General features: G+C 53.2%; 3 protein-coding genes across 8 annotated transcripts; 2 read left to right on the top strand and 1 right to left on the bottom strand.

Annotated features, from left to right (window-relative positions):
• Positions 1–3,924: 3,924 nt before the first annotated feature.
• Positions 3,925–13,186, top strand: LOC144298760 (TBC1 domain family member 26-like). Its single transcript, XM_077874067.1, has 13 exons — positions 3,925–4,058; positions 4,641–4,724; positions 4,950–5,019; positions 6,452–6,519; positions 7,648–7,687; positions 7,962–8,042; positions 8,377–8,484; positions 8,931–9,053; positions 10,932–10,976; positions 11,745–11,865; positions 12,158–12,290; positions 12,805–12,913; positions 12,992–13,186. Exons 3-13 carry the CDS (start codon positions 4,954–4,956, stop codon positions 13,184–13,186), a joined length of 1,089 nt encoding a protein of 362 aa, XP_077730193.1. The 5' UTR covers positions 3,925–4,058; positions 4,641–4,724; positions 4,950–4,953.
• A 119-nt stretch (positions 13,187–13,305) lies between these two features.
• Positions 13,306–14,164, top strand: LOC144298758 (uncharacterized). The gene is made up of 2 exons (XM_077874066.1): positions 13,306–13,513; positions 13,788–14,164. Exons 1-2 carry the CDS (start codon positions 13,483–13,485, stop codon positions 14,162–14,164), a joined length of 408 nt encoding a protein of 135 aa, XP_077730192.1. The 5' UTR covers positions 13,306–13,482.
• A 14,967-nt stretch (positions 14,165–29,131) lies between these two features.
• PCMTD2 (protein-L-isoaspartate (D-aspartate) O-methyltransferase domain containing 2) lies at positions 29,132–51,583 on the bottom strand. Of its 6 annotated transcripts, none has more exons than XM_077874044.1 (8): positions 51,460–51,583; positions 50,388–50,452; positions 46,434–46,764; positions 42,987–43,089; positions 41,875–42,046; positions 34,755–34,878; positions 31,655–32,027; positions 29,132–30,169 (listed from the first exon to the last, which is right to left on the bottom strand). In XM_077874044.1, exons 3-8 carry the CDS (start codon positions 46,738–46,740, stop codon positions 30,124–30,126), a joined length of 1,125 nt encoding a protein of 374 aa, XP_077730170.1. In that variant the 5' UTR covers positions 46,741–46,764; positions 50,388–50,452; positions 51,460–51,583; the 3' UTR covers positions 29,132–30,123. The 6 variants fall into 6 exon arrangements, with proteins under 6 accessions (XP_077730170.1, XP_077730173.1, XP_077730171.1 ...); XM_077874047.1 differs by having other exon boundaries at positions 51,391–51,509; XM_077874045.1 differs by lacking the exon at positions 51,460–51,583 and adding an exon at positions 50,797–51,070.
• Positions 51,584–53,642: the final 2,059 nt, after the last annotated feature.

Here is a 53,642-nt window from a genome sequence, read left to right as displayed (position 1 = left end):
ACCCGCGGGTCCTGAGAAGGCCGGGGCTCCTGTCAGCGTGGACGCGGCCCCACGTCATCCCGAAAACTCACCGTGGGTCCTAAGGAGGCTGGGGCTCCTGTCAGCGAGGACGCGGCCCCACATCTTCCTGAAGTCTCACCGCGGGTCTTGAGGAGACCAGGCTCCTGTCAGCGAGGACGGGACTCCACATCCTCTGGAAGCCTCACCGCGAGTCCTGAGGAGGCCGGGGCTCCTGTCACCGTGGAGGCAGCCCCACATGGTCCTGAAGCCTACCCGCGGGTACTGAGGAGGCCGGGGCTCCTGTCAGCGTGGACGCGGCCCCACGTCCTCCTCAGGCCTCCAGAGCGCAGAGGGGCTCCTGTTACTGCTGGCGGACGAGGCCTACTGCGCACATGTGCCCTTGACCCGGGCCTGGGTTCGGGCGCCCCCTGCGGGACGCTCAGGAGCTGAAGGAGGCCGTGCAGGAGGCGGCGTCCCCGCGCCCAGGGCCGGACCTGCCTCCTTCCAGGCTCCAGCTGAGACCTAGGAGGTTCACAAACGTCACGCTGAAATGGAGCCCAACACCCGGCTTCCCCAGAAATACTTAAGGACAATGAATTGGAACCCACAGGATGCGAAATGAAATGTGGACCAAACTTTTACCAAGTCCGCTGAGACTCACTCAACCCTCTTCCACTGTGGGTGGGACCGCGGGCTGGTGCAGCCGCCCTGGAAACAGTCAGGAGGCTCCTCAGGAAGTTACCGATAGACCTGCCCTGCGACCGGCAGGTGCACGGCCTGGAGCTCACTCCGAAGATACAGATGCAATGAAACGCTGGGACACCTGCGCCCCAATGTCTACAGCAGCCGGGTCCACAGTAGCCACACTGTGGGAGGAGCCTCGGTGCCTTCAGACAGATGATGGATAAAGAGGATGGGAGATAGATGATGGTCGTAGAGAGAGGAACGGTACTCAGCTATCAAAGAGAAGGAAATCTTGCCATTTGCAATGACGCGGATAGAACTAGAGGGATCATGTTAAGTGAAGTAAGTCAGTCGGGAAAGAGAATGACGGTGTGGTGTCATTCATAGGTGGAATTAAAGAAGCAAAGCAGATGAACTACTGTGAAGGGAAGGAAAAACAAATAAGATGAAAACAGATGCAGGAAATACAGACTCTTAATGATAGGAAACAAACTGAAGGTCGATGGAGGGGAGGGGGGAGGGGTTAACGGGGGACGGGCACGAAGGAGGGCAGGTGATGTCATGAGCACTGCTATTCTCTCCAACTGGTGAATCCCTGAATTCTACCTCTGAAAGTATAATACACTATACGGTAATTAATTGGGTTTAAATTAAATTAAGTTAAAAAAATCAGTTGTATCAGAGCACATTTCCTTCTGGACTCTCTGTTCTGTTCCTTCAGCTTATGCTGGAACCACCCCCTGTGGGTCTAAGTAGGCGCCACGCCTCGTCCATGGCCCAGCCCAGGGCTAGAACTCACGACCCCGAGATCAGGACCGGAGGTGAGGTCAGGAGTCGGATGCTTAACCGACAGAGCCAGCCAGGGGTCCGAGAACCGCACTGCTTTATCCTGTGTCTCTGTGACATCGTTTGAAATAGGAAAGTGCTGCGTCCCACTCTGTCCTGCTTCTCCAATACTGATTTGCTGTCCGGGGTCATTTGTGGGGGCTGACGGATGTTAGGGTTGGTTTTGTTTTTCCTATTTCTAGGATCTACCACCATGATTTTGATAGGAATGACATTGAAACCGAGGGTGGCTTCAGGAACTGCGGACACTTTCACAAGATGAGGCTTCCACCCCATGAGCCCAGGACGACCTCCCAGAGCCTGGTATGGCTCAGGGCACAAGTCTTGTGCTCCTTTGGTTCAGTCTCATTATTTATTCTCTGTGATGCTCCTGAGAAGGGAGTCACGTCCTTCATTTCCTTCCTGAGTGCTCATTATCGGGACACAGCAAGGCTACTGAGCTCTGTAGGTTCAGTTGGTGTCCCATGAATTTACTGAATTCAATCATTAGTTCTAACAGGTTTGGGTGTGGGCTCTCGGGTTTCCTGTTTCTAGTACCGCGTCTTCAGCAAATAGGGACAGTGTGACGTCCCCCTTCCAGGTGTGAAACCTTTGCTGTTTCCTGTCTGTTGACTACATTAGGACTTCCAGTGCTGAGAGGGGACCTCCTTGGCTTGTTCCTGCTCTTAGGGGAGACGATTTCAGGTTTTCACCCTTGAAGATGATGTCAGCTGCGGGCCTTCCTAGTGGCCTTTATTCTGTTGATAGACATTTCCTCAAAACCCACTATGCTTTTGATGTTGTATTTTGTCAAATGTTTTTTCTGCAACTCTTGAGAGGATCGTATGCTTTTTGTCCTTTCTCTCATTTTTCTTTTTTTTTTTTTTGTTTTTCTTTTTTTTATGATTTTATTTATTTTTTTTTTTTAATTTTTTTTTTTATTTTATTCATGATAGACAGAGAGAGAGAGAGGCAGAGACACAGGCAGAGGGAGAAGCAGGCTCCATGCACCGGGAGCCTGACGTGGGATTCGATCCCGGGACTCCAGGATCGCGCCCTGGGCCAAAGGCAGGCGCTAAACCGCTGAGCCACCCAGGGATCCCTGATTTTATTTATATATCCTTAAGAGACACAGAGATACAGAGAGAGAAATGCAGAGACACTGGCAGAGGGAGAAGGCGGCTCCATGTAGGGAACCCGACGTGGGACTCGATCCCGGAACTCCAGGATCACGCCCTGGGCTGAAGACAGGCGCTAAACCGCTGAACCACCCGGGGCTGCCCCATGTCCTTTCTCTGCTTAATGTGATGGATCCTGCTGACTGATGGACAGAGGGGCAGTGGGTAGGACACGGGCGACATAGATGAACAATAGTAACAGCTATAAGCGTCTGGTTCGTAAATAAAATAAGTCACAGAAATTTAGAAAATACAGACTAGGGAATAGAGTCAGTACTGTTGTGACAACTATGTACGGGGACAGATGGTGACACCGCTTCTTGTGGAGGGAGCTGAGTAAGGCACAGAATTGTCAAGTCACTGGTTGTAGCCCTGAAACTACTGTCACATTGTGTGTTGACTGTACTTCAATAAATATCAAGGAAAAGGGGTTTCTGGTAGGACTCCCGGTGGGTCCGTGAAAGGTCGTTACACACACGAAGGCACCTCTGCAGAGGGGATAAAGATGCTCACGTGTCTTCATGTTAATTTTTAGAAGATTTACTTGAGAGAGGGTGCAGTGGGGAGGGGCGGAGGGAGAGGGGAAACCTGGAGCGGATTCCTCACCCAACAGAGCCCGAGCCCCACGCGAGGCTCCACGCCACAACCTCGAGATCCTGACCTGAGCCAAACTAAAGAGTCGATGTGGAACCGACTGAACCACCCAGGAGCCCCTCAAATGTTAAGTGCGACCCCATGCTGTGAACTCTGGGGGTCGGGGGGACATCTGTGACCTCCAGTCTGCCTAGAATGGTGGGAGGCCTGCAGGGCCCGAGGATGGGAACTGAGGATGTGGGAGGGTGCCTGCCTCCCCTTCCCGCCCAGCGTGGGGACAGGACCCTCCCCCGGGACCCTCGGCCTTCAAGGTGAAGGGCTAAGTGCTGATTGGACCCCGCCTGCCCACAGTGATGATGCGGGACCCCACTCTGGGCGGAACTGTGGTGCTCCCGGGTTCCACCTTGCTGCCTGGTGCCAACTCTGCGTCCGCAGACCGTCAGAGGCCCTTGTGCTCCGGATCTGGCTCACAGCGACCTGACTCTCCTGCTCTCCCCAGTAGCCCAGTACTCGTCTCTCCTCAGTACCCCAACCCTCCCACTCTCCCCAGTACCCCCAACCCTCCCACTCTCCCCAGTACCCCAACCCTCCCTCTCCCCAGTACCCCAGTACTCCCACTCTCCCCAGTACCCCCACCCTCCCACTCTCCCCAGTAGCCCAGTACTCGTCTCTCCTCAGTACCCCAACCCTCCCACTCTCCCCAGTACCCCCACCCTCCCACTCTCCCCAGTACCCCAGTGCATAAAGAGGAGGCACTCACACAGTGACAGGTCACGGGTGAGTGACAGCTGATCCCTGCTCCCCGCGGGCCACAGTGGGGCCTGTGGGTCCAGGTGGGGGCACAGGCCTCCCGGGCTGGGGTCCACAACACCCTGACCCCCCATGCGATGACCGTGAGCAGCTCCTACAGCCCTTCCACAGCCCCACGGGGTGAGAGCGGCCACCCAGCTGCCCCCGTCCAGGGAAGGAGGCTGCAGTCGGAACTCAGGCATCTCCCCCGGGACCCCCACTCCCCTGTAAGCCCTGTGCTGTGCAGGCAGGCACCCAAGCCATGACTTTTCCAGCCTGTCCTAGATGCATGGACCCCAACAGGGGTGACTGACACCCCCCCATCCCACCCTGTGCCCGCTGGGTCCCGTGAGTAGGCTTGCTCTTCACGCACTGGAACGTGGAGTCCCTCGTGCTCCCCCAGGCCCCCCTCAGGCTATTCACACATCGCTGCCCTCAGGGTGGGGAGTTTGGTCTCACTCTTGCTGGCATCAGGTTTTAATTTTGATGAAGTCCAGTCCGTCGCTTTCTCCCCTTGGTCGTGTGCTTGTGGAATCTAAGAGAAACCTTCAATCCCCGCTCCCCCCAAAGCCCGCAGGGACACTCGCTGGCCGGCCCACCCACCACCATCTCTGCGCCAGTCCCGGGCTGGGAGACGTCACCCCCGAGCATCAGGTGGGCAGTTCCCTGGAGCCCCTGGGTCCCCCACCCGTGTGCTCCTGATACCGGGGTGGGAGTGCTCTGTGACCCCAGCGTGACAGCGTGTCCTGGGACAGTGGCTGGGAAGGTAGACTGTAGGTGGGCGAGGGACAGACGGGCAGCGAGGGCCCATGTGTGATGCCTGATGTGTCCTCGGAAGGTTCTCACGCGCCGTCATTCTTGGATGTGTTTGGATTGCAGCACGATGCAGGAGGACCCGGAGACCCTGCTGGCCTTGCAAAGGGCCAATATCGTGGCCCAGTACCATCAGGTGAGGCCCAGAAGGGACCATAGACACTACACACCCATGACAGGGGGGACCATACCTGCAAGAGCAGGGGAGGCTCAAGAGGGGATCAGAGCCAAGGATGAGCCAGGTCAGCCCAGACAAGGACCATAGTCACCAGGAACAAGTGAGACCCTGGGGATGGTCCCGGTGTCAGTAGCAATTAAGGGTCCATCCTGGATCCTAGTCATTGGTAGCTGAGGAGCCCAGTCACCAGGTACAGGTGAGGCCCGGGTGGGTACCAGAGTCACCAGGTCCAGATGAAGACCACAGCTACCAGGTCCAGGTGAGCCCAGGTGGGGACCAGAGTCACCAGGTTCAGGTGAGGCCAAGGTGGGGACCACAGTCACAGATCCACATGAGGCTCAGGTGGAGACCAGAGTCACCTAGGTGAAGCCCAGTTGGGGACTAGAGTCACCAGGTCTGGGTGAGGCCCAACTGGGGACCAGAGTCACCAGGTCTGGGTGAGGGCCAGGTAGGGATCAGAGTCACCAGGTCAAGTGAGGCCCAGGTGGGGACCACAGTCACCAGGTCAGGTGAGGCCCAGATAGGAACCACAGTCACCAGATCCAGGTGAAGCCCAGTGGGGGACACAGTCACCGGGTCCAGGTGAGGCCACGGTGGGGATCACAGTCACCAGTTCCAGGTGAGGTCCAGGTGGGGACCAGAGTCACCAGGTCCCGGTGAGGCCAAGGTGGGGACCAGAGTCACCAGGTTCAGGTGAGGCCAAGGTGGAGACCAGAGTCGCAGATCCACATGAGGCCCAGGTGGGGACCAGAGTCACTAGGCTCAGGTGAGGCCCTGTTGGGGACCAGAGTCACCAGGCCCGGGTGAGGCCCAGTTGGGGACTAGAGTCACCAGGTCTGGGTGAGGCCCAGGTGGGGACCACAGTCACCAGGTCCGGGTAAGGCCCAGGTGGGGACCAGCATCACCGGTTCAAGGTGAGGCCCATGTGGAGACTACCGTCACCAGGTCCGGTTGAGGGCCAGGTAGGGATCAGAGTCATCAGGTCAGGTGAGACCCAGGTAGGGATCAGAGACACCAGGTCTGGGTGAGGCCCAGGTGGGGACCACAGTCACCAGGTCTGGGTGAGGCCCAGGTGGGGACCACAGTCACCAGGTCTGGGTGAGGCCCAGGTGGGGACCACAGTCACCAGGTCAGGGTGAGGCCCAGGTAGGGATCAGAGTCACCAGGTCAGGTCAGGCCCAGGTGGGGATCGTCACTGATAGATAGAAGCAGGTGAGGCTGTCAGGCTGCGCCCACCAGGCAGACAGGCCCTTCCTCTGGTGCCCGGCCAATCTCAGAGGGTCGGCGCTCCCTCAGGATTCAGGGAAGGGAGGAGCCCTTCTGCTCCCTCCTGTCTGTCCCCATTTCCCTGCTCTGATCAGTCCCCACCACGGAGCCCCCTCTGTTGCAGGCACACCAAGCAGGGTCTCCGCAGGACCTGTCACTGTGCAAGGTCACCGACCACCAGGGCTTTCTGCAGTGAGTCCCCTGAACACCCCTCATCCATCTCAGGGAGGGTGGCATTTGCAGGAACACCTCTCTGGAGGCTGACCCCCCCCAGGTCGGGACCTCGTCCCCTGGAGCCCTCTGAGGGCCATGTCTGCACTGGGCTGCAGCTGAGAGACCCCAGAGGACGACCCGGGACATGGGCAGGAAGGGAGCTGGGCCCGGGGGAGGCCCCTGGACACTCAGAGGAGGGGCCCCCACGCCTGCTTTGGGCAGGCCCAGGTGTCTGCCTCCTGCATCGGGGGGGGGGGGTGTCCAGTCCCTCCAGCAGGGGATCCTGCCTGTGAGGGGCTCAGGGGCCGGGGCATGCTCTCCATAAGGGTCGGCCTGGTCTGGGGCGAGTCTGCAGGGGTGCTCTCACCCACAGCCTCCAGCCAGGGTCCCCACAGTCCCGAAGGCTTCTGCGGGGCTGCAAGTAGATGCCGGGGACCAGGCCAGGGCAGGGAGTCGGGGGCCGCAGAGGGAGGGCCCGACCAGGCAGGAGGAGGGAAGAGGAGGAGGGGGCTGCCCTGGGCGGGAACGAGGGAGGGGACAGCCCAGTGGCCTAGGTCTCAGGGGATGAGGCTGATGGGTCAACAGCCCCACGAGAACCTGACGGTCGCTGGAGACCCCAGGTGGGGCCCCCTCAGCCCTGCTCATGGCCCGGTGGCTGCTGAGATGGCTCAGGGGTGGTAGTGCTCAGGGGCTCCAACAGGACAGGAGGTGAAATGGGCCAGGGTGGCAGAGGGGACAGCAGGGGGATGGCCAGGGGGCAGGGGGAGGCCGGCTGGACGCTGGGCAGTCAGGCCCTCGGGAGGCGGGGGGACCTCAGCAGGACGGTCACGGGGCACCCGGGCCATGCTGATAGCTCTCGGGCTGGTCCATCGAGGAGGGGGGCAGGTCACCCCCTGGGGGCACCGAGGGGTCCCCGCCCAGCCCACCACCAGCAAACACCCTTCTCAGACCCCCCAGACGCTGCCCCCGCCCACCCTCAGGCCGCTGGCAGCCCCTGCCTTCCCTGGAGGAGCCCTGCCCTCCCTAGGCCCCTGGGTGCAGACGGGGGTGCGGGTGTGTGTGGCTGTGGGGTCGGGGCCTCGGGGCTCTGCGTCTCTTGCCTTCCAGGGACAAGGAGCTGCCCGGCCCCAGCCCCCGCGAGGCCAAGGTGAGAGCCCATCCTGGGCCCCGGGCAGGACGTGGAGGGGGCTGGGGCCAGCTGTCTGCACCCCATCCCCCAGGACATCCCAGGGCGTCTCCCCAGTCCCCCGTCCCAGCGCTGCACGGGCTGCCGGGAGCGCACCCCAGACCCGGAGCCGCGGTCCACGGGGGGCCCTGTGCCTTCCGGGCTCCTCCGGGTCCCGCGGGGGACTGGACGCGGCCCGAGCGCCCACCTCCTGCAGCTGGAGCCTCACCTGCGGCCCCCGCTTGTCCTCTTCCAGAAACTCCGCCAGGAGACCCGGTGCGCGGACAAATGGATAAAAATGCTCAAGCAATGGGACCGCTACCTCCCCAGCGAGAAGGTGGGGCGCTGGGTGCCCCCAAGGGCTCTCCGTCCTGATGGGGCTGGGGGGCCGCCCTCAGTGTCCTCCTGCCCCGTCCTCGGGGGAGCCCCCTGCCTGGGGAGAGTCTGCTGGGAGCCTGAGCCTCCCCAGGCCCCGGGACGGCGGTGGGGGAGCGTCAGGTCTGGGCCACGGTCCCTGCTCCTTGTGGGGGACGGGGCCCAGCTCCAGGGAGACCCAGCCTCTCCGCAGACACCCTGGAGCCGAAGCCGGAAACTTCTAGATGCCTCGTGTTCCCTGGGCTCCAAGGGGCCGCCCAGGGCCCCTCTCACCAGCACTGCCTTCCTCCCCACAGCTGCGACGCCTGGTCTACAAGGGGGTCCCGCCCCAGGTGCGGGGACAGGTGTGTCTGCGATTGCTGAACGTCGACCAGGTTAAGGCCAGGAATGCCAGGAAATACCAGGTGGGACCCGTCCACTCCCCGTGGACCCTCGGTCCCCTCCCTGCCCAGGGCTGACCCTCCATGTCCCCTCCCCACCCGGGCTGATCCTCCATGTCCCCTCCCTGTCCAGGGCTGACCCCCTGTCCCCTCCCCTCCAGGCTGAACCCCCGTGTCCCCTCCCCACCGAGGCTGACCCCCCATGTCTCCTCCCCACCCGGGTTGATCCTCCATGTCCCCTCCCTGTCCAGGGCTGACCCTCAGTCCCCTCCCCACCCACGACAGCTGGGCACAGGCCCTCACGCAGGCCCCGCGGGCACGGTGGGCACTGCCGCTGTCCCCAGCCTCCCAGGGGAAGGGTGGAGGTTCCTGCAGGACACACTCCCATGGTGGCCCCAGGGCTCCCTGCCCAGGATGGCAGCTGCTGACAGGTCGGGGTCTGTGTCCCTGACGCCGGCTCTTCCTCCCAGGGTCTCCCCGCAGGAAATGAAGGAGGCGGCCCTGGTCTCCTCCCGGGACATCATGCAGATCGACCTGGACGTCAACTGCACGTGCCGCAGTCACACCATGTTCTGGGACCACTACGGGGTCGGGTGAGGCTGCTGGGCCAGCGGGGTGCGGGGGCTGGGAGAGGCCCGGGGGCTTCTGTGCAGGGGACACGGGGTCTCCGAGGCCGGGGGGAGCGACGGCAGCAAACACACTGCCACATGGTAGGGTGCTGGGGATGACCCCCCGTGCCCCCACCCCCAGGGTCTTGGGGATGGGGAGGCCCCAGGATGGGGCCTCCAGGGGTCACCATCTGAGCTGAACCCCAAGGGGGTGAGGGGCTGCCCCGTGAAGAGCAGGGGGCCAGGGTGGGGGCGTGGGGGGCAGGAAGGGGACCTGGGGGCCGGGGTGCATGGCCGCGGCTGGACCGGGACACATGGACCCGACGAGGGTCGGACAGATCAGGGTGACACCCACCCTCGGTGCTTTATGTACTTCTGAATTCTGGGCATTTTATCTTAGACAATTTGCAGTTGGTGAGCACACATAGCATGACGACCCCCAGATGCCGCCCCGGTCCAGGCAGGCCCTGCGCTGAGCACACGGGGCCCCAGGGGCAGGGGCAGGGGTCACAGCAAACCCCAGACTGGGGTTGCCTTTATCTGTAGACGTCTCCGTGTGCACCTTAGAGAAGGGGGTGCCCTGTGTCTGCAGCCCCCCACCCCATCCCCTCAACCACCGCCCCCACGCCATCCCCCTACATCACCCCCCACACCGTCCCCCACACCCCCAGTCCCCCCACCCCTACACTATCGGTCCCACCCCCCCCACAAGGACGCGGTGCAGCTGCCCCCTGTGGGACATGCTCAGCCTCCCCGGCCACCTTGGGGTTCTCTGGATGGCCTGCTCCTGTTAGAAGCCCGGGTGTCCCGTAGAGTCCCCAGGGGCCACGGGGAGGTGGGGAAGGCAGGGAGCCCCCGACAGGAGGGTGCAGCTACCTCTGTGTGCAGCGGGCGGGGTGTGTGGGAGCCCGGGACCCCAGGGGTGACCTGCAGGGGCGCCAGGGGCGGGGCTGGGGAGCCTCCAGGCAAGGGTGGCTGGGCTTCTCGGGGGGCCGCTCGGACCGTCTCCCCACGAGAACTTGGTGCTCCTCCCTGCAGGGAACCTGCTGCCCCCCGGGGCCCCCGCGGCCCTCAGAGCGTGGCCGGGTCAGGCTGACCTGTGACCCCAGGCCCAGGGGGAGCCGGCCTCCCCCTCCCGGGGGCCGCGGAGCCAGGGTGCAGACTCAGGCCACCGTGCGGGGCGCATTGGGCGGCTCCCGGCAGTGCTGAGGGGGCCGCACCCCGTACCCCCCCCCGCTCAGATAGTGATCCCAGAGGTTCGCAGCCTGTATTGGGGTCACACCTGCACGACGTTCCCTGCTCTCCTCACGGCGGCTCAGACCTGGAGCCCCGAGATGCTCTGGGATGGGCGGGCCCGGGGTCCCCCCAACAGAGTCCAGCCCAGGGACACCTGGGAAGGCCTGGGGGTGCACTCAGGGCCACGGCCGCCCTGGCTGCGTGGGCTCGGGGCAGGGGCCATGTGGGGCTGGTGGTGTTCCCGGGACACGGGGCCAGGCCAGGCCAGGGCAGCGGAGGAGAGGCGTCAGGGGCTGCAGGGACCGGGGCAGGAGGAGCACTGGCTCCCAGGGGGCGTGCGGGGGGGGTGGGCCGCGGGCGCTGGCGGTGCTGGGGGAGCCCGGAGCTGCACACCCCACGGCGGGAGCGCTCGGAGGCGTCGGACACCCCAGGGTGCACTTAACCCCTGGCACGCTGCACGTGTGAGGTCGCTGCCTGTCCCCGTGCGCAGACCTGACCCCAGAGATCGGCCCCCGCGGAGGGGCCCTGCGGGCTGCGGGGCCTGCGGGGCGGGTGTCGGCACCTCGGCGGCCTCGCTGGGCGGGGGCTGACTGAGCAGAGCCCCCCGCTGTCCCCCCTCCTAAGCAGCGAGCCCTGTTCCACGTGCTGGCGGCCTGCTCAGTGTACGACACCGTGAGTGTCCCTGCCCCCGCCTCCTGCCCCGCGGGCGGCCTTGTCCTGAGTGCTTGTGACCAGCGGGACTCACAGTTAGGGAGGGCCCTAGCTCCACGGCCCCGAGATGCCAGGGAGGGTCTCTCTCCTCCAGGACGGGCAGGGGGCGGGGTGCAGACCTCCAAGGGGAGGCAGGGCCTGCGTGCCCGAGGGCTAGGGCTGCCCGGGGCCCCCGCGTGCACCGCGGCCGTCCTAGAGCTCGGGTCTGGACCCCGACAGACGGCACTACTGACGAGAACCCAGGCGGGGAAGGCTCCCACTCCCCTGAAGGGCACGAGGCCGAGGCGCCCAGGAGGCCGCCCCCTTCCACGGCGCATTCCAGAAGGGTCCCCGAGGACCCCAGCTCACACGCTCCCCGGCCCCCCGGGGTGTCCTGGCCCAGCTCCCCTCGTGGGACCTGCCAGGGGCCACAGTCAGGCCCCCCCCCCGACCTGCCCTCCAGGGGGTCTCCAGACCTGGCGGGTTCCCTGCAGCCTGGCACAGCTCACGGAGGCCCCTCCTGCTGGTCTGAGGACGGGGGCCCTGTCACGGCGGCTGCAGGGCTCGGTAGCGGGGCCTGGGGTGCTGGCGCCCGAGCTGGTCCGGGTGGCCCTCACCTGCCCCCCCGCCCTCTGGGAGCCCCCTCCAGGAGCCCGGGCTGTGAGGGAGCCGGGGGAGCCTGACGCCAGCGGGGAGGGCTCAGAGGGGGCCTCGGGGCGCACGCCCTCCGTGGGGCTCTGGCTCTTGCAGGAGGTGGGCTACTGCCAGGGCATGAGCGAGATCGCGGCCATCCTCCTCATGTTCCTGCCCGAGGAGGACGCCTTCTGGGCGCTGGCCCAGCTGATGACCAACGACAGGCACGCCATGCATGGTAGGGGCCCTCCAGGCCGTCGGGCGGGAGGGGAGTCAGGAGGGCCTCCCTGTAGGCTGCTGCACCAGGGGGCAGGCGGGGACCCCCCAGCCCGTCCCGCCACGGGCAAGGGCCCCGCCTCCCCAGTGGCCTCGGAGTCCCGGAGCCACGGCCACCCGCCCCACGGTCTGCAGGCCGGGCTTGCACTCCCGCTGCTCCCCCAGCCTCCTGCCCGGCTGCCTGCTTGCACCCTAGGCCCCCCTGCCAGCCCACGGCCACACGAGGCCCAGGGGGCAGTGTCTCCACCTCCCAGGGGCCCCCAGCCTCACTCCCAAGCCCCAAAGAGGGCTGGGCACGCCCATCACCCTCCCCGTGGCCTGCACCCGCTGCCCCTCGGGGCTGGGGACCCGCCTGTCCCCGCGGCGGCGGCCCCTGCAGGAGAGAGGGTGCTGGGGCAGCTGGGCCTGGTCCTCAGCCCCCAGCCCACACCCCGCGGGGTCTCTGTGAGGACGGGGGTCCCCGGGCCCTGCGCCCCTGGCCTGGGAGGCAGCCCTGCCCTCTGGGAAGAGCGGGTCCAGTCAGGGCTCCGAGGGCGGTGGGCACACGGGGGTCAGGGCATGGGAGGAGGCCCCTGCCCCGACACCCCCCACCCCGCCTGGTGCAGGAGGAGGCCCTGACAGTGGGGGCCTGGGGCCTTCTCAGCCTTCTTCGTCCCGGGTTTCCCGAAGCTCCTCAGGTTCCAGGCTCATCACGAGCGCATCCTCCAAAGAGCTCTCCCCGACCTGAGGAAGCAAATGGCGAGTGGGAGCTCCTGAGGCTCCGTCCCCGGGGCCCGGGGCAGGGGGTGGGGGGCACGGCCCTCCGAGCTGCCCAGAGTTGGGGTCACGTTCCTCCCCCTGGGGCCCGGGGGCGCCCTCGGGGCTGGGCTGGGCCGTGGGGAGCGCGTCCACCCGGCTCCAGGGGCTGCGGCGTGGGGCCTGAGCACCTCCTGCCCTCCCGCCAGGACGAGGAGCAGATGTCCACCGGCATCTATACCCCAAAGTGGTTCCTGCAGTGCTTCCTTGGCCAGGTGAGGCCCCCCCGGGATCCCCGCTCCCGGACCTGCCCCCTGCCCCTGGGGAGGGCCCAGCTCAGCCCCACCCCCCAGACGAGCCAGGCCCGACCCCGGGGCCCTGAGGCTGAGGCTCGCAGCCCAGCCCATCCTGCAGAAGCCCAGAGGGTCCCTGGACGAGGTGCCGGGGCGCGGGCTGTCTCTGCCTCAGCTCCCCCGGGGGAGGCCGGGTCAGCCCGGGGTGTGGACGGGCCCTCGGCCCATCGGGCGGCCAGCCTGGGGTCCTCTTGAGGCGTGGTGTCGTCAAGTGCGGGCAGAGTCTGTGCCCCCAGGGGTGCGGGAGGTGGAACCCGGAGCGGCCAGGAGCCCTGATCTCCCTGGGAGGAGGGCACGCACGGGGCGGGGCTATGGGGCCTCATCGGAGGCAGCCGGGGGGCAGATGGCAGGCCTAGCCTAGCCCCAGCCGAGCCCCCCAGGGGCCCTGCTCAGGCCGCTCCTCCCACCCCGCTGTCCCCTAGACCCCCTTCTCGCTCACCCTGAAGCTGTGGGATGCCTACGTACTCGATGGGGAGAGGGTGCTCACGGCCATGGCCTACACCATCCTCAAGGTGCACAGGAGTAAGTGAGCCCCTGGGAGCCCAGGTGTACGGGCGGGGGGGAGGGGGCAGGGGCAGTGACCCTGTGCTCTGAGCAGCACCCAGACCTGGGGCGGGGGGACGGCGGGGCAGGCAGGTGCAGCGGGGCTCCCTGAGAGGAGCAGCGGGCAGGGGCCAGCCCGGCCAGCGCACTGCCCACGGCACTCCTGGGCATAGCGGGACCCCAGCCACTGGCCCAGGGTCACTGGGGGCCCCAGGGCCGGGCCCTCTGGGTCTGACTCTCGCCCACCGCCCAGAGCGCCTCCTGAAGCTGCCCCTGGAAGGGCTCCGGGAGTTCCTCCAGGACTCTCTGGCCCAGCCCTGGGCCCTGGAGGACGAGGCGGTGCTCAGACACCTTCGGGCCTCCATGACTCAGCTCCGGAGGATGCGGTGCGACCTGCCCCCCCCCAGGTGGGCTCAGGGCCCTGGTCCCTCCCGACTCGGCCTGCTGGGGCCACCCACAGGGGACAGAGCCCCCGGGGCCCCCGTCCTCATCTCTGGGGCTCTCCTCTTCTGCTCCAGCCTCGGGGACCCCAGGCCAGGGCTGGGCGCGCGGGCACCCACTGCAGGGCCCGGGCACCAGTGTGGGGGGCTGAGCACAGGGTCAGGCCAGGGGGCCACGCGGGAGCCATGAGGACCCCCAGGGCCCCCAGCGGGGGACACACAGCCTGCTGGAGACGCTGACCCCGTCGGCCTCTTTCCAGCGGGACCTGAGGAGTTCCCCACGAGGCCCCTGGGCCTGGAGCAAGAGTCCCGGGCCTCTCCTCCCTTCTCTGGCCTCTGAGACACGGCCCAGGGTGGAGGAGCAGGCCTCCCCGGGCCCAGCCACCCAGCCTGAACCACCTGGACCCCCTCCCAGCCAGGCCATCGTCCAACTTCCCCCCCAGCGCTGCAACTCCCTCCCCACCCTCCCAGTGCAACAAGACGGTGCAGGCAGGCGGCCCCCGGACATGGTGGGCTTCAAAACAAAAAACAGGGTCCCCTTCCATTCGGCACCTGCCTGGGCCACCCCAGAGGCCCCGCAACGGACCAGGCCCTGGAGCACCCCCGGGACTCCCATCACGGAGTTCCCCCAGCCCCCTAGGGACGACGCTATCGGGCCCAGGACACCCTTCCTGCCCCGCGGCCACTGCAGCTCGTGCCCCTCGCTGGGCAGTGACGGGCACAGCCAGGGCAGAGCCAGGGCGGAGCTGAGCCCGCTGCCCCGAGGCCCCGCACAGGCCCGGGACCCTCGCCCTCCGCGTCCACGGGGCAGCTCGATGCTCGCGGGCCTTGGGGGCAGAGCGTGGCGGTGAGGGCGGGGGCCTGGAGGCTCTGGCCCGCCGTCACCATGCCCTGCCTCGTCTTGCTGTCCCTCCCGGAGGGCGGCACCCCCCGCACAGGACACCAGCCCCTGACCCGGAGGGACCTGGGCTGGCCTGGCCCCGGGCTCTGTGGGGGCAGGGGCGACTTGAGCCCCCCCAGGCCCAGCACTAATGGGATCCAGCGCCCCGGGGCCCTGGCCAGGCCTGCGTTCTGGCCCCGGGCTGAGCGAGCCCTCTCACAGCTGGATGTGGCCAGTCCTGGGCCCTGGGTGTGCCCCACAGATCCAGGTCGCTGACCTAGGGCAGCCTTGGGGATCCCGGGACACCCCAGGGCAGGGCAGCAGGGGCAGGCCCATGGGCCCCACCCGCACCCACACCAGGAGGCAGGCTCCTCCACGTGCTGGGGCTCCAGCAGTCAGTCCCCCGGCCCCAGGGGGCCCGAGGCCGGGGTCCAGCTGCCTTGCGGGGACCCAGCGCAGGAGCCCATGGGCCGCAGGACAGCCCTGCTGTCCTCAGAACCGCCTCTCAATGCCCCAACCTCAGGACACGTGCCCCCACCCGGAGTCGAGTCCGCACAGGCTCCCAGGTGGGGGACTCCAGCACCCGCACCCCTGTGGGATTCCCGCTTTCCTCTAAGGACAGGAAAGGGAAGGCGCGCACCCTTGGCTCTGAGCCCGTTTGCTGTTGCAAGTTCAATAAAGTGTTGTTGTGTGAAAATGCACAGGCGGCTCGTTTCTGTGTCTCCTGGAGCTCTGTGCATGGGGTGCGGAGACACCCCCAGAGAGGAGGAGGGGGCACCGCCCAGGCCCCGACCAGCCCCTGCAGGGGCGCCACCAGGCACACACAGCTGACGTCCCCACGTGCCTTCCAGGGGCGGCCAGACGCCAGGGTCAGGACCCCCAGACTCTACTGCGACTCAGCTTGTGCCCGCGGCCAGGACGGGCCTGGGACAGAGTGACAGCTGGGGAGCCTCAGGTCACCAGGGTCTGTGCTAAGCGCCCTGGGAGGTCTGTGCCCCCTCTGTCCAGGGGGCCTGGGCTGCCCGGGCTCCGGGGTGCTTCCTCCCCTCCCTGGGGCACAGAGGGCCCGCGAGGCGGTCAGCATGGCCCCGGAGGGGACATCAGGACAGCAGGCCCTTGCAGCTCACACACCTGGGCCACCCTCACCGGGTGGGCTCAGCGTGCACACCTGGTGCTGCTGGATCTCTCGCACCAGAGTGTGGAGGGCACCCTGCACGCCCTAGAGAGTAGGGGCTGGGTGAGCATGGGGCTCGGCCTGGGGGCAGGCAGCGCAGGGGACTGAGGGACCCCAGCCCCGTCCCCACCCCGACTCCCACACACAGGCAGCCCCAGGGCTTCCCCCATGGGCAGCTGGCTCCTCAGGAGCTCCCCCGCAGGGTGGCCCTGAGGTCTGGCTCCCCGCTGGAGAGGCATCAGGGAGAAGAGAAGCAGCCGGCGCTCGGTGGGGACCCACTGCCACCCACGGGAATGTGGCCGAGCCGGACCTTCCAGCTCAGGTGACCCTCCGGTGGGACAGCATGGCACGAGGGAGCCCGGGTCGGCCAGGAGAACCCAGCTAGCCGCCCAGCGCCAGCACCAGAAATGATGGTGTTTCAACCGTTTCGGCGTCAGGACGACGCGGCCAGAGGATCAGATCGCGGCACGGCGACAGACACACACACACCCCAAACCCAACAAACGTCAGAATCCCCCGATCATTGTCAGACAGAGGCCGGACGGTTACAGACATGACGCTGGGGTTCCCAGTAGGACACAAGGAGGACGCTCCAGACCACGGCTGCAGAGGCGCTAGAGGCCCGGGGATGTGCCTACGGGTGCCGACGGGGAGCGCGGGGCGGCGGGAAGCACCCTACAGAGGGGGGCCCCTCCTGGGAAAGGACGCCGGGTCCCTGCGAAGGCTCCGGATGCTGACATCTGTCCTCCTCTCCTTCAGCTTCTGGTTTCTCCCCTATTTTGTTCTTCCTGATTCTCCTTCGGCCTCCACCCTGCATCCGAGCCACTGACCACACAGGCTTCTTTATGACGTCGGGTCCCAAAAGGAGGCCGAGCTCTGGCTCCCGGGATCGGGAAGGATCATCGCTGAGGTTTATGCTGATCCCCGAGCTCGTGCCTTCACGGCTCTTCTGTCCTGCAGAACGAGGGGAGGCACGGGCCTTACAGGGAAGGAAACCCACTCCCACTCGGGCAGGACCGTCCCTCGTGGAGGACGTCATCTGGGCCAAGGAGTGCAAGCGGGGCGATAAGAACAGGTCGCAGGTTAGACACAGTCCGCTTTGAGGTTTGTCCTGAAGCGAGCACTCACCTTCGATGTCATGTTTTGTTAGTTCATTTATTTTTATGTCCTCTCTACACCCAACATGGAGTTCAAACTCACAGTCCTGAGACCAAGGTCCCCCAACCAGGTCGGCAGGCACTCCGACCAGGCCGGCAGGCACCCCAGGGCCATGTTTCTCATCTCTTTGCTGGCTCGCCTATCTCTGCACCCAACTGGGACATCGAGTCCATGACGGGGGAGCTTTAGCTACCTCCGAACCTAGAACATTCTTTCTGTATCCCCATCCTAGAACAACCTTCGCCATTGAATAGCAATTTAAATAAATCGGCAGCCAAATGACTCCTGGTCAAGGAAATGGCCAACTTGTCACGTGTGTGGGCCCCGCTCCCTGGGCTCCCGGGGAGGCTCTGCTTTCTTTAACATCGATCAAGGTCCCAATGACTCCACCGCACCTCGACGCGGGGGCTCAGTTTCTGCCCTGACACAGGCAGCACGTCGGCTTCAATTACTACCTATCAATCAATCAAAGGGAGGCTGGCCGCTCGGTGTGGTTCGTAAGAACACGCGACTCTTGTTCTTGGGGCGGAGAGTTCAAGCCCCATGTGAGTGTAGAGATGACAGAAAAATAAAATCTTAAAAAGAAAATCAATCAGTCGGTCTGGGGGAGACACAGCCCGGGATCCCACAGGGGCAGGGAGCCAGCTGACGGGTCTACGCACAGTATTAGAAGCAGCAGAGCACAAAGTCAGAACTTCCAGAAGTCTGCTAGAGTGGGGGACACGCCGGCCTTGACGGTGCTCGGGAGGCGAACTGGGGGGCGGCCCCTGGAGCGACAGGGTGGGCTCAGGGTCCCCGGGGTCCCAAGGACGGGGGCGCCAACGGTCCCCAGGCCCAGGAGCGGGGACCCCGGCCGAGAGCCGCGGGACTAGGGCCAGCTGTCTGCCCTGTGTGGCCACAAACTGCAAACCCCTGTGCAGTCACGGGGCCGCGTCCCTGGGCCGGGCCAGCAAAGGCCAGAAGTGGGAGGAGACCCTCCCGGGCGGGAGGAGCATAGGTCTCCCCCAGGGCAGCCCCTAAAACTTGGAGGTTTGAAACTCAGTCACTTGTCCCAGATCAAAAAACAAACAGAAGCTGGGTCGCAGGCAGGGTGAACGCAGGGTCTGCAGAAGCAGCGGAGGCCCCTGCAGACGCGGGGGGGGGGGGGGGGGCAGGATGCTCAGCCCCAGTCCCAGGGGACCCGCCGCCCCCGCCCGCATCCCGCCCTCAGCGCCGAGGCTCTGGGGCAGCACAGCGCCGACGCAGGTGCGCACCTGACGTCAGCGCCGCGGCCCCGCCCCAAGACCCCGTCCCGACCCCTCGCTGCCGCCAGGTGGACGGACCGGACCGCAGGGGCAGCAGAGCTCCAGCTCCGCGGGGAGAGCAGGGTCGAGCTTCCTCTGTACTTTGTGCTTGCTTTATTTTCATTTCTTTTCTTCGATTCTTTTTTATTAATTGCTTGATTTTAATTTTTACGTATATAACTTATATATTACTTATTTTTGTTTACTTTCATTGTACTTTGAGCTGAAAAAGGACAGCAACAAAGCCTAAAGCCTGCAGCAGAAGGGAAATAATAAAGATGAGAGCAGAAATAGACAATACAGAAACAACAAAACAGTAGAATGGAATAGCGAAACTAAGCCGGTTCTTCAAAATACTTAATAAAATGGATCAAGCCCTAGCCAGCCTCATCAACAAGAAAAGAGAAGAGATTTATTAAAAGAGATTTATTCTCTAAATAAAATCACAAATGAGAGAGGAGAGATCACAATCAACACCAGAAAAATAAGACAATTATAAGGGAATAGTATGAAAGATTATACGCTAACAAACTGGGAGACCTGGAAGAAATGGACAAATCCCTAGAAATGTGCAAACGAGCAGAACTGAAATAGGAAGAAATAGAAAATGTGAACAGGCCCATAACTAGCAAAGGAATTGAATCAGCAAGGCACCTGGGTGCCTCGGTGGTTGAGCATCTGCTTTGGCTCCAGTCAGGATCCCAGGGTCCTGGGGGATTGAGTCCCACATCAGGCTCCCCGCATGGAGCCTGATTTTCTCTCTGCCTGTGTCTCTGCCTCTCTCTGTGTGTCTTTCATGAATAAATAAATAAAATCTTTTTTAAAAAAAGGAAAGATGAGACAGGACCCAAATAAAATCACCCAAATAAAATAAGAGAAGAGAAATAACAACAAACACCACAGAAATACCAACGATTATAAGAGAACATTATGAAAAATTATATGCCAACAACTTAGAACCTGGAAGAAATAGATCAGTTCCTAGAAATAGATAACATAGCAGAAATGAAAAAGGAAGAAATAAGAAACTGGAACAGACAGATAAGCAGCAAAGAAATTGAATCAGCAATCAAAAATCTCCCAACAAACAAAGTCCAGGACTAGATGGCCTTTCCGGGGCAATTCCACCGGACATCTAAAGAAGAGTTAGGGATCCCTGGGTGGCGCAGCGGTTTAGCACCTGCCTTTGGCCCGGGGCGTGATCCTGGAGACCCAGGATCGAATCCCACGTCGGGCTCCCGGTGCATGGAGCCTGCTTCTCCCTCTGCCTGTGTCTCTGCCTCTCTCTCTCTCTCTCTCTGTGTGTGACTATCATAAATAAATAAAAAAATTTAAAAAATAAAAATAAAAAAAAATAAAGAAGAGTTAATATCCATTCTTCTCAAATTATGCTCAAAGCAATCTACACATTTAATGCGATCCCCATCAACATAGCAATGGTATTTTTCACAGAACTGGAACAAATGATCCTAAAATTTGTATAGAACCACGGAAGATGGGCTGCCCAGGGGCTCAGCGGTTTAGCGCCGCCTTCGGCCCAGGGCGTGATCCTGGAGACCCGGGGTCAAGTCCCATGTTGGGCTCCCCGCATGGAGCCTGCTTCTCCCTCTGCCTGTGTCTCTGCCTCTCTCTCTCTCTCTCCCTTCTCTGTGTATTCTCATGAATAAATAAATAAAATCTTTAACAAAACAACAACAAACCACGGAAGATTGAAAATAGCCAAAGCAGTGTTGAAAAAAAACCAAAGCTGGGGTTTCAGATTTCAAGTTATATTACAGAGCTCTAGTGATCCAAAGAGTATGGTGCGGGCACAAGAAGGAGAGCCTTAGATCAATAGAACAGAACGGAAAACCGGAACAAGACACACACCTGTAACTCTATGATCAATTAATCTTCAACAGGGATCCCTGGGTGGCTCAGCGGTTTAGCGCCTGCCTTTGGCCCAGGGCGTGATCCTGGAGATGCGGGATCGAATCCCATGTCCGGCTCCCGGTGCATGGAGCCTGCTTCTCCCTCTGCCTGTGTCTCTGCCTCTCTCTCTCTCTCACTGTGTGCCTATCATAAATAAATAAAAATAAAAAAAAATTAATCTTCAACAAAGCAAGAAAGAATATCCAACGGCAAAAAGACAGTCTCTTCAACAAACGGTGTTGGGAAAACCAGGCAGCCACGTGCAGGAGAATGAAACAGGACCACTTTCTTACACCATGTATGTAAAAAATAAATTCAAAATGGATTAGGGACCTAAATGTGAGACCTAAAACCATAAAAAGAAGAAAAGATAGGCAGCAATGTCTTTGACATTGGCCACTGGATCTTCTTTCTAGATACGCCTCTGAGGCGAGGGAAACAAAAGCAAAAATAAACTATTGGGACTTCATCAAGTTGAAAAGGTTCCGCACAGTGGAGGAAACAACCTAAAAGCAACTACAGCCAAAAGCTACGTACGTAGCTAAAAGGCAACGTACAAAATGAGAGGAGATAGTTGTAAACGACGCATCCGATAAAGAGTTAGTGTCCAAAACAGATAAAGCAAATATAAATCTCAGCATCCTAAACACAAATTACCAACTGACAATGGGCAGAAAACATGAATGGACATTGTCTCTAACAGGACATCCCGATGGCCACCAGACACACGGAAAGTCACTCAGCATCACCCATCACCAGGGAAATGCAGACCCAAACCACGATGAGATGTCACCTGACAGCCGTCAGAATGGCTAAAATTCACAACACGAGAAACAACAGGTGTTGGTGAGGCTGGGGAAAAGGGGGAGCCCCTTACACTCCTGGTGGGAATGCGACCAGGTATGGCCACTGTGGAGAATGGTGTGGAGGAGCCTCAAGAAGTTAAAAGTAGAGCGACCCTACGATGCCGGAATTGCGCAGCGAGGTACTTGCCCCGAGGATACAGACATACAGATTCGAAGGGGGACGCGCATCCCAGTGTCTGTAGCAGCATCATCAACAGCAGCCGAACGGCAGACCCGGCCCAGGCGTCCACCGACAGATGAGTGGGCACAGACGATGGGGGAAATACAGTCACTGCGATGTCACTCGGTCATCAGAAGGGATGGAATGAAGCCATTGACAACGACGTGGGAGAACCAGAAAGGACTGACGCTAAATGAACTAAGTCAGTCAGAGAAAGACAAATACCATACGATTGTGTTCACGTGTGGATTTTAAGAAACCAATCAAACTGGCAAAGGGACGGTGTGGGGGGGAGATGAGAGAAGCAAACCAAGAAACACACTCTTAACCATAGAGAATAAAGTAATAAATACCAGAGGAATGGGGGGGGTGGATAGGGAAATGGGGGATGGGGATGACGGAGGGCACCTGTGACGAGTACCAGGAGTTGTAACCAGTGGTTAAATCACTATGTCGGACACCCGAAACTATATTATACCGTGTTAACAAATGGGAATTCAAGTTAAACTTTATAATAACAATTGTTAGTATTGAGGAAATGGGTGAGCACAAGAGATAAAAACAGAAGGCAAACTGAAAATCCAAATAAAGAGTATTTAGAGCCACAAATGCCCTCCTTATCCCAGCTCAGGAGATGCCTACCAGGTCTATTCTCACCTCAGCAGAGGCCTGGAGTTAGATTCTCTGGAGAGGCCTCTGAATGCCTCTGATGCCAGGCACATACTGTAACCCAAAACCTAAACAAAACATTTAAAACTAACCCACTGAAGATACTGGGAGTCCCAGTGCCAGGCACATGACCAGATCCAATCTCTACCTGTAAACAGATAATCACCCTAACCCTAACTCTAATCCTAATCCTAATCTTAACCTAAGCCTAACACTAGACCTATCACTAGCCAAAAACCAAACACTAAGCCCAAGTCCCTAATCCATAAAAACTAACTCTAAATCCAACCCTAACCCTAACTATAACCAGTAATCCTAAACTCTAACCTGTAACCCTAACCCTAACCCACTGAGCGAAGCCCCACATTCAGCGTCCCACTGAACACGAACCCTGAGCCTGAGCCTCATTCTCACCTTTGTCCTCTACTCAACTATCCGGGCAGATCTCATTTTTTTTTAATTATTATTTTTTTATTTATTCATTAATGAGAGATACAGAAAGAGAGGCAGAGGGAGAAGCAGGCTCCATGAGTCTGACGTGGGACTTGATCCCTGGTCTCCAGGATCAGCCCCTGGGCTAAAGGCAGGTGCTAAACCACTAAGCCACCAGGGCTGCCCCTCCAGGCAGATCTCAAAAGCACCCCCACATAGGATCCTTCCAAGCTCCTGGGCCCTAACCCTACCCCTAGGTTGGCTTCTGACAGGACCACTCCCCAGAGCCTGGCTTCGAACACGGGCGACAGCACACAACTCGACCAGCAACGCAGGAGGGAATCGTGCCATGTGGAGTAAAGGAAAACAGCTCAAAGGAGTAAATCCAAAGGATTCCCCGAGCCAAGACCCTCGTTCAGAGTCCCTCTGACACACGGCTGACGGGGCCTATCAGGTTCCTGGGCCCTAACCCTAACCCTGGATTGGGTTCTGACCCGACCCAGACCCAAAGCCTGGCTCTGAACCCTGGGGGATTTGGGGTACCTAAGGACACCAGAAGACTCAGCTAGCAACACAGCAGGAAATCCTCCGGTTTGGAAGGCCGGCAAGTAGCCTCCACCAGGGAAATCCAAAGATTGACCTGAGCCGAGCCCCCGTTCAGCGGCGCCCTGAGCACCAACCCAAGCCTGAGCCTCACCCTCAACTCAGCCCCCTGGGAAGGTCTCCACCCACCCAACAGATACGACCCCCCACGGTCCCGGGCCCCAATCCTAACCGGAGATATTCTTCTGACAAAACCCAGCCCAAAGCCGGGCTCAGAACCCCAAGGGACCAGGGCCGCCAGAGCAGCGCCAAAGCACGGGAGTAACACAGAAGCAACTGGTAACATCTGGAAACCCAGAAAGGAGCTAGAACCAGAGTAATCTGATAGAAAACCTAAGGCCACACACACCTCCAGGGCCCCTCACAGCACAAACCCTGAGCCTGCGCCTCCCTCTGTCACCCAACTGTAACCCTGAACCCTAATCCTAAAGCCTAACCCTCACCTGAATTAGGATACTGGATCCGAATGGTAAAGACGTTTTAGACAGTGGGCAGGTGGACACAGGTGAGAGCTGTGCTCGGGTTACGATGCGTCATCTGTGCCATCTCCTCCCACAGGGCTGTGTGCTGCATCCTGGGGAGGGCGTCCCGGGTTTGGCTGAGACGCTGCCTGTGAAGGGGCAGCCGAGGTGAGGGGACGACGGCCGGGGCATCTAGGGGCAGGGGTGCAGAGTGTCTGTGCTGCGCGGACAGGTTTCCTGCAGGTCTGAAATCTCCGCAGAGTCGGTGACTCCCGCACCCACGTCAGCACCTCGCCAGGAGCAGAGGACGTCCAGCTCCGTGATGGAGGCCAAGTGCCACCTGGGCCCAGCTCAGCCGCAGCGGGAGGCCGCCTGTCACCCAGAGGCCTGCGCGAGGGTCGTCCCGGAGGCCCCTGTGTCTGCAGTGCAGAGGAGGCAGGGGACTCGGATTTCCAATTCTCCACAGCCCTCCAGCAAAACCTGGTGACAAGTGTGACAGTGAATGAGGGGAACCCACAGTAGGTGCACTGGGGTGTCTAGGCGGGGAGGCTGGAGGGGAGGCTGGAGGGGAGACTGGGGGAGGACTGGAGGGAGGCTGGGGGGGAGGCTGGAGGGGAGCTGGAGGGGGGGCTGGCGGGGAGGCTGGGGGAGGACTGGAGGGGAGGCTGGAGGGAGGCTGGAGGGGAGGCTGGAGGGGAGGCTGGAGGGGAGCCTGGAGGGAGGCTGTGGGGGAGGCTGGAAGGGAGCTGGAGGGGGGGCTGGGGGGGAGGCTGGGGGGAGGCTGGAGGGAGGCTGGAGGGGAGGCTGGAGGGGAGTTAGAGGGGAGCCTGGAGGGAGGCTGCGGGGGAGGCTGGAAGGGAGCTGGAGGGGGGGCTGGGGGGAGGCTGGGGGGAGGACTGGAGGGGAGGCTGGGGGGGAGGCTGGGGGGAGGCTGGAGGGAGGCTGGAGGGGAGGCTGGAGGGGAGTTAGAGGGGAGCCTGGAGGGAGGCTGCGGGGGAGGCTGGAAGGGAGCTGGAGGGGGGGCTGGGGGGAGGCTGGGGGGGAGGCTGGAGGGGAGGCTGGGGGGAGGACTGGAGGGGAGGCTGGGGGGAGGACTGGAGGGGAGGCTGGAGGGAGGCTGGAGGGGAGGCTGGAAGGGAGCTGGAGGGGGGGCTGGGGGGAGGCTGGAGGGGAGGCTGGAGGGGAGGCTGGGGGAGGACTGGAGGGAGGCTGGGGGGGGAGCCGCCCCATGTCCAGGACAGGCCCCAGCAGGAGGACCCCTCAGGAGAGTCGCCGGCGACAGGCCCCAGCAGGGGAAGCCGGGGTCCCCCGGGAGACCCTGACCCTGCAGCCCGGCCCTGAGGAGCCTCCATGACTCAACCTGCTGCTCCCAGGCCGCTCCTCCGACACAGCCGCCCAGCTGCCTCCCTCCGCAGGGAATAATGAACAGGTGACAGGCCTGCTCCCCGACTCGCACCCCCGGGGACACCCAGGGCGACACGCGGCCACGGGGACCCTCCGAGCTCGGGGACCGGAAGACCCGATGCTGTGAAAATACCGCTCCCCGAGGCCGTCTACGGGGTCAGCGCAGTCCTTCGAACCTCCCACCGGCGTGGTCACGCGCACGGAGCCAACAGCCCCGAAGCAGTGTAGACGCGGGAGGACCCTGCAGGCGGAGGCGGCGGTGGCGGGAGCCCCACGACTGCAGACGGCCTGAGGGGGCGCAGGACCCGAATCCGTGTGGCGCATAACAAGGCTGAGCGCAGCTTCCCACGGGATCCCGAGCCCAGAAAGGGGGGACACCCTAGCCCCGGCACGGCCCCGCGCGGGACCCCAGGTCACCGCAAACACGGCCCGGAAACCCCGTGTCGGTGCAGCGCGGCATCCTCCGCGGGTCCTGTGAGCGCGGCGTCTCCTCACCTGCTCCGCGGCGGGTCCTGAGGAGGCTCCTGTCAGCGTGGATGCGCCCCCACCTGCTCCGCGGCGGGTCCTGAGGAGGCTCCTGTCAGCGTGGACGTGCCCCCACCTGCTCCGCGGCGGGTCCTGAGGAGGCTCCTGTCAGCGTGGATGCGCCCCCACCTGCTCCGCGGCGGGTCCTGAGGAGGCTCCTGTCAGCGTGGACGCGCCCCCACCTGCTCCGCGGCGGGTCCTGAGGGGGCCGAGCTCCCTGATGACAAGGAGATGCCCTTACAGATGGCTAAAATGCTAAAGAACTCAGAATGTCCTCAGCAAGTGAATCCATGAGCACACTGTGGTGCACCTCACACTATGCCAAGGATTATTTGGGGCTAATTAATTTTCAGAAACAGCAGATAACGGAGACTCTGAAAACGGAGTGGAAGCTGTCCTGTAGTGAGCGGCCGTCACACTTATAAAGGAAACCTCCCTGTGTGGGAGCAGCCCCCTCCCGGCCCCAGGGGGACAGGAGGACAATCCCCGGGACCTCTCAGGGGTGCCGCAGGCCTGAGCGGAAACCTGCGCAGCGACCTCACCCCTGCGCGCTGTCCTTGGTCCAACAGCCTCCCCGACAGGCCTTCTCCCCACCCAAAGCCTTTGTCTTTAGCTGAAGACGGTATTTAAAGGGATTGTTCGGGGGGATCCCTGGGTGGCTCAGCGGTTTAGCGCTGCCTTTGGCCCAGGGCGCGATCCTGGAGACCCGGGATCGAGTCCCACGTCGGGCTCCCGGTGCATGGAGCCTGCACCTCTGCCTGTGTCTGTGCCTCTCTCTCTCTCTCTGTGTGTGACTATCATAAAGAAATAAAAATTAAAAAAAAATAATAAAAGGATTATTCGGGCCATTTCAGGGAGCTGAGCAGTCTTCCTGAGCACCTCCCACGTACAAAGGATGTATACATGTTATAAACATGTTTTTCTCCTGTTCATCTTTTATTGCAGAAGCGGTCTCAGCCAAGACCCTAGAAGAGGAAGGGACAAATTCGTTTGAGTCACCGATGCTTGCAATGCAATGCTGTTCAGCAGCAGAGAGGAACGAGCCTTCACCCCCCTTCGGGGACATGGAGGAGTCGTACAGGTATGTTGCTCGGCAACAGAATCCAGTCTGAAGAGGCTACACACTGTATGGCCCCGTATATAAGACAAAACTACAGAGGTGGTAAATGGATCATGGGGTTAGGGTCTGAGGTATTCCGTATGATACTTTAGTGATGGATGTCTACCACTATGCATTAGCCAAAACTCACAGATTTTTTTATAACCTGAAGCATACATCATAATTATTCAAATTAAATTATTTAGGATGTGGGATTGTCACAGGACAGAATACAGCATGTGACAAATAAGCTAACTGTATTAGAAATGTATGGAAAAACTCACTGTAGGTGGTGGGGCACCAGGTGCTGACCTAAGCAACTTCAGAAATCAACAGAATGTGTAGATTGAGGGCACATAAACAGTGGACTCTATTTTATAAGGTTCTTTCCCAAGATGGTAGCCAAGGATGCTGAAGCAGTTATATCTGTCATAGGAAATCCGGCAATGAATTAATTTTATTTTGAGGCTTTTTTTTAAATTTTTATTTATTTATGATAGTCACACACAGAGAGAGAGAGAGAAGCAGAGATACAGGCAGAGGCAGAAGCAGGCTCCATGCACTGGGAGCCCTATGTGGGATTCGATCCCGGGTCTCCAGGATCGCGCCCTGGGCCAAAGGCAGGCGCCAAACCGCTGTGCCACCCAGGGACCCCGGCAATGAATTAAATAAGTGGCAGGAGCCCAGTTCAGCACTGTTAGAGCGGTGAGTTAGAGATGAGCAAAGGGAGATTACAATATCCATGTGACAATGGATCAGGTTTTAGAGACCCCAGTATTAAACTCCTCTTTAGGGCAGCCCCAGTGGCACAGCGGTTTAGTGCCGCCTGCAGCCCGGGGTTTGATCCTGGGGACCCTGGATCGAGTCCCATGTCGGGCTCCCTGCATGGAGCCTTCTTCTCCCTCTGCCTGTGCCTCTGTCTCTCTCTCTGTGTGTCTCTATGAGTAAATAAATAAAATCTTTTTAAAAAATTAAAAAAAAAAACTCCTCTTTAGCTTAATATGGATACAGGTGGTTCCACAGAAAAACTATCAATGTAACAGTAAAATACCAGTCATGTTAGCAGTAAAATAAGTGTATTTGGGAATAGCAGAAGAATTGCAATCTGGGACAAGTGAGCTATGGTGAATCATAGGAACATTCAAAGAGACAAAGTGGAGGTCAGCTTTTACTAGGTTTTAGGAGGACACTGGGGAGGGCTGTTCTGAAGTTCACTGGAGATGCCAGCATGAGCCCTCTCCTAGCTTTGTCCTCACTGCCTCAAATTGTCCCAAAGCTCCAGGTATATCCTGGGCCCACTCGGGTCCTCATGGAGATGTGGGACTGAGTCTGAGGCCGGGGTATGCGTGCTCTCCCTCGGGTCAGAGCCAGGGTCAGGGCACCCTGCTCCCCGCTAGGCTGCAGCACAGGACACACCCCACTCACAGTGTAGCCCCTCAGGGCAAATCCAAGGAGTCTCTGAAATTTAGTGTTCTGCTTATTTAGGGTCAGAATTTGTAAACTCCAACTGAAATAGAGCCCATCATTCCAGTACCTTGATTGGGAAAATACAGCTTTTTTTAAAAGAGTAAAGGTCAATATAAAAGGTCCAGTGCTATGGTCTGAATGTTTGTTCCCCCAAAATTCACATGTTGGAATCCTAATGCCTGATATGATGTTACAACAGGATGCCTTTGGGAGGTGATTAGGAGATGAGGGTAGAGTCCTCATGAATGGGATTTTCCCCCTATTTAAAGAGACCCTAAGCCATTCCCTACATGTGAAGATACAAGGAAATGTGCCTCTACGAAGAGGGCCCTCACTCAACCACGTCAGCACTCTGATCTCAGACTTCCCGCCTCAGCAGCTATGAGAAATGAATTTATACTGTTAATAAACAGTATTTTTTATTTTGCCACCCAAAATAAAAGTTGTTTTAGCAGTCCAAATGGATTAAAACAATCAGCAAGCAGTCTGATCCTCAACACTACCCCTTACTCTGTCCCCAAATCCTGGCTAACACATGGCCCTGGCACCTGGTCCCTGACCCCCTAAATCCAGCCCTAAACCTAAATTCTCACCAGCACCCTAACCCTCATCCCTTGCTACCATGGAAGATATGTTACCATTTACCCAATTATCTTTCAACATTTTTACAAAATAGGAAAATTGTGGCCAAAAGCTAACCACAAACATCCTTGAGACACGTAGTCTCATGGAGTCCAAGCTACCGCTTTTCCATTTTGCCGTTCAAACTAAGCGTTAGTTAAAAAATAATGTCGTCTGGGTGACACAGCTGGTTGAACATCCGACTCTTGATTTCAGCTCAGGTCATGATCTCATGGTCATGGGACAGAGCCCCGCATCGGGCTCCATGCTCAGCACGGAGTCTTCATGGGATTCTTTCCCTCTTCCCTCCGCCCCTCCCCCCATTTGTACATGCCCTCTCTCTCTCAAATAAATAAATAAATCTTTAAAAAAAATAAGTGTCTTCCCTAAGTATATCAGCATGGTACAGAAGGAGGCAATAACACAGTGATAGAAAACACAAGCTTGTAATAAAGAAAAAGTTTATTTTTAAAGATTTTTGGAAAATATGTAGTCAAGAATTTCAATCCCACACAGGAAACACAAGCCATGCCAAGAAGGCTGAAGTGCCGTAACTATGTTTATTGATACCCTTTCTATTTATCCAATGTATATCTGCTCACTGAAATCTTTGTTTGAAATTTCTGGCATTAATTCCCTGAAAAGGCCCAGACTGGCAAAAGCATTTTTACATACACAGCTGATTTTTACATTACATACTTTGATATTTATACATTTGATATTTCCTTTGCACGTCTATGGCTTTACTACTTTCAAGACAAAAATCACATACAGAAATACATACTTCTCAAAACATAAAAGTCAACAGTTGTCTAGAATGTGGTTTACAATATAGGGGTTACAGACGACACATCTGTCAGGAAACAGATAGTAGTAGTAGTGCATCATACTGGACTCTGGTGAGGGGCCCTTCAGCCCAGGAAAACCCATTTATAATTCTTCTCTACATGTATAAGATAAACACCAAACTATTTCACATATATTATATCTATATAAACTTTTAACCAAATTCTGGTTTAAACATCACAAAATGACAACATGTAAATACAAACACAAATGTTAGGAAAGGTTTGACATATACAGGGAAAAACATGTCTTATGCATTATGAAGAGTTTTTACAGTCTAGCATAAAAGCAAATGTGGTTTAAAAAAAATAAAATCCATATACAGTTAAAAAACTTAGTCAAGCCACCTCACCTGGTGTAACAGATTTCACAAATATCATGTATTTAACATTATGCTCCAAATGTCCACGTATTGCAGAGATTGCTACATATCAATTAGAATGATGTCAGCAAAGATGTGCACACTAGAAGTGACCGCAAGTAAACATAAACCATGCGCTTCTGAGACAAGGATGCTTGACCTTCAATTAAAAGCCAGGTTAAAAACGACCACGAGGTAACTGTCTTTACAAAGGATTACATTTTCAAATCTAGGGCAGCAGACATGTTTTCCCAGCTACGCATGCACACAGTATCCTGTGGAAAAAAATGATTCACTTACTTAAGAAAGAAGAAAAGGTTTAAAAATTTTTTAAATAAATAAATAAACAACCAGAACTCGGTTCAGCTGGTGAAACCAGAGAGACACTCAAGCTCAGCAACATCCAAGAGGCTAAGGGATAAAACTAGTCATGACTGACCCTACATCAGCACTCGGAGTTTGAGTTTCCTGTTAACGTCTTACACCATTCTTTTCTTTGGGTACAAAAAGTGAGTTTGAAAAGAACCAATGTTTTGGAATGACCAATGTAACTTGAAAACATCCTGCCATCTAACTGACAGGCGGCCTCCTCTTCTAACCCAGAACTTGGTCAACACAGACCGTGCTCCACCCGAAGGGCCTGGAGAAGGTAGGCTTCACAAGTCACCGTTATTCTGACGCAATGGAGCTACTAAAATACACATATTTGTTATTAAGAAAAATTAGAAAACACGTCTTTTTCTCCAGAATTATAAAAGATAAAATCTATTAATCAGTACTCTAATGTGATTACAGAAAAATAGCCAACTGAAGTTTAAAAAAAGCACAGGCTGTCTGTAACATTGTCCCCAATGCAGTTCCTGCATTTTTAATGAATACTTTCCACCTGTTTTGAGGAAGGAGCACATAGATGCCTTAGGTGCCCATTAGCATATTCAAGCTTGGGTCAACCAGTCATCCCTACCTACCCTTGGGGTAAAAGTTTATTACACACAACACCTGTTTCATTGTTGAGTCTATTCTAAGGAATTATCTGCCACTCGTTCTTCTAAAGGTAAGAAAAGGTGTCAGGAAAATATTCCTTGGATTATTTCAGAATTCGAGAGAGACATCTGGCAGTTTTATACTTTTATTCCTCCTCCCCATCACAATTTCCTTCTTTTAAAATTACAATCGACAACTCACATTAAGATTTAATCACATTCATTTAAAATAAAGGAGAGCTTTTCAATAATCTTCCCCGCTCCAGAGAACTAAAAGGGTGAGTGGGGCTCAGCGCCAGTAATTATGAGGTTGGTACTATAAAGTTCTAACTTGGACACAGGTGTGTCACACCCAGGAAAGACTTTACACACTTGCAAACTTGTGCTTTCTTTCACATTTTATGAGCAACACAGGTTACTTTCAACTTCACTGCTTCATGAGTAACGCAGACATGTGTGTCTTGGGTGGGAGACGGTCACCAAAGCGGTCTCTGCGCGCAGAGGTCAGAGTTTCACCAGAGCAAAAAGCAAACACCCTTCTCCAGGAGATTCTCTCCCTTTTGAGAAAACATTCTCCTATGCACCTTGTGTTTGTCAGATTATGTTAGCTGAAATGATACCAATGAGTGGGAATTCTAGAGGAAAACCAAGAACAAACTGAAAACAGAAAGGTGGAGAGGACCGCACCTCCTTCCCCACAGCATGTGCCCACGTGGCCCGGCGAGGGCGAGGGGCACAGCCTTCGGTTCTGCCTCCAATCGGTGCCCGCAGACTTACTTCTCTCGGTAGTACAGCAGGTAGTATTTTAGGGGATCGGGCAGGGGGAGGCTCAGGACCTTCTCGCGCAGGAAGTTCACTGGCGGGGCTGGCTTCGTTTCCGGCGGGGCCTTGTCCTCCTCCCGCTGTTCCTCTTCCAAGTCCTCACAGCTGTTGTCATCAGAGGGGCTGGAGATCCGACTGGCAAATACCTCTTTGTCCAAAAAGACGATGGTCTCCATGCGGCGGCGGCGCACTCTCCTGCGCTTGGCCCTGGGAGTGTTCTTCAGTCCGTTCCCGCCGCTGCTCACGGTCTCCTGACGGATGACCTTTTTAATGGTGGCCCGGATGGCGATGCGAGCCAGGTCCTGGAGGCTTCGCACGGCCAGCGGCGCTGTGGAGCAAAGGAGGAGAGTGTCAACCTCATGTGTGAGCGACCCACACAGGACAGGGCCCTGACTCTGGAGAGCCCACCGGTCACTGCCATTCGCGGGGCTATTTACAGCGCGGGCACAGGGGAGCATCTGGCTAATGTCAATCACAGCTCTAACGTGCATGCACGTGGTCCTTCTCAAAAGGGATTTTCAAACAGACTAACCCCAAACTTAAATGAGGAAAGGAAGAAAGGCCGTTTGTCTCATCAGTCAGAAGCAGAAGAAAACCATGGGTTGCAGCACTTTGCTTCCTGGACAGCCAGGTTCATGACTCTGTTTACTGTACTCGATTCTGGGTTCAAGCTCATCCAATGGGAACACAGAGAACGTAGGCCTCCAGAATTCTTTTATCTATCTTTACATTTTCACAGTACTTTACAAATTGAGTATTTGTTCCTTTTTCTTATTAGAGAAAAGCAAATCCAAAACATTTTTAATAAGTACAAAAACTCCAAAGCCTACTAAGGAAAAATAAAATCTGGTGATTAAAGTCCAGCTCAATTTAATGCAGGTGGTACACACATGACAACAAGAGCTTTGTCTTGAATGCGGAGGGATTAGGAGTTGTGTGTTAAATACAGTATACTCAAAGCCACCACCACTTTTTTTCCCTCCAGTACCTAACTTCTCCCCAAAAAGAAGACCATGTACAATACAGGGAGGACTCGTAGGTTGACTGTAACAGTTAATACATATCAGAGAGGCCTACACAGAATCCTGTGCAATGCTCCCTGTTCCACAGGAGCCCTGGGAAGCACCGGGGCCCCGGGCTCTCAGCACCTTCTCCCTGTGTCCACACCAGGCCTCCTCTCCTGCTCAACCATCTCCTCCTTGTTGTCCAAAACAGGCTCCAGCACTTGCCCCATGACGCAACACCACAACCATGACTCTCCGCTCACTACACCCACCTTTCCTTGCTCACCCCTCAGTCTGTTGAACCGACTCCTTCACGGGTGGCCAGACCTCCGGCCACCAAATGCTGGCCTCTCTGGCTCTCCCCCAGGTGCCGCTGGAAGGGAACGGACTTGGCCCAATTCTCTCCTGCCAGCTCTCCCTCCACCTCAGCTATAATGTTCCCTCAGGGGCTGATTCTATTTCCCCTACTGTGTGCCTATCAATCCTTGCTTTGACATCTAGGCTGTGGTTCTAGTAACAGACACTCGGAAGCGGCCCCCAAGGCTCTGATCTAGTCCCTGGGACCCAAATCTACCTAGGTCTACACCCTTCCTCAGAAAGACCCTATGTGCCTGCTCCAAAATCCCTTCCACCGTAGTTGCCACTGCCTCCACGGACACAACTTTGCTACTTTAGAAAACTCTGGCCCAGGAAGACAAAGTTACAAATAACTGGACTGTTCACCTCAGGAACCATAAACAACATCACGATTATTTATCATTCAGCATTTGCTCTACAGTTCTGGCCTCAAAGCTGGCATCTCGGGGTACTACCCTCTGAGCTGTCATAACTCTCACCCAGACCCAATCAAGCGCTCACACCAAGAGGCTTGTCTTCAACCAAACACCCAAGAAGCCTCATGGATGCACCGACTATGGCCTCACCTCCTGACACTCAGGCCGTGTTCTGCAAGGCCACGCCCTGGCTGATTGCGAGCTATGTTAGCTTCTCCTGGGGAGATTCCCAGGGAACACAACAAATTCACCCTCCAATCAGCCACCAGGGTCATCCAGAAGACAGAAGCACCACACATCTGGCGGCTTTCCACAGCCTCCATGATAAACTCAAGTCTAACCTACATAGTGGGCTAGTTTCTCCTGTACACCCCCACCCGGACCACACCATGGAGCGCGCATGTGCAAAGTCCCCATCAGCCTCTGCTCATGCCTTTTCTCCCTTTCTTCTCTCTTCAGAGACTTCATTTTCACCCAAAATGTCCCATCCTCTGTCAAACGCTCCCTGGCCCCACTCAGCCCCTTTCGGTATTCCACTGCTGCTCATTACCACATTTCACAGACCGCATCTATATAGCATGTGACCTCCACTTAGCAGAGACCAAGGCAGAGCATTACTATCTAATAAATGATTCCCACAAATTAAAAAAAAAAAATACTGGAAGGAATTTGCCAACATGTATTATCTTTGGGTGGTAAGATCATGGTGATTTTTTTTCCCTTTTCATGCATTTTACAAATTTTCTAAATGATTAGAATGCAGAATCCATGCTGAACAGCTTTACCTTAAATAAAATCATTTGCAATTCTCATTGCCGCGTAAATTTCTATTTAAATTACAAAACAGTATCTGGATAAATGCTGGCCCTGCTCTTCGCTCTTTCTGGGCCCACATCTGGAAGGAGCTGAAGGCACGGCCTAGCCAGGTAAGGCTCCAGGGTAAGCCTCCTACCACATACTGCAGACCCGCTGAAACATGTACCCCACAAGGCAGCCCCAAGGAGAAAAGGGTTCCCATGACTCTGAGTCCTCTGGCTGAGTGGTGCTGGAACCACACTCTCTCTGTGACACCTCCCCACACAGCAGAATTAACTCCCTCTCATGGGAGTCTTCTGCTTTCAATGGCATGACCAGCAATAATTCCTGCAGATTTAAAAGGCAAAAATAACCTAAAACAGGCTGAAAACCCATTATAGCTCCTTATAATTTTTCATTCTCTTCAAATCTAATGCGATTTTTTAAAAGATCTGAAAGATAAGTAAGGGTCTTTGTACTTACGTAACTGGACAAGTCTTGATTTTCCAGACTCTGAGTGACAAGGCTGGATTAGAGGAGCAAAAGAAACAGCCAGAATCTTTTTGGTTTCCCAAGCAGAAGGACCGGTTCGTGTTATCTTAGTCAACTGCCCCAGAGAGAAAATGAGAATATTCAAAGATCTGGCTACTGTTACTTTATATTTAATCATTCCTACATACAAACTAAAAAAACACAGATACGCTAATTATGAAATAACCTGACAAAAGTGGCCCCACATGTGATGTGACATGAAGTACACATAACGTATTAATATTATTGCAAGTACATTTTGCCTGAATATGCTCAAAGCCTCCAGACCTAATTTGTTTACAAGAAATGTGTATGTTAAAGAAAAGAAGTCAAAGGATAAGAAGAGACAATCAGAGGAGACAACTTCCCTGGGCTCTCCTCAAGAGTCAGTGCCAACAGTAAGGGGCTGGCGGGTGTTCTAAAGTCAAAGTCATTAAAGACATTCACATTCAGGATCACCTGCAAGGACCTCAAGGCTATTGTTTCTGGAGGACAGAAACAAAAAAATCTTCTTGCAACAAGGTGACCACATAGCCAACAGCAGCTACTGCTGCAGTTTCACAGTGACTTCCTTGAGGGTGAGTTTCTATGTGACATCACCACAACACAAAGACTGGCAGTGAAGGTCATCAAAACATTTCTTACAAGTCACAGTATTAGGGGTACCAAAGAACCTAGACAGACAACATGGCCCTCTTATATGTTCTGTGTGATGGTACCAGCTTCTGAAAGGCCCAAGCAGGTCACGGTGTTATTTTTGCTTGGCTTTGACATGTTAAGATTATACATTCTTGTCTAAAAATACCTAAGCCAGCAAATCCTCTAAAAACTATGATTCTATGTCATGAATCTTAGAACTGAAAGCATTAAAGTAGCCACATACTAGATAAACATCAGTAAGTCACTCACATTCTTGTGTACCAGCAAAACTATTTTTTTAATTCATTTTTTTAAGATTTTATTTATTCATTTCAGAAAAAGAAAGTACAAGCGGGCAGGGGGAGGGAGTGGGGTGGTGGGGGGAGAAGGAGAGGGAGAAGCAGACTCCCCACGGAGCAGAGCTCAAGTCCAGGACTCTGAGATCATGACCTGAAGCCGAAGGCAGATGCTTAACCAACTGAGTCATCCAGGCACCCCCCTCCCAAAAACTTCTTTTTAAAAAACATCTTTTTAAAGCTGAAGTTCTAATTATAATAAACATCAAATATTTAAAAACCATCAATAAATAATGTGTGAACCCTAAAGGAAAACTATAAATCCATATTCCATGTTCCAGACAAGGAGATGGATACTGAAAATATGTCTATGATCCTCAAATTAATGTACACATGACACAATTCCAATAAAGTGTCTGACTTATTTTTCTGATACAACAAAGATTTCTAAAATAAGTTAAGTAAAGGGGCACCTGGGTGGCTCAGTCGGTTAAGTGGCCAACTCTTGACTGCGGATCAGGTCATGATCTCAAGGTGGTGGGATCATGCCCCGCATCTGGCTCCATGCTCTGCGCTCAGTGGGGAGTCTGCTCCGGGACTCTTTCTATATGTATCAAATAAATAAATCTTTTAAAAACTAATAATAACAATTTAAATAAAGACATATTTAAAACAATATTCTGAGAAAGAAGAGCAAACAGGGGGACATCTAGCCTTGCCATCTACAACAATGATAGCAAGAAGCTGTTGGCTGTCGGCAAGGGTATGGATGACTCCTGTCCTGTGCTGCTGAGAGCAAAGCCTCTGGAAAGGCAGTAGGCGAAAGTTAAAATACAGAGTCTAATCAAGCACTTTTGCTTCTGGGACTGCACCTGAAAGAGGTCATGGGTGTAGACAAAGATTAAGAATATCCACAAACATGTCTATGCACAGCCTCTTCAAAGCAGCACTACTTATAAACAGCAAAAGAGTAGAAAGAACCCACATACTCATCAAAAAAATCACATTCTCATATACCAACAAAGAACATTTTTAAATAAATAAAATATAGACATAAAAAAGAATTTCTATTTATGCCAAACATCAAATACTTAAAATGAACAATAAATGACATATAAAACTATCAGTTTTTACTTCGTATGTTTGGATGAATACACGGAATGGGAAAAAACGTGCATATCTTCACTTAAGTTTTTGGGGTTTCTTTTTAAGACTTTATTTATTCACGAAAGACACAGGGAGAGAGAGAGGCAGAGACACACAGGCAGAGGGAGAAGCAGGCTCCATGCAGGGAGCCTGACGTGGGACTGGATCCTGGGTCTCCAGGGTCACGCCCTGGGCTGAAGGCCGCACTAAACCGCTGAGACACCCAGGCAGCCCCACTTAAGTAAAGTTTGAAAAAAAAAAAGTGTGTTTGCTTATATATTATTTGAACAAACAGACAGACCAAAAACAAAGTGGTTACCTACAGGTAAAGTGGAGGGTACATACATCTAAAAATTCTGTGAGTATTCATTATTTAGATTTTGAAATTTTGTAAATATCTCACAAAGTTATAAAACCTAAAATGGAAGTCCCTAAACATTGAAAACAAATAAGCTATAAGTCAGGCTGGCAGTGTAACCTCACAGGGAAGCATTATTTCCAGTGACTTTAAACCATACAAATTTGGGACGCCTGGGTAGCTCAGTGGCTGTGCGTCTGCCTTCGGCCCAGGGTGTGATCCCGGGGTCCCGGGATCAAGTCCCACATCAGGCTCCCTGCAGGGAGCCTGCTTCTCTCTCTGCCTATGTCTCTGCCTCTCTCTCTGTGTCTCTCATGAATAAATAAAATAAAATATTTTAAAAATAAATAAATAAAACATATGAATTTGTACATCCCCAGGAGAATATCCGGGCAATCTGAGGGCAGTGAGAGACCCAGCCTTCCAGTATGGGACAAAAGTGATGCTGTTGTAAGACAGAAGAAGTCAGAAAAACCCTCTGGTCCTGCATCTGAGCTCAAGTACCAACATAAACCCATGGTGTGTTTCATGTCCAAAAACCAAACCAACAAAAACATGTGTGTGTGTGCGTGTATATGGGGGTGGACTTCCCAGCTCCAGAGTTCCACTGAAAAAACTAACCCGACTAACCCAGCCTCAGATTCCCACAAAGGCCCTACTTTTGCCTTCTAAAAACACTATTTCCCACTGAACTTAAAATTAACAAGGATCCTCAAAAATGGTTAATTATAATTTTGTGGTACAAAATACACAAAATGAGTGCGGAACATCTTTTCTTACCAGCAAGTAACAAAACTACTGAGGTTATATCAGAGCCCAAGAGCCCTACTGACCAAGATAGGAAATCTTAAGCTTCATTAAGAATCATACAATGATTAAAATATTAATCTATATCCGTGAATTCACACCGCCAGTAGAAATCAAACAAAATCTTCCTATCCACCACCTTTAACTGATGCTAGAGAACCAGATTATTGAGGAAACTGATAAACAGAGCTTAAGAATCAGAATTTATCCAGCCTCTCCTTATAAAGTATACCTAGGGTAACCAAATAATTGATGCGAGTGTTTCTCTTTACATTAAGTATTCCAGGTACTATATAAAGTGGCAGGATACAAAATCATTGTGCAGAAATCCACTGTATTTCTATACACTAATAATGATGCAGCAGAAACAGAAATTAACAATCCCATTTACAATTGCACCAAAAATAATGAAATATCTAGACATAAACTTAAAAAGGAGGTGAAACACCTCTACTTTGAAAATTATAAAATACTGATGAAAGAAAGGGAAGATGACACAAAGACAAGAAATAGATTAAGGACCTAAACATGATACCTGAAACCATAAAAATCCTAGAAGAGAGTACAGGCAGTAATGTCTCTGACAACAGTTGTATCAACATTTTTCTGGATAGGTCCCCTGAGGCAAGGGAAACAGAAGCAAAAATAAACTATTGAGATCACATCAAAATAGAAAGTGTCTACACAGCAAACAAACAACAAAGCTAAAAGACAACCTACTGAATGGGGGAAGATATTACAAATGACATATCTTATAAAAGATTAGTATCTAAATTATATGAAGAACTTATACAACTCAACACCCAAAAACTAAACAATCCAATTTAAAAATGGGCAGAAGACATGTATACACATTTCTCCAAAGAAGAATCCAGATGGCCCACACTCACGTGAAAAGATGCTCAATATCACTCATCATCAAAGAAAGGCGAATCAAAAGCACAATGAGGGGTGCCTGGGTGGCTCAGTCGGTTGAGCATCCAACTCTTGGTTTCAACTCAGGTCATAGCCTCAGAGTCATGAGATCGAGCCCTCACTCAGCACGGAGTCTGTGTGAGATTCTCTCTTCCTCTCCTCTGCCCCTCCTTCTCATGCTCTCTCTCTCTAAAATAAATAAATCTTAAACAAAACAGAACAAAAAAACCCACAGAGATATCCACCTCACACCTGTCGGAATGACTAAAATCAACAACACAGGAAAGAAATGTTGGTGAGGGTGCAGAGAAAAAAGAACTCTCCTGCACCATTGGTGGGAATGCAAACTCTGGAAAACAGTGTGGAGGTTCCTCAAAAAGTTAAAAATAGAGCTACCCTGCGACCCAGCAATTACACTAGGTATTTACCCAAAGAATATGAAAACACTAATTCAAAGGGATATGTGTACCCTGATGTTTATCACAGCATTATCTACAGTAGCCATGATATGGAAGCAGCCCAAGTGTCCAAGGATCGACAAATGGATAAAGAAGACGTGTGTGTATGTGTCTGTGTGTGTCTGTGTGGGTATACACACAATGAAATATTATTTGGCCATAAAGAAGAATGAAATCTGGCCACTTGCAACAACATGGACGGAGCTAGAGGGTATAAGGTTAAGCAAAATAAGCCAGTCAGAGAAAAACAAATAGCACTAGTTTCACTCACATGTGGAATTTTAAAAACACAACAAATGAACAAAGGAAAAAAAGAGAGACAGAGACAAACCAAAAAAAATATACCTACAGAGAACAAACCCATAGTCACCAGAGAGGAAGTGAGTGGGGGCGGGGATAGGGAAAGAGGTAAAGGGGGTTCAGAGGACACGGATGTTGATGAGCACTGAGTGACATATCCAAGTGTTAAATCAGCGTATTATACATTTAAAATATAATACTGTACGTTAACTATACTGGAATTAAAATTAAAAGAAAAAATAATTTGAAGTACTGAATGAAGAGAAGTGACGGAATCAGAATGTATTATTCTGCATCCCTTAATGAGATAATGGATCAGGACCACAAGAGCACCGACAGCGTCGGGAAAAGAGAAACAACAGACATGATATGCCTCTTATGGAGGTGTAACACCTGGTAAGTAAGTATTCTTGCACCCCTCCTCCCCCCCAAAATTAAGTCAGACTGGAAACTAAGCAAGTCTTTAGATCCAACTAACAATTTATAGTGAAAATAGGGAACAGAAAGAATATGTAAAACATCACCACAGGGCTGTGTAATCTCCAAATCCAGACTATAGGAAACTCTGTAAGACAAATGACCTGATTTCTTCAACAAGTATATTGTAAGGAAAAAGTGAAGAACAAAAAAAGGAGAAGTTATAAACACTTAAGAGATATATAAGCCAAGGGTTCCTGGCTGGCTCAGTCAATGAGTGAAGTGTGCAACTGTTGCTCTTCAGGTCATGAGTTCAAGCCCCAGGCTGGGTGCAGAGATTACTTAAAAATAAAATCTTTAGGGCAGCTGGGGGGGCTCAGCGGTTTAGCGCCACCTTCAGCCCAGGGCGTGATCCTTGGAGACCCCGGATAGAGTCCCATGTCGGGCTCCCTGCATGGAGCCTGCTTCTCCCTCTGCCTGTGTCTCTGCCTCTCTTTCTCCCTCTGTGCATCTCTTGTGAATAAATAAATAAAATCTTTAAAAAATAAATAATAATAAAATCTTTAAAAAAAAAAAAGAGAAGGACCAATGAATGAAATGCAAGACATCTTGCAATCTTAAATGGAGCCCCATTCAAATAAGTTATTCAAACAAATTTTGAGACAATCAGGAAAATCTGAACACTAGCTAGCCAAGAAATGACTGGTAATTTTTTAGGTTAATAATGGTTTTGGGATATCTAAAAAATAGAGCCCTTATCTTTTATAGATACACACTGAAATATTTATGGATAAAAATATTGCTTTCCTTAGTGATATTCACTACTGCCTGCATGTAACAGTAAGTAACAGAACATGACACATGCAGCCTCACGTGCAATTCCAGGAGCCAGAGGACACACTATGGTCAACAAACCCACAGGATACTATATAAGCACTCAAAATGATGACCTGGAATGTCACATGGCTGAAAATTATCTCATGAATTTAGTAAAACATCATAAGTTCTAAACCTTCTTGGAAAAGGGTACAAACTATAAGAATCATATGCTAATATGGCTTAAGGTGGGGATTGTGAACAATTTTATATGTTCTGGATTTTCTACAATGAATGATTACTTTTTATACAAAATAAATTAAATGGTAACATTTTTAAATTGCAGAAAATCACACAAAAATGTACAGTCTCCTAATTTTTATCACTTCCATTTTTCCCTAGTTCTTTGTGATGGAGACATTATTCCTGATGACCAATTCGGGTCTGATTCATCTTCTTATTGATTACAACGTGTGTTTCTCAAGGAAGCACAATAGCAACAACATACAGAAACATGCATGACCAAACAGACTGAGACGAGATCCCTCCTAAGGAAGGGACTTCTGTGTAACACTCACTGTCACAGAATTTAACAATTAGAATAGAGTTACTCTCATGATTTTTATATGTAATTCTAACAATAGAAGAACCATACTAGAACAGCTGTGGGGGAAGGGAGGGAGGTGGGAGAGAGAGGGGGAGAGATAAGGAGCCAGAAGGGGGGTGAGGGGTAGGTTTTACAACACGGGCTCCAGGGTGCCCTGGCCCAAGTGAGGCTATCTGTGTGACCTGTCCCTGCCCATGTCCTCATCTGTGAGGGGGAGGGATGGTCATGAGGAAAGCAAGGAAAAATGTATGTCAACTTCTTGGCACAGACCTTGGCCAACAGTTAAGCGCGTCAGTTATGACAGGGGTCTGACCTTCTCTTCCAGTGGCATGACAAGGATGCCTCCTACTTTGAGAAGACTCTTCATGTACTCTTCATGCTCTTTCTGCACACCAGCCCCACAGTACACACGATCATACTGAGAACAATCTGGAGAAATCTCTAGGCAATTGCCAGTAACAAAGGAAGGTTCACAGAAGTCAAATCTAAAAGCAAAAAAATATTTTCCATAACTGAATAGATCACCTGTAGCAAGTCTATACAGTAAATCTATACTAACCACAGGTTATGTTCTCCTTGAACAATCCAATAGTGATATAACTGACAGAGCCAGACTTCCTATTATGAAAGTGAACATCATAAACATGATCCAGGCTTAAATCATCTACCCTCCAATCATCACTGTCTTTGCTCTCTTTTTATAAATCATTACCTTACTTAAGATCTACCAAAAACAAGTAAAATGAGGGGCACCCGGGTGGCTCAGCCAGTTAAGCACCCAACTCTTTCAGCTCAGGTCATGATCTCAGGGTCATGAGACCGAGCCCAGTGTTGTATCGGGCTCCACACTCAGCAGGAAGTTCCCGAGATTCTCTCTCTCCCTCTCCCTCTGTCCCACTCCTGCACTTGTGTGCACGTACACTCTCTCTCTAATAAATACATGAATCTTTAAAAAAATAAAATATAAAAACAAGTAAAATCAAAGAAGACTACACTTGGTATTTCTAAAAAATGTTAAACTCCAAAATAAGAATTTTAATGCCTTAAATAAAAATGGCAAGAGGTAGTTATATATACTGTTTAAAGACAAATCCAACAATTCTGTTTTTGAAACTATTAGGTGATAAAATGTTTCCTGTGTTGGAAACATGAAAATTGAGTAAAATGAACATTCTATTTCCTTCTCTTATTATGTTGGTGAAAAATCACCTTCCCCTGGTATCATAGTTAAAAAGAACCTGAAGCCCTCAAAAGCACAAAATATTTAAAAAATAATTAGAACAGCTATGCATATACCCCTGGTTCTCCTGCCAAAGCTGAATCATGCTTGCTAGTATATGAACACTAATAAATTTATTTCTCCCATCTAATAAAAATTTTAAATTGTAATTCACACAGCAATCCAAGGGTAGTATTTGATCTTACTTGTCAAAGCTGTCGCTGGTTCTAATAAAGAAGTCCAGCTTCTGCCTTGCATATTCTATTACATCTGAATGGAGTTCAACCCCGTGGTTCACACCAAAAGGACCTAAAATGTTTCAGAATAAGAAAACTTTTAGAACTAGGGCAAGAATTTTACTCTTTATTTCTATTTTATCAGCTGCAATGCACCAGATTCAGCATGTATAATTACATGAAGAAATTCGCGAGTTTTTGAGGTCTAACCACGTTATCAGACCTAAATCACTCAAGCTAATCTTTAAATATGCAGGGTACACAATGCTCATCACATTGTAAATACTGGTTTCTTTGAAATTACCAACTCCACAGCTTTCCTAAGCCTGGGTCACTCGGCTCTCAAACTGTTAAAGAATTATTTGAAGACATAAAAAAGCCAAGATCTACAACCAATAATTCAAGATCTTACTAATAAATTGAAGAAGAAAAACGTATTTCCAAATGAAACTGTACTCAGGACTATGTTCCACAAAAGGTCACTAAAACAGTCAAATAGGGACACAATTATTTTGATAATCATTAAAAGAAAACTGTAACTGGGGTTCCTGAGTGGCTCAGTCAACTGAATGTCCGACTCTTGATTTCAGCTCAAGTCATGATCTCAAAGTCGCAGGTTCAAGCCGCATGTCAGGCTCAGACTCAGCTTGGAGTCCGCTGCAGATTCTCTCTCCTGCTCTCCCTCTGCCCCCCTCCCACTCATGCACACACTTTCTCTCTCTTAAATAAATAAGGTCTTCAAAAAAATTTAAACAAAAGAAATAAAATATAGCCAAGTTACAATGAAACATTTTTTATATCTAAGGAAATTTATCAATAATCGGCAATAAATTGGTGAGAAAAGTTACAAGCCCATTTAACAATAAAGGTGTTCCCTCCATATAAAACTGCCTCTGGATGAGATCTACTAACACAGCTTAGATGAGTCACTTTGTTGTGGGAATCCATTTATATGAAGGTCAAAAACAGGCAATGCCTATTTGTGATGATGGAGGACAAAGCAGCGCTCTCCTCCCTGGAGGCAGAAGGGCAGCATGAGAGCTTCTGGGATGCTGATTCTACTCCATACTTCGTTCTGGGTGGTGCTTGTATGAAGGTGAATACTTACAGAACAATTCACCAAGCTCCACACCTCACACTTGTTCATTTACTGCAGATTAACTTACACAGCCATTTTTAAATATCTCCATGTAAAAATCAACAGGGCAAGTAAAACTTATTTACTAGACAGATACACTGAAGTCACAGTGCAGCACCTAACCCTACAGTCCAACAGAAATACTAGAAAATAAGCAACCATCTGTGCTTCTGTATCTTTACATTTTGCCACTTGGGCTTACCTGGTCCCCTGACAGCACAGCAGCCACCCCAGGCCAAGGCTTCCCTCTCCACCACCTGGACAACTCATCTGGGGCTCTCTTCCCTCAACATCTGTCAAAGGCACACCTGCTGCTAAAACATTCTCTGATTAAAACACACCCTACCTGAGAAGTCACATTTTCACTATTTACAACATCAAATCCAAATTATCCAACTTCAAGACCCTCTGTCAAGTCCCTGACTTTCATCCCCACTGCTCTCTAGCTAGCAGCACCTTTACTTTCTCAGTCATCATAGTTTCATTAGCCCCTCACCCTTTATCAACACCTATTAAGCAGTTAATTCTAATAATAGAGAACACAGCTCCTATCCCCAAAAAGCGTTAACACCAAAAAGAGCAAAACACATAGCCCCCAACGCACCTCAATAAAAAGAGGACTATGAGGGGAGGGAGCACATGGGAAGAGTCAGAACTGACACAGGAGGCCCATGGCACTGAAGCCATACCACAAGCCCCCATGCCCCCCCCACCCTCCAGGGAGGGCACTCCACTCCCTAATCTCATAGCACTCTCAGGTCAGCCGTGTGTGGCACAAAAGGGATAAAGTTCAGGGCCAGGCAGAAAGGCAGGTGGGTTCAAAAAAGAGTCAGACTCCAGGCCTCACATCAGCTCTGGAGTGACGTGCATGAAGCAATGCTGAAGGCGGAATAAACGGGGGAGGGTGGCCCAGAATATGTGGTATCCAGACAGAGACGCCAGTCCAGCGCGTGCAGCCTCCTCCCTGCAAATGCAAGAAGTCTACCCGGGAAAGGAAACTCCAGTCACCTCCTTAAAATACATCACAGCATTACAGAGTATCCACTGCAACCCCCAAAAAGTTTTCCTTCCTTCCTTTAGATCTCTCCCCATCTCAACAGCTAATTACATTCCCAGCAAACAGGGGACTCAGAGAAGAGAAGCCATTTCTTTCTAATTCCTAGGGAATGTCAAGTGCCAACAGGTCACCTCACATTTACTGTAAGAACTGAGCATCTCAGTTCTTTTCAATAGCATTTCTAACCTAGTCTCCCCAAAACAGCATCTCATCCTTAGCTCCCCCAATTTCTCTGCCCCACTGGAGGGAATCACCCTTCCCTAAGTCCACAATGATACATAACCTGAGCTATTCCCAAAGCAGTCTCAATCCAAGACAAATTAAATTCAAAAAGTATTTAGCTTTAAAAAAACAAAACACAAATAAACCTATATATTTGAGGATAACAATCTATAGCCTAAAGTCATATGATCAGTCTCAAAACTTCACCAAAGTCTTCAAACTTATAAAGAACCAAAAATTTGATTCCCTACTCAAAAAAATCAACTGTTACAGTTAAGATTTTCTCTAACAACCATAAAGAAACGAAGTGGTGGCATCCATGGTGACGACTAAAAACAGGACATCTAGCACCTGCACCTGCGGTCTGGATGCCACCCTCTCTCACAGATGCTGCAGCAGTCCCAGCCCTGCTTCCTCTTGAGAGAAATCTTTTAAAGCACAGGTGAGCCCCTGTTACTCCTCTGGCAAAACCGTTCTACCTCTACTCTAAAAGCAGACACCTAAACCCTCAATTGTCTGGTACTGTTGTTTCAATAACAAAAATGCGAATTTCCAAAAAAAAAAAAAAAAAGCCAATTCCCATGTGCAGCCTTACAACTTATTTGGGAAAAGAGGCAAAAACTGTGAAATTCTTTCCATCCCTGGAATTTATTTACACTGCCTGGAAGACCTTTAAGTTCCAGGGAACTTTAAACTTAGTTTACAGAAAGAGTGACAAGGCAGGCTGGGTGATTGTATTAAACAAAAAAATCACTGTAAGGCCCCAATTTACATAATTCTTGAGGTGCTGTGTTGTCCAGAAGGAGGGTGTGCTGCACAGGCAGTGGAGGAATCCCTCCTCCTAAACCTGAAGCCCTCCCTTCACCAGCCCACCGATGACTCCATATAAACGATACCAGACCCAGACCACGGCTCAGAAGGCCAAGGGCAATGAGACAAGGTCCCTACAGAGGAAACACTGCCAGCAGACTCGTCTCTCCCACACTCCCCGCAGATTTACCTAGAATGAGCCCCACCATCGAGCTGAGGTAGCCCGTGCCACTGCCCAGGTTTAAGAAGGAGAGCCCCGGCTGCAGGTCGAGGGCTTCCATCACTTCTGAGTAGATGCAAGGGGCCGAGAGGTGGATGTTTCCATGCTTCCACGCCAAGTCTTTATAAGCGTTTTCCTTAAATTCTTCAAGATAATAATCTGCGCGGTCGATAGCTCGGAAAGCTTGCTCTACTAGCTCGGTCCGGATGTACTGTGCTTCCTTCAGATTGTCTATCAGCTCATCGTTGTCTTCACCAGCACTCACAGCACCTCCCATCTTCAAGATCACGCTTAGGCAATACTGTAATTAAAAATGTTTTAAAAAGCTATTTACATCGACGGTAAGAGCACAACAGTTAAAGTTCTAGTAACATGCCAATTTCAAATTCTGAATTCTGAAAATATCACAGATGGGATGTATTTTGTCAGCACCCACCTGCCCAAATTCAGAAGGAAAAAGTTAAATATGAAATTCTATTATTTCCATCCAGAAGTAAGCTTGTAATTTATAATATCAAATGAATTCAAATGAACTTGAGGTAGCTAATGCATATTCGACAACTGAAAACATCATTAAAGTATGAATTCAGTATTTTACTACAAGTTGTCAATCTACAAAGTCAGGTATTTAGAATTAAAATTATCTTGAATATAAATCTGCCTCAACAGGGATATATTCATGTACGGCAAAGTCAGTGGATATAAGCATAAAAAGAATATACATATGGTGTAACTTCTCTTTGAATATTTCAAATGCTACAGATGAGTTTTGATAAATAATCTTTAAAAGAAAAATAATATGAAATAAAGATAAACAACAAACAATAAAATTATTCGCTATTTAATTTTCACATTTACCTGGTGTCCTAAATTTTACCTGACAACTCTATGCCCTCACAGACACATAAATACCAGGTCAAGGAATCCATCCAATCTGTTCACTTGGATATACAAATTTCTGGCAAAAACACCACTAACAAAACTCTTACCCAAAAGGACCAATGGTGACATTTTATTTGTAACAAATACGAAATCTGTTTCCAGGCTATAGCTGCTACAAGAATCCTACGCCCACTTTGGAAGTATACGTCATGCAATCTTTCTGCCTCTTTAACAATAAAAGGTACATTGCTTACCTTCTTCCCAACTGCTTTCAAGAAGAAAAAGCAACAATGTGATGCCCTCTGAGCCACATGCTAACATACAATGTGCCTCCAACTAATTCACAGGGACCTCATCTTCATGAACCATAAAAATATCTTCTCCAATTTTATACATACCCCATGTAACTCTTTCCAAAAGAATGATTTTACTTCACACAAAATGGTAATGTTTTACAAAACACTTGATATAAATTGCTGGGAAAACCAGGAAACACCAGGCTTCACAAAGACAGACACATTTTCGGATTCAGAACTTCCATAATAACGTACTATAATTTATTATTACAAAGTCTATCATTGTGTTCCCCCTCACAATCCTCTGGATTTCAAACAGCAGAACAAGAATCATAAATCCTGGGGGAATAGATTCCATATACATACCCCACACACACTACTGGCAACTGTGATGGGAGAGGTTTTCCCAGGAATAAAAACACATGATAATCTTCAGCTTCTCATAACAAATATGTGAAACGTGGGGCTTAGTATAAATGCTCTTCTGCTTCATGGTTGAACAGTTCATTCTCATCAAGATTTTAGAGATGAGTAATATGCTTTCCAAATCACCAGGATGGTCTAATTACTAGATTTTCACCTCATCAAGTTGTTTCAGAGCCCTTGTTAGGTTATGGTCCACAGCCAGTTAACTTAGCCGATGGGACAAAGTGCTAATGAAGTCAACTTTAATCTTCAATAAGCCACTTAGTTCTGAGGCTACAGTCTACATCCCTAGTCTCCGACAGTCACCTTACATTTAGGTGACCATTTAAAAGTGGAGTTGTGTTCGCTGTCTAAAGGTCTATTTACAAAAAGGCCTGGAAATCACACAGCTTCCACGGTGGATCTCATGTGCATAATGCTCTACCATCCCATCTCAATACCATCATTCCATCTTTGGAAAGCGAACACTAACTATAGATTGGATAAATTTTATTTTCTACTAAGTCATCTATCACTTATTTTCAACTCCACCTCACTTTGAAAGTTTATTCATATCCAAAAGCTAGAACTTTAGTAAAAAGAGCTACAATCTCCCAGTCACAGGAGGTCATGGAGGTAAATTGGGACCAAGCAGTTATTTTGCTCATGATCACACACCTGTGCGAAGGGAAAGCCAGAATTCAAACCCAGGACTGTCTAGCCAAAGGCCTCCATTCTTTACCCCACACCAAATGCAGCTTTTAAAAATTCCCAAAGGAAAAACCTTCTGTAACACGTAACATGTTGGTAATCTTTGCCCCACATGACAGACTAATTAACAACATGGTCACCCTCTCTGTTGCCATTGGTAGGATGTGTCACCATCTACGGGGTCTGAGAATATTAACTTTGCCAGGTCATCTATCACTCCCTCACACTGAACGCCATCACTACTTGTTACTGACCCACCCAGGTTCAAAGATATCCTTGCCAAAACAAATCTGGATCTAATCTAGTCAAATCCAATTGTCCCAAGTAATGGGAAATAATTTTTGGATGCTGTACTTGATTATACTTTGTAAACCTCAATGTAATTCACCACTCTGGGTAACTGGCCCACAGGACACCTTACTATCGTACTGCTCCTTCCAAAACCAACTGCCAAGCACAGTGTGGGGGGAGGGGCAGCAGCGGGCATGGGAAGGCCTCATGATTGACAACCCAACCAAGGAGGCTATAGCTGGGCCAGTACAGCCTGAATCCGTAATGGGTGTTTGCGACCCCAGCCTACGCTGGGTTTGTCAGACAAACATGGAGTGCCATGTTCCAAGCTGAGTATCACTTAAGGGAAATATGCACAAGGGAATTTCATGTGGAAAATGAGCTGGGGAATAGGATCTTGCAGCGTAAGCCATGAAAGGTTTCTCTTTTCTGTAACACGAGTGCCTGACTCAAGTTTTGATTGGTGAGGAATAAATACTTTGTGTCCTGCCACTCAACGCCATGAAGAGTCAGGCCACCTCCCTTTGGAGCGTCCTTTGTTTGAGATCAGATCTTAGAGGATTTCCATGAGAGACTTTTTGGGACACTTGTCTTTTCTCTACCCATGCTTTAAATCCCCTCTTCTGCTTTTAAGTCCCCAATAAAGAGCAAGCCTGAGAAGCCCTAGGCTCCCACCCTCAACCCCAATACAAGCAGAACCCCAGGCCTGTGCTCCCCTGAGCGCTCTCTTCACAGCCCTCCACCTCACTGGTGGGCCCACGTATGCCGTAAAATTTCCAGGTTCTGTGAATAATAAACAATTATTTATTTGTTTGTTTATTTATTAATTTATTTTTAGTTTCCTGATGGTTGTCGCTGAAAGTTGTCTTTCCACCCTAACAATAGGGGCCGGTCCAACCACACCGGTAACTGATGGAGGCCCGGAGAAAACAGAACCCAAGCCACACCTCCTGCCGGCAGAATAATAGAAGAAACAGACTCATCTTGAAAACCAGAACTCTGCAAGGAACACATGTAGAGGGATTTTTTTTCAAATACTTGAAAGGCAGCCACCTATACATACACCATTCCCGGACCTGATAAAAGCTGGGTCGGTGAGACACGGTAGGTGAGAGTAGTTCTACGTAACACAGAAAAGCTTCCTGACACCTAGAACTCAAGGCCTGAACTGTTCTCAGGCCCGGCCTCGAGCACCCCCGCCCCCGGGACGTCCCAGGCCAGGGACAAGCTGAAGTGGGTCCAGGGGCCTCGGCACCGACCCGCCGCGCAGGTGCCCTCCTCCACCTGTAAAGCGGAGTCACAAGCACAGCCACAAGGTCTGAGTTTATAGGAACCTTACTTCACTAATTCTTGAATGACAGTGTACTCGACACCCAAGTGGAGTTGGTTACTTCAGCCACTCTTCTGCCAAAAAGAAAAGAAAACCATTACAGGCCTGTGATGAATAAAGGGGAGGCGGAGACCCCTTCGAGGGCCGACCGAGCACGCACAAACTCGGGAGGCACATCCCACGGGGGAAAAACGGGGGCCCAGCCCAGGCGGCCTCCTCCCGGCTCCGCGAGGTCGGCCCGAGGTCAGGGCCGTGGGCGCCCGAGGTCGGCCCGAGGTCAGCCGCGGCCCCGCCTCCCCAGGCATCCCCGAGGCGTGGAAGGCTTTGTTTTGGTTTCGGGTTGGTTTTTCCTTTTTTTTTTCTTTTCCAGAGATTTAATTTTAAGTAATCTCTACACCCAACACGCGGCAGGACTCACAACTGCAAGATCCAGGGCGGGAGGCCGCGCGCTGAGCCCCCGGGCGCCCCCGGACCCGCACCTTCCTGCTCCGTGAGCTAGGGCCTGGCTGCACGTCCGCAGTCAAGCACGGGATCGGGATCGGATCGGGATCGCGTAAGCCCCGGGCACCAGGACACAGACCCCGGGAGGCCCCGCCGCTGCTGGGCAAACCCCGGGGCGCAGGGGACAACCCCGGGGCGGAGCAGAGGACAGCGACACCTCGAGGCGTTGGGGGGTGCGGGAGGGGGAGGAGGAGGAGGGGAAAGGAGGGGAGGGTTGAGGGAGAGGAGGAGGAGGAGAAGGGGAGAAGGTTAGGGGAGGAGGGGAGAGGAGAGGGAGGGGAAGGGGTGAAGAGGGAAGGGAAGGGGGAGGGGAGCTCAGGGACGGGAGAGGTCGCCGACCCGGGGGGGAAGGCGCGCGGGGAGCCCGGGGAGGAGGGGGGAGGAGGGGCGACGGCTAAGGGCCGCTGGGGGGGAGGGGAGGGGGGAGGAGGGGAGAGGAGGGGCGGGGAGGGGACGAGGGCGCCCGCGGAGGGGCTGCGGGCGCGCGGGGCCGGGGGAGGGGAGGACGCACGGGAGGGAGGGGTCCGGGAGACGCCGCCGCCCCCGCAGGCCGGGCCGAGGCCGGCGGCGGCGGCTCTACCTCCGGGCTGGGCCGCGAGACCGGGCCGCCCGGCCGCGACCTGCAGCTCCTCGGCGCCCCTCGCCCGTCCGCCGCCCCGACCGCCGCCGCCGTAAACATCCGCCGCCCCACTGCGCAGCTGCGCGCAACGGCCCGACTGCGCGTGCGTCCCGGCCTGGCGCTTAAAGGGGCAACGGCCGGTGGGCCCCGGCGCGGTCCTCGCGGGCGGTCCGCGGGGCGGGGTGGAGGGCGGCGCTCCGAGCACCGTTGTCCCCGCAGCACCCGGAGCCCAGGCGGGGAAGGGCCGGAAGGGCCGCGTGATGGACACTGAGTCACGGCAGGGGCTGCCCTGGCGGGCGGCGCGGAGGGGACGTTGGAGCAAAAGTGGACGAGGGGAACCCACCTGCGCCGGAGAGGGCCCTGGGCCGCAGAGCGGGACCTCCTGCCGCGGCCGCACCCGCACCCGCACCCCGCGGCCCGAATCCCTCGGGGCCTCAGCAGGGAAGCGCGGGGTTGGATGAGACTCCGCCAAGCTCGCCCGGAATGCCCGCGACCCCGTGCGCCCCCTGCCCCCCCTGCGCCCCTGCCCCCGTGCGCCCCTGCCCCCCCCCCCGTGCACCCCCGCCTCCATGCACCCCTGCGGTGGAGCCGGCCCACAGTCAGCCCCACCATGTGACAGGTGACACACACCTAGCGTCGTGGATTCACAGGGTTGGGTTCCTAGAGGACGACGGAGCTTGGGCAAGGGGCAGCCTCGTACGACTTCCTTGGGTCCCATGAGGCAAAGAGAACTGTTTCTGCACAATCCGAGTGGGAACAATCGGAAAGGAGCATTATTCAGTTATGAAGTTAGTGAGTCGTGGAAGGAAGGGCCTCCAGAAGAGCGCCCTGGGGTGATGTGCTGGGTGACACGAGGAGCGGCTGCAGACCCCACAGACCTAGGGAGCCAGGGTGTGCGTGCACCCAGGTGTGGGCCACACGGTGCAGAGGAGGGGTGCGTCTCAGGGTCGGTCAGGGTGGTCCCCGTGAGGCCGGCTTGAGCTTCCGGCGGCTCGTCGGACACCACGTAAGAGGCGGAGCCCCGAGGGTAGACGTTTGACCGGATCTCAGAGCGGGGAGTCACCTTCAGCAGCCTCATGCCTTAGATGTTGGCCAGACACGTGGCCTCTGCCCAGGCTGCCCTCCAGGTAACAAGAGTCTGAAATACCTTTGCTGGACATCCTGCATCTAAGATCGTTCTGCATCCCCAGCGTGGCCTCGTGGCTCTGTGTTCAGGTCCACTGGCAGGGCTTTGCTAGATGCTGCCTCCCCTCCCCACCCCTGGCCTCCCTGGGCCCTGCCCTCTTCTGCTGCTCTGATGCCACACATCCCTTCCCAAAATGCTTGCGTAGCCTACCCAGTAAACTCTGTGAAATCCCACCCCACTCTTCCTTTCACTGCAGCCGAACCTCACATGTGGTTTTCCACATGAGCTTTTAGCAACAGAACCTTTTCTTTGAACACAGTTTTGTAAGTCACCCCATCTCTACAACGGTTTACAAGCACTGCTGCTGTTGGGGAGAGGGCTTGCCACCAATCTCATGACCTTGACCCTGACCAACCTCATGATCTTGACCCTGACTCGGAGTCCTGCCTACCTGCATACCTTTGGTCATCTGTGACTGTTTCAAATCAGAGCCTTAAAGCCATCCTTGACCCCCTCCCCACTGTCAGGGGTATGTCCTCCGTATACGCCACCCTGTCTTGTCCCTGTATCCCTCACCTTTAGCTAGGAGAATGTCTTAACTGACCTCCTGCCTACCCTCTCACTACCCCTCCCTGGGCTCTGCCAGTGGTCTTCCTAAAAGCACGGTATGATCACATCTGTCTTCTGTTTAGATCTTCCCTTAAGACCCATCTGCTTGGCTCTCCCAGGGTTCCTTCCCCCACCCCCTCCACATCAGTTCCACCATCCATGTTCCACCATCATTATTAATCTTTGTAGAGTGTCACACTAAGTTCTTTACATGGGTTATTTCCATGAAGTAGATACCAACGTGATCTCTGAGAATGAGAAGAGCTGCCTCTGACATTGGGAGCTGGCCTGCCGCTCACCACAAGGCCATGTATTCCGTTGGACATAAGCAATCTTGCAGAGGCACTCCATTGGGTACAGTGAGACAAAGTGTCCTAAATATGCCCAAGCACAGACCAAAATGAGGTCC

The sequence above is a fragment of the Canis aureus genome, chromosome 26, assembly GCF_053574225.1.
Source record: "Canis aureus isolate CA01 chromosome 26, VMU_Caureus_v.1.0, whole genome shotgun sequence".
NCBI classification, from domain to species: Eukaryota; Metazoa; Chordata; class Mammalia; order Carnivora; family Canidae; genus Canis; species Canis aureus.
The sequence above is the reverse complement of the archived record's forward strand: the minus strand, read 5'-3'. Positions and strand labels throughout refer to the sequence as shown.

Excerpts from the sequence above, each read along its gene's own strand:
- LOC144298760 (XM_077874067.1), top strand. The coding sequence starts at position 4,954 with ATGCAGGAGGACCCGGAGACCCTGCTGGCCTTGCAAAGGGCCAATATC. Across the intron at positions 7,688-7,961 it reads CCAGCCCCCGCGAGGCCAAG|AAACTCCGCCAGGAGACCCG; the intron begins GTGAGAGCCCAT and ends GTCCTCTTCCAG. Across the intron at positions 11,866-12,157 it reads CGACAGGCACGCCATGCATG|GGGCCCCCAGCCTCACTCCC; the intron begins GTAGGGGCCCTC and ends TCCACCTCCCAG.
- LOC144298758 (XM_077874066.1), top strand. The coding sequence starts at position 13,483 with ATGGCCTACACCATCCTCAAGGTGCACAGGA. Across the intron at positions 13,514-13,787 it reads CATCCTCAAGGTGCACAGGA|AGCGCCTCCTGAAGCTGCCC; the intron begins GTAAGTGAGCCC and ends CCCACCGCCCAG.
- PCMTD2 (XM_077874044.1), bottom strand. The coding sequence starts at position 46,740 with ATGGGAGGTGCTGTGAGTGCTGGTGAAGACAACGATGAGCTGATAGAC. Across the intron at positions 42,047-42,986 it reads ACCAGCGACAGCTTTGACAA|ATTTGACTTCTGTGAACCTT; the intron begins GTAAGATCAAAT and ends TTTTGCTTTTAG. Across the intron at positions 34,879-41,874 it reads TCATGCCACTGGAAGAGAAG|TTGACTAAGATAACACGAAC; the intron begins GTCAGACCCCTG and ends TCTCTGGGGCAG.